This window comes from Apus apus, chromosome 3 (assembly GCF_020740795.1).
Source record: "Apus apus isolate bApuApu2 chromosome 3, bApuApu2.pri.cur, whole genome shotgun sequence".
Classification (NCBI taxonomy): domain Eukaryota; kingdom Metazoa; phylum Chordata; class Aves; order Apodiformes; family Apodidae; genus Apus; species Apus apus.
Window position 1 is genome coordinate 69,324,703 of NC_067284.1, and position 71,684 is coordinate 69,396,386.

Here is a 71,684-nt window from a genome sequence, read left to right on the forward strand (position 1 = left end):
AGCTTCAAATAGATTAAAAAGAGAGAGCAGAGAGTATTATTTCAAGGCTAAGTCCCATATACCTGTCTCAGATTTGAAGAGGTTTCACCTGGAGTATTGACCCTGAGATGTTCACAGGTACCACTGGGCCAGTCTGGACCTACTTGTTGGCATCCTGACAGGCCTCTCAAAAACATACATATTGGAAATTTATATTATTTAGACTAACATGGTTTGCTGCCTTTATCAGCATTTGTTACCTCACCAGCTTTACTGTAGCTTGACAAGGGGGAACTTTTGCTTTACAACAACTACAGAAACCTTAAGCTAAACTGGCAGCAGCAACCTTGGCCTGTATTTGCTGGTATCTCTTCCCTGTGTGGCCCCATGACAACCACTCATGCTTGGCTGGATGGAGATGGTTTAGCAGCCATGAGGTGGGGTGGCCAGGGCAGGAGAAGGCAGTGCTGTCCCTGTGGCTGTGCTCCTTTGCAGAGCGTGTGAAAGTATGGCTGTGATGCGGGACCCGTGCAACTCTGTGCGGCTTTTTCCATTGACACCAACAGATTTTCAGAGCAGGTCTTTGGACAGGATCAGCAGGGAACAAACCAATTTACTTAATGCACCTCACGGTCCATCCCATTCATCCTGAGTATTTAAAACACAGAAAAAATCACATCTGAGTAGTGGTTTTCTCTCCTTGTTTAAATAAATGCAACTGCTTGGCTTCTGATTTCCCCACCAGAGCTCCCTATCGGCTGGCCCTGTTTGTGGAAAAGTCAGCAAGCACATTCCAGCCAGCGTAGGTTATTAATGTAGGAAGCCAATGCTGGGTCGGTACTCCTCGTTCCTGTTACTGGCTATAGAGTTTCACAGTCTGGGATATTAGTAAATATTTATGTTTAATTACTTTCACTTAAGAAAAACAACTACAGCAAAGAAAACTACAGAGAAATTTAATGGGTTTTAACTTGCCACACTAAACCACCTTCTTAAACATAATGAATTATATGAAGTAATTCAGTTTCAGACTCTCCTAAAGAGGTAATTTAATTCAAATAAGGTTGCGTATTACTAGCTTCAGTCTCTGAAAACGTTTACAGTGCCAGGAACTGTTCCACTGCCCTGAGTTATTCCGCAGCCTGAAACACAATAACAAGCTACGCTTATGAAAGTGTGTTGTGGTTTGGGGTAACTGATAGATGAAATTGCTAGGTTCGTTGCCTCAGGCGAGAAGTGCTGCGAGTGTGTTGGAATCTCCTTTTACGCAAGACAGTCTCGGTTAAAACAAAAACAGGAAAGTAAATATGGCATCAGTTGCTCAGCAGCATCACTTTTGAATCCTTTCCACATTAAAACAGCCTATGAAATAACTTCGTGGGCTTCTGCCCTCTGGGTACTGGCTATAATGCTGTCTTTCTTGCATACAATGATTAGGTTCAGGAATATGTCCTTTGCTCCATTGTTACAAAGCAATATAAAGGCTAAAAGAAGGAACTAAAGAAAAATACCTGTACTCTTCCATCCAGAGATTCCCCAACTGCTGAACTATGTATAAGATTAGGAACATCCATTAGGATGTTTTTTTCCCTCATGAGACAAACTGTTGTCATTGGCCTGAGTTTGGCAGTTAAGAGCAGAAGGTCTTGCCACAAAGACTGTAACTCTCTGGGAGGCTTTCAGTGTCCTTTGATGGTTGTCCTTTAAAATAATTTAATACACTAAAGCTCCATATGGGGCTTGAGGGCTTTATTTGCCTGGGACAACTGCACACTTTGTGAAAAGAACTGTAATCCAAATCCCAAGTTTGGTGCTGCCAGCTTTCCAGATGTTGATTGCTAACCTTGTGAAAGCAGCTAGACATTGATTGCTAAGTATGTAGCCTGCATGTGTGTCTATCAACATGCTATTCAGGACATGTATAGGGAGAACCCCTGTATTCTTGATGTTTCTGCAAAGTTTGATACACAACTCAGATTTTGCAATGTCTCTCTTCTTTTCTGAGCGCATATAATGAAAGCAAAGCTGATGAGAGATTGTATTAAATATTGCTGCAAGTAGAATAAACAGTCTTCACATAAACACAGTAATCATACTTCAACAGCTCACCATGACTAACTGTGAAAAGAATACTTTGACAACACTTGAACAGGACTGTGAGAACAGAGAGTGTCCAGAAGTAAATTTCAGAGATTATGAAATTATAGTACATGAAATTAGGTGAAATTACAGTACAAGTTTGTTTGACACTATGTTTTCCAGTAATTTCCTAGTTCAAATACTTTTTCTCATTGATTAGTGTCTTACCGGAGAACAAATTCTTTTGCCTTTATTCTTACTCTTGAAGGAATTTCACGTATTGACTGATTCAAGAGTGAACCTCTGATCAGTACTTCTGTGGGTAACTCAGCTTCTGAATGTGACTCCTTCCAGGAGTCACACAGCATCTGGCTCAATGGAACCATAAGCTTGCAGGCTGTGCAAACTACATGCCTGATTGCAAGCTCTTCACTTCCACTCACATGCAACTAGCTCTGACTGCTAATTAGTTATGTGCTTTAAAGTTTTACTCTTGTAATATAAAAGTCAGCCCTGGGAGACCACTGATGAACATTCTTGATGAAGATATCATTTCCTCTTCTTTAAAGTAAGCCCCATATAAAGATGCTTAAGTGTTCTGACAGAAGACTTCTGATAGGATTAAAAGTGAATGTAGAGCAATGGAAAAAATATTCTTCATTAGAAGGGATTATATTTAAACCTTTCAATAGGACTGATATTTTTTCCTTTCAGCTCAAACCTGAGTCAGCTGTTGAATGGGGCTCAGAGATTATTTCTTGTCAGAACCTATCAAAACAACTTGAGATCACTATGGCATGTTGAACATTTTAACTGCTCTCTACATTGCATGTTTAGTACATCTAAAAACAGTATTCTCTTACAAGTGTACTTAGCCATCTTCCAGGAGAACTAATTTCATTTAAGCTCATGGTCAGTAATCAGTCTGGAAATGAAGCCATTAATTTTAATGTAGTAAGTGCACGTATGCATTAAATTTTATTGCTTTGTCTGAATTTCAAAGGATGAAAGCAGGGCAATTTCAGGCCACTCTAAAATGCAGGTGCCTGTACTTTACTGCTCACCTCTTAAGAAAGAAGAGCTCAGTGTTTCGAACTTTCAGTCCTGCATGTCACTGAAATAAAATGCAAAGTTTCAGGAAGATTTGGATCAAGCTTTTTCACTATACCATTTATGTGTGAGTATTCTCTCACTTAAAGATACATCATCTGTAAAGTGCACAACAGACTTGACAGGGTACTACCATTAAAATTAGTAATGAGACAGATTTCAGGAGTTCTGAAGCTTGTTACCCAAGCTTCATAAATGTAAAGATCTATTGAGCCAACTATAAATGCATTAAAGAAAGCATAATAATAAGAGCGCAACCAAAGCCAGGAATATTTCCATGTTTTCAAAGGCTTCCAAACATTTTATGTGCCATAAGATCATATGCAGAGTCAAGGCATCACATTTCAAGTCCAAGTCAGACATTCAGTTGTAACTTTGAATGTATGGGTTGGAATCAAACACAATATTTTCACATTACTTGAGTTTAGACTTTCTCTGTGTTTTTATGTTCGTGTTCAAAAGAAAGGAAATCCCTGATACCAAGACAAGTAATCTGTGTTCTGAGCCAATAAATCCCTAGGGAATTTGAAGCAGGTAGATTGTGAGAGGCCCTTTTAGGAGTCTGAAAAGCAATGGGTGACATTACATGGTGCTCAGCTTTTAGGACAAGGCGATTTCCCAAGTGTTGGCACAATGACAAAGATAGAAGATTGAGTAGTTCTAACTCACAACTCAGTAATATATACTCCTTAACTGGAAATGGCTGAAAAGATACCTTTGGAATGCTCTTGGTGCCCCAACACGTCCTAAACACTGAAGCCAAGTCTCAGCATTGTTAAAATAATATATGCAAATAAGAACCTGCTAGCCAGTAACCAACAACAGCCTCTTTCCCAACTTTTTATCCTTCGGTTTCATGTTCAATAGGGATGTCCTGTGGCTTTGCTGCCATCCTGACTGCAGGAGAAGAAACATCCACAACTAAACAGCAGTGCCAATGCATGCCTTTGTATTTAATTTTAACAAGAAAAATTGCACAGGTGGAGACTGGAGAGGCTGAGATGTCTCTTTCAGCCTTCTAGGAAAGCCCAGCTTTGGCAGCATGTCCAGCAGTGGGCCAGGCCTAAAACACCATCTAAAATAATCTGAACTTCTTTGCTTGTCTCTTGACCTCTCTTTGTAGTGTCACAACCAAATTATTCAATACAAATTCCTTTGAATAAACATGCAAAAAAGGCCAAGTATTTACATTTCAAATGGATCATCATTAAGGTTTCAAGCTGTCAATGGGACTAGCACTGGAAAATGTTATGATTAGACCTGCAAGTCTTTGAGGGAATGTGTGGGAAGAAAGGCTAATATCAGGGGACCAGTAATCTATTCCTAGCTGGCTTTTAATTCTGCTCTGCAAATGTGAATGATTTTGAGCGTTGAATGAAGAAGCAAGCTACAGAACCATGCATTTAAACTACAGCTGGTTGGCATACTATATGCCTGAAGGCAACATTTTTAAGTTCAAAGGTAAACATTTGTTTTTTTTATAGAGAAACTTAGTTGTACAGCATATTTCATTTAGTATACAGCTACCTAGTCCAACTTGTAATTGAAATGTATTAAAATAATAACCCTACTTCCACTGACAGTTTGCAGTTTCCTAGAGAGACACATGCTTGCTAGTAAACATCAGTCCTCTGAGCCAGGTCTAGAAGACAGAGGTCACAACTTCTATAACTTAATATTTTTCAAGGCACCCTAAAGACTTCCTCTTACCTCCCCATGTAAATTGTTTACAGCCTGCTCCAAAGAGGAACTCCCCTGCAGGACTTTGACCATGCCTGTAAACTGATAAAAAACCTCTCCCTGGAAACTTCCCCTGGTGAACCTTGCCGTAATATTTTATTGTCTTCGATTTTAAATGTATACACAGGGATCCTTTCTGGGAAAAGCGCAGGCAATAAATAATGCTGAGCAAGGAGAGGGCTATACATTGAACCTTTTTAAGGAGTGATGGTGGCATTTTGTAGTTCCTCTTGCTGTTAGATTCAAAGGGTAAAGGGAGCTTTCTAATGCTGCTCCAAATGCCGGCACACACTGATCTGCAAAGCTGTGACATAGCTTTTGCATGCAATTTTGTACATTTTAGTATGGCCTGCTTAGATTTTATTTCTTATAATCATGGGGCTTTTTGTGTTAAAGTGAACTTTTTGAAAGTGAGGAAAACCTATGGGGCACAATGAGGTATTGAGAGCCATGTGTTCCATGGTACAGAAAGATATGTTATGATTCTTATCTTTGTGAGACTGTGAAAAAACAGTTCTTTGTCCTCAAACTCATTAAAAAGTTATTTAATAAAGAACTTGAAACCATTATCAATATTTACAAAAGAAATGCTTGAGAGCTGAGTTATGTGTTTTGAAATTCACAGAAGGCTCAGTGCATTGAAGCAACAATATATGTGATAGGAAGTATAGCTGACGTTTTCCAAATATAAAAACCAGATGATGGAAGGTTTAATTTCTATGACTTGGAGCAGTAGCTGGGAGCCTACTAATCTCTCAGGAGTATTTTCAGACCTTTGTGGTGCTCAAGGAATATAAAATTCTCAGCATTTCTGGAAAAGCAGTTGAGATCAATGTGATTTTGCTAGATTGAAAGGTGGGTCCAGTCTTTTGAGGACTAAAACAGTTTTAAATTTTTTTTGCTGTTGTTGTTGTTTTGGGTTCTGTTTTGTTTTGTTTTGTTTTTTCGTTTGGTGGTTGTTGGGGTTTTTTTTCGGTTTTTAGGGGTTTTTTTGTTTGTTTCTTTTTTTCCTGGATGACAACATATTGTGTCTTGGTTTGTTGCTTTTTTGTTTGTTTGTTTTAGTTCACAGGATAAATAGAGCCAAATTATCAAGGAATATTTTATGAATCATAAAGGGCTTTTCTCTACCAGTACATAGATTTTCTACATGTAAAACAATGTTCCTGACTTTATTGGCTGGTATCTATTATGCTCTAGAGATAGGTGGGAATAAAAAGCCCACTGCAAAGCATAACTACATTTGACTGAGGGTACATCCATAAGGCATCTGCAAAATCCTGTGAGAAAGACATCTCTACAGAGTTGCAGTCATTAACAGCCTCTCTAAGGACCTGAAATCTTCAAAACCTGAAAAACCCTCAGAAATCCTTTTGACCTATAATCCTGAGGTACCCAAACTCGGTTGGCAGGTCAGTCTCTGCCAGCCAAGGCTGTGGGGTGTGAGCACCTGGAGGGGGCTTGGCTCTGTAGCCACCCTTGGGGTGCAGCCTGCCTTGCTGAGCACTGCTGAGCATCTCCCTCAGGTCTGTCGTTCAGGGCATTTGCTTTCCTGAAGCCAACATCAGCAGATTGGCCTTTAAATCCACCTTCTGTGTTTTTAAAAGATAAATGTGTCCCAGCTGCTGGAAATGCTTGTTCTGTGTATCTCTGCTGCTTCTGTTCATCATTTAAGCTGGGACTGGCTTGAGGGACTCTCAATTCTCTGACACAGCAGCTGGAAAAAACCCCACCAGAGTACAGAGTAATATTGTAATAGTTTTTAAAACACAGTCCATCATAAGTAGTCATGATAGAAAGAATCCCATCTTGTACTCTCCTGCCAGAGTGCTGCAGTAAATGGTGAGGGACAAACTCTGGTCAGGCAGCACAGGGACCCCCTCATCTGGGGTTTACACACACAAAGATTCAATTACCAAAAGTAGTTACGTGTTCATCCGCACAATGTGTGAAAATTCCAAATGGTTTCTGAGCACAGATTCTGAAGTGCTTTTAAACACTCTGTCTTTAGCAGGCAGTTGGGTTTTTATACAAGATGCAGTGTTGATGCTATGTTTTTTTCATTGTGACTGTACTTCACTGCTCATACTGTCAAGGCTATACATTTCCTACACTCTAGCAACAGCTGATTAAGAAATATTCAGACATAAACCAAAACATTTTATTTGTCATTTTCAATTACACTCCAAGGACTTTAAATCTATGCTTTAGCAGGCTTGCAAATAGTCTTACCGGAATGAAGAGATAGGACCAGAGTCACTTTATAGATGCAGCAACCAGTGTCACTGCAGAAGGTGGAAGCCTGATCACCAAGTGCTAGTTTTCCCAGGAGTTTCTGACTTGGTGAGTATTCATCAATACACTTCGGCTGAGCTTTAAGCAGTAGTTGGATGAGGTCTAATCCATACATCTGGAAACAGCCTGTGTATCACAAAGAGTATGTGCAGAGGGGGCTGCTCTTATATTTGTCCCATGTGTTTGCTTTTATTTGATTTTGTATTTGGGTGGGAAAGGGAAAGAGGAAATTCTCTGACATTTTCACATGCCTTTTGGTTTTTTTTAGTGACTCTGAGAAACAATTCAAACATCTTGCCTATTCAAACAAGAGGCTGTAAAGCGACCTGACATCTTTTGTGGATACAGTCTTGGGTAGAAAGTACCACATTCCCATCTCTAAGAACCATTACTGCAATTATACCACCAGCATCTTTGGAGGCAGATACCAAAGGCATAGGAATAAAATACAGATCCAGGTCTTCCTCTTTGCCATTTTTTTGTGAGTTGGTAGACCACAAGAAATCATCTTCTGAGTACAAAGTACTCTGCTCCTAATTCTTTTCATTACTCTGTGTTGCTGGAACAACTAAGATTCAGAAAACATCCTTCTGTAACTCTCCAGTCTGGCCCTTGCATTTCTGATCTTAATCCAAAATTGCTTAGGCCCTATAAAAAACTACTACTGCTGCAAAGGATTTTATGGTCTGGCAAAATACCTGCATCTCACAGCTCCTAAAACTCTTTGAGACTATGGAAACAGAGTAATTAAAATAAAAGCATTGGTGGTGATTATGTCTGGATTAACAAAATGCCAGCCTTTGCTAATTGTTCTGGAAGCCAAGAGGAAAGGAATCATCATTGGCCTGCTGGAAGGGGTCTGATCACTGTAGCTGGTCACTGCAGCCCTCAAAACCCTGGGGAAGGAGGAAGAGGAGGAGGGCAGGGTTGAGAAAGTGCCGTTTTCTCTGCTGGCAAGAGGAAGGAGCAGAAAAAATGACCGGAGGGGCTTGCTGCCTGGAGGGAGAAGGGGGTGTGCTGCCACAAGGAGGCTCGGTGGTGAAGATGGGGAAGTCAAGAGGACCAGAAGCAGAGCATGGAGCAATGAGAGCTACAGACAGAGGAGAGGCAACTGTACTTGCCAGGGCAGTGAGGTAGGCAGAGGGCAGCCATTTCCAGTCTTTGCCTCTGCAGTTTGAGGTAAAATACTTGCACTTTAGTCTTTCTTGGTTTAATGCTGCCCTGAGCCATGGGTTGCCCCAGACCCTGGCCTATCTTGATTCCTCAGAAAAAACTCCCAAAGCTTTTCTGTGGATGGTACACAGAAAGTGATGGTGATAGTAAAAGACACCAGGAGGAGGAAGCCCTGTGTCATCTCCTGGGTGCTGCAGGATAGAAGGAATTTCCCACTTGCACTTGGACGTCAAACCCAGAGTGTGACAGCTTCCGATTCCCTTTGGGCACAGAGCTCCCTGAGCAGCACTGGCACTCCACCTACTCCTCTGGGGTCCTGATGCTGAGGACATGGGTCATTTCTACTGTAATATAAAGCACCAGATGAAAGAAGGGATTTAAGAACAATTTCTTTTGTGCCTGGTACTTCAAAATACTTTACAAGTCATATCAAGAGGATTTTTAAAAATCTTTCTTTATGAGTTGCGTTTTTTTCCAGAAGAGTATCCTTGGAAATGACCCACTGGTTAAAAACAAAACAATAATAAATCCCTGTGAAAAACAGCCATTTGAGTTGCCATTAATGTCGTTAACTCCAAAAACCAGGGGAGCCTGCACTGTGTTTGGGTGGCACTGTGACAGTCTGGCCCTGGGACTGCAGACAGAACAGTTGGAACAGAGGACTGGCAGCAATGACATTACACAAAGATACCATCAGATGTCATCTAGAGTGCTGGTAAAGTACATTTGTCTGCATACCAGACTCAAATAAACCACTTGCAATGTGAATTCAGGTCTGCACCAGGTCACGATGCTGCAGTTCACAACACCATGTGTCCATCAAGGCACAGCCACACTGCAAGAGTTCATCAGTGGGAAGAGAAAGCCACAGAGTAAACAACTCACCTAAACAATCCGCCCAGAAGCTCAGTGGCAGTAAGTTCAGCCAGCTGCCTTTACCCTTTTACACACTAGATGATGTGACTACTATTTGCATATAGACATTTGCACCCCAGCTGTGCTGGCAGGTTTTATTTTTCAAGGTGCTGGGCAGCACCCAGGAGCTTATGTTCTTAGAGTAAGCAGACTTGAGGCTTGCTGCCATGTCATTCTTATCACACCAAACATGTAATTTTGGAAATGCCTGTGAGAGGTGACCTAGAGCCTTTAGCCTGCCCTCAGGGAAGGATCAGCCATGGGACAGCAGCTTTTTTAAACAATTACTGGAAGAACTCTGGGGATGGTATTCACAGCCTGGTAGAGGTGCCTGCCATGTGGAAGCTCATTCTTTCCTCCTGGCATAACGAACTAGGCAATCTGGGCAGCAAATGGGAGGAGTGGAAAAGTACTTGAGATGCTGAATGGCTGCACTCAAAGAGTTGCAGTCAACAGCTTGATGTCCGAGTGATGAGTGGTGCTCCTCAGGGGCTGGTAGGAGGACTGGTGCTGTTTTAACATCTTTGTTGATGACGTGGACAGTGGAATTAAGTGCACTTTCAGCAAGTTTGCCGATAACATCAAGCTGTGTGGTGCAGCCCACATACTGGAGGGAAGGGAGGACATCCAGAGGGACCTTGGTAGGCTTGAGAGGTGGCCCAGTGCAAGCTGCATGAAGTTCAACAAGGCCAAGTGCAAGGTCTTGCACATAAGTCAGGGCAATCCCAAGCACAATTACAGGTTGAGCAGAGAATGGATTGAGAACAGCCCTAAGGAAAAGGACTTGGGGGTGTTGGTTAATAAAAAGCTCAACATGACCCAGCAATGTGCACTCGTAACCCAGAAAGCCAACTGTGTCCTGGGCTGCATCAAAAGAAGTGTGGTGAGCAGGTCAAGGGAGGGGATTCTCCCCCTCTACTCTGCTCTTGTGAGACCCCACCTGGAGTACTGTGTCCAGTTCTGGAACCCCCAACACAGGAAGGACATGGAGCTTTTGGAGTGAGTCTGGATGAGGGTCGCAATGATGATCAGAGGGCTGGAGCACCTCTCCCATGAAGACAGGCTGTGAGGGAGTTTGGGTTGTTCAGTCCAGAGAAGACAAGGCTCTGGTTTCCAGTACCTGAAGGGGTACAGGAAAACTGGGGAGGGACTTTTTGCAAAGTCTTGTAGTGAGAGGACAAGGGGGAACAGTTTCAAATGGGGAGAGGGTAGACTTAGGCCCAGACATTAAGGAGAAATTCTTATCTGTGAGGGTGGTGAGAGACTGGAACTGCTTGCCCAGAGAAGTTGTGGATGCCTCATCCCTGGAAGTGTTCAACACATGTTGGATGCAGATTTGAGCAACCTTGTCTAGTGGGAGGTGTCCCTGCCCCTGTGGTAGGGGGTTGGAAGTAGATGATTTTTAAGGTCACTTCCAACCCAAACCATTCTATAATTCAAAGCTTGGAAACATCAGTCAGTCCTCAGCTTACCTTACCCTCACCTTTGTAGACATGTGGGACAGGCCCACTGCCAGGAGGAGCAACAGCACTGCTGTAGGATTTGAAGGCATTTTCCAAGCTGCTCTCATACTTCTGCACATGGTCCTGCCATTTTATTAAATTCTTTTGAAGTAGCTCTTGACCTAAGCTAAGTACTTTTCTATTGACATCAACTTTTGCCACTTCACTATTCACCCCCAGGTTATTAATAAAGCATCAAACCACATTGGTCTGAGTCCTGTTCTCTAGGGCACTTCATTATTAATCTCTTTCCCTACTAGAACTGGCCATTTATTCCATACTCATTTATAACCCGATTTTAATCCCTGACAGGACTTCACCTCTCACTTCATGGTTACCAAGTGTCTAACAGTTTCTTCTATGGGTGTTTATCAAAAGGCTTTTGAATGTCCAAATAAAGTATATCCTCTGGTTGTTCTTTACCCACTATTTTATTAACTCTAGATCTGACTGGCAAGACTTATTCTTATAGCAGCTATGTTACTTTTTTTCTTTGCTTGAGACTTGGTATTTCCCTGCAGACTGTAAAATATTTAGAGCAGCAACTCCCTGAATCTTCTGGCTTGAAGCAGCACCTGATACATTGTCAATGTTTAAATAAAAAGAAAAGCGAATGTAATGCACCACTTACTTTCTCAACTGCTTCCTTGTAATGAAGTTAAGCTAATAATGTAAAATTTCCATGAGCTTGCCTGTCTGTGTAAATATTTACAGGGTCTTTATCGCTGCAGTACCAGATTTCCACACACATTAATGGAGTTATCCTTGTAACACCACTCTGATACTGGAAAGCTTTAATCCCAACTGCTTGAAGAATCAGGGCACATTGACATCTGGCACATAAAAACCAAACTGCTGCACTTTGAGAATACAGGTTAAAACAGAAGATAAAACACCTTCTCCCACTTACAGATGCTGTATTCACAAAAAAATGCAAGCATCATCACAATTCACAAATGCAATCAAAAGGCACAGTGCCCCAGCGTCTCTTCCCAAGCTCTTTAAACCTCAAGTTCATTTTTCCCTTTGGAAAAATGCAGAGTACCGCAGGTAGAGTCCAAGCTTTTCCTTTTTCACAGACTGTCTGTGCTTGCAGGTTTTTACTGGCTCTGCTTGTGACCATTTATTTTGGACTCACACAACACATCCAGTGTTTCATTATGCCTTTTTTGCTCCAGCCAGAACTAATACAATTGGCTGCATCTCAGTTTGCTGCAAATACACGAGGGAGTGGGTTTCCTGAGAGAAAAGGAAGAAACAACATTAAAAAAAGGGGATGTCTTGTTTAAAGTAGAAAGCTCTACAAAGATTTTACCATGTAAGAAAACTTACAAAAGGCTACAAAATATACACACACAAGGGCCCACCACTGGCCCTGTTTCCCTGAGGAAAGAGGTGGTTTCCACCCTGAGCTGAAAGGTGACAAGACCTTGGCAAAGCAGAGAATGATGGAGATGTTGGACATGGAGGAGCTCTCACTGAAAAGGCATGCATGACATGGACTTGTGTTTTCAAGGGACTTCTGGCCTCATGGCTGAGGCTGGGCTTTCTGAAAAAAGCTCTCCTTCCACATAAGCAGCCAGAACAGGTGGCCAGGAATTCGAAAGGTTATTAAATCTTTTCAAAATAAATTAACTCCTAAGGGTCAAAGGGGAATGATGTGACGGTAGAACAGTTCTGGATTGAACAATCTTCCCCAGCAGAAGCTCCAAACCTCCCATATACATGTTTCCAGTTGGGGGTTTTAAGTGAGATCTTGAAGCTATCCACACTTGAAAATGTGGGACTCCTATTTTGGGGCCTGGAGTTGATATCCCTTGAGACTACCGGTGGGACTCACTTGGAGATGCTTGCTTGTGGGTGTAAAAATGGGGACAGTTGGGCTTAGCTTGGCAAACTGAGTTGACTCCTTGGATGGGTGATGGCCATGCATCCGGGCTGGGAGCACAGAGGGGCATTGCGATCATGGGCACTTGAGATTGTTCCTGGGCAAGTTTGGATGCAGGCTCCCAAACCTCTTCCCCATTGCCCATTCCTGAAGCACAAGCTTTCCCTCCTTGACAGCTACGGTTCCTGCAGCCAACAACATGATTTCCCCAAGGAGCAGTCAATATATTGCCACGATCTTAATCTTCTTTAGCATACTAGCATGGTTTTAATTTTTTTCGTGTTTGATCCCTCAGCTTTAGCAATATTGATAGAAATGGGGACTGTGAAGATCAAATAAAGTGCAGCCTGATGCATATGAAAAAATACCCTTCAGTCCTCACTCCCTCCGCGGTGATTCAGCTTTTCCAACTGCACTGCCGAGATAAAAGGCTCGCATGTGAGCTGAAGTGTTAGCAAGCTCTGTAATGCTTTCAGCGCACCGCTTTGCAAAAGTTTTGGCTGCGGGAGCCGATTTGGTCTACTCCTAAATCTTCAGCGGCGGGGAGGGCGGGGGTGCGGGTGAGGATGCAGAATTTTTTTGCCCCGTTTTCACGCCGGCACGGGCTGTTTGCTGTTAGCTGCAGCTCGCTGTTGATTTAAGTCGGTAGCTGTGTTTATGCACCCGTGTTGGTTTTCCTGGCAGCGCGATATAAGGAGGCTGGCAGCCCCTCCTCGCCCTGCCGGGCCAGGCAGGGCAGAGCCGAGCCTCCCGCCCGCCTCGCCCCGCCACCCTAATCAGCGGCAGACCCTGGGTTCGGGGTAATTAGAAACATAGAAAGGGGCTTTCTGTCTTTTGCAATCTGTCTCTCAACATCAAAGTCCTCCGCGCAAGTCGTCCTCCAGAGGTCGGCTTCCATATCTAAATGAGTGATGTATTTCATGGTGTCTGTTGGGAGGGATATAATGAAGAAAACCAGCTTTGAGATGGGGCATGATGTGAAAAACAGGTGGCCCATTTTAATGGGTTGCGGAGCATCTGTTTTGCTGTCCGGTTGTGTTCCCGTAAACTGAACAAACACGGCGGGGCCGGCGGCGGCCGCACAATCTCCGCGGGCGCGGAGCCTCCGCGACGCCAGGCGCTGCCCGGCCCGAAGCGGCGCGGCTCTGGGGAGAGGGCACGGATAAGGCAGAAGAAGGGCGACTCTGTCCCCGTGCCCCTCGGGCTGCTCTGCTTAAATCCTTGCCTCCCCACGGTGTCAAGCAAAGCTCGATCCCCTCCTCCGCCCGCCCCCCCCCATTTCGCGGCAGACCCTCTCCCCTTCCCGTCCTGCAAGAAGCGCGGACACTGCCTCCACCTCGCGGAGATGTACACCCGCCCCTCAAAGCATCCAGGGGTGCCGGTGCCGTGCCAGGTACCTGGCGATGCAAGCTTTCTCCTCTCTCCGCTGGGGCCCGCAGCCGCTCTCCGGGGGTCCCTGCAACCCCCTCCCGCCCGGGCACCCTCCGCTTTCAAGGCAGGCACGGCCCCTCGGAGGAGCTGGCTCCCCGCTCTATGAACCTGTTGGCCTCAAGTCGCCCCCGGTTTGGCCTGTAAAAAGCATTCTGCTGAGATCACGCCACTGTGCTGGTAACGTTTTCAGCGCCTCCTACTTCCCCGGCCTGCGCAACAGCTCCGACTTTATTCTGACTCTATCTGTGCAGTAATAGAAAGTGTTGGCTAACATCAACCAAACCATAAATCCAGCCGTGCCTGCACGTTTCAAGTGCTCACGGGCGAATCGCCGTGATTTCCCCGGAGGGCGCGCAGGTCGGCGGGCTGCGCGCCTGCTGCGCGCAGGCTGCGCTTGGCTCGGGAAGTGCGCACTGGAGAACCCCTCCGCGGTTACTTGACCTCCACTGGGCAATTTAAGATGACCGGCTGGATACTATTGCACCGGTGTTTCCTCGAGAGCCCCCTGCCCTGCCGGGGGAAGGTCCGGTACACTCAGATCTCCCAGCCCTACCGCGGGAAGGCAATCCGAGCCTCCAGGCGCCTGCAGGGGTGGGGGAGATCATCCTGCAAACAGGGAGGACTGCAGGTGTCCCAACAGCTCTGGAAACGCATTTCATATTATCATGAATCCGCTTACTTTGCAAAAAAAAAAATTATCCCTGCCTGCACCCCTGTCTTCCTCTACACCCGTGAAATCCTACTGCGCGCAGTGGGAACAGGGGCTGGCTGGGGAAGTCTGCAACGAAGCTGCCCGGGTACGGATGAAAGGTAAAAAACCTGCTGCTCCCTCTAGATAAGAACAGAAACGACTCGGGGGCCGGGGCGGGGAGAAGCCCAAATCCCCTCCAAATCCTAACAAAAAAACCCGCCCCCGCAGCCAACCCAACCACCAGTCTCTCGGTATCCAGCAAGCATAAAAGTTCGTCTGCTCAACACCCACGGCGAGCTTCTCTCTCCACCCCCGCGGGGCGGGCAGGTGGCACAGCCCCAGCGGGGGGTGAGAGCCGCGGGGAGGTGCGCAGCGGCTGCGGAGCAGCGTGCGGTGGGGTTGGGTGTCGTCCCTCGCCAGGGGAGACCCCGAGTTATTTTAATTTTATTTGAATTGGTCATCATGCGTCCCCCGTTATTTTTATGTGGTGCTTAGTGCCGAGCTGCGGAAGTCCCCGGGGAAGGGGCGCCCGGTGTGGGGCCGCGGGTGGGCCCTGCCGCCGGTGGCTGCGGGGGGCTCTCGGGGGGAAGCGACATCCAGGCGAGGCTGCTTGGGGCGCGGGGGATCTCGCACGGTCACTCCGGAGGCTGCCCCCGCCCGCCGGCCCCCGAGCTCTGCCCTCCGGGTCCGGGCGCGGGAGCTGAGCCTCTAGGAGCTCCGTTTTCTGCCGGCGCTGGAGAAAAAGCTGGCAATCACAACACGCTGGCTACTGGGAGCAGTCGCCGGTTCTTTTTTTTTGTGTGTGTGTGTATCCGATGTGTATTACCTAAATGTCTCGTCCCTTTCCCTTATTGGAAGTGATTTCCCGCTTCCATTGTGGTGAACTTTGCCTCGCCTGACTCTTTACGGCTATTCTCTTGTTGATGGGCTTTCCTTTGTGGAAGTTTCGCGGGCTGATTGTATTTGTTAATTAGTTGCTAACAGCATCGTAATGCGGGCTTGATGGATAACCATGTCATTAGCACTCACCCTGCCATTCACAGTTCCAGCAGGGCAGGGGCTACCCCATGCCGAGCCCATGATTTGTGGCTGCAGTCTCGTGTGTGTGACACGCAGCCCCGGTCCCTCTCCCCGCTGCCCGGCCCAGCCCTCCTCCCCGCCCGCGCCGTGCCGGAAAAAGGCATCAGACCCCGTCTCCTTTTTGTGGGTACATGGGGACTTGTGCTCCCCCCTCCACACACAGCCCCACGGCTGCCGGGGACAGGGCATCCCGCACAAAACGCGGGCACGCGTGGGAAGGACCAGAGCCACGCAACTCCCGCCTCGCCCGGCGGCAGCGCCCGGGGCCCGCCCTGCCCCGCAGCTCCCTCTGGCCCCGGCACCGGGGCCGCGGCGCCCGTTGCGGGAGGGGGGAAGGGGGGGTCCGCCCGCCTGCTCCGCCCCGCGCCTTCCCCGCCGGGGGCTCGGCCGAGCCTGGGAGATGTAGTCCTGGCTCCCGGGCTGGCCGGCGGGGCTTCGGCGGGGGACTACGTTTCCCAGCCCCCCCTGCTGCTCGGCGGGCCGCGGGAAGGGCCGGGCTGTCAATCAGTGCGCGTCGGCGGGGGCAGCGAGCCGGGGATCCCCCCCGCCCCCCCGCCCTCCTCCGCGTCCCGCTAATAATAAGTGCTTCAGAGGCTTAAAAGCAGGGAGGCAAGTGTCATGCGGGCGCGCCGTAAGGGGCTGAGCTCCGGCTGAGCGCCCGGGTCCGCTCTGCCGCCGGCACAGCCCGGAGGGGGGGTGGAAAAAAAAAAAAGGGGGGGGGAACAGGAAAAAAAAACCAAAAACAACCAAAAAACAACCCTCGGAGCTGGTTCCCGAGGTAGGGGCGAAAGGAGAAAGGCTGGACAAGCCGGCATCGAAGTGGCGATGAGGCGCAGGAAGACGGCGGTGGCGGCCGGCTGCTGCCTCGCCTTCCTCCTGGGCACCCTGCTCAACCTCCTCTTCATCCCCGGCTCCGACCACCCGCCGCCGCCCCGCGACGGGGCACCCCCCTCCCCGCCCGGCGCCCCTCTCGACCCGCCGGAGGAGGAAGGCGGCGGCCGGGCCGCTCTGGCGCGGCAGATCCGCGAACGCTACGAGGAGGTGCTGCGCTACCGGCAGCACCGGGCGGCGGCGGCGGGGCGGCGGCCGCTGCGGCCGCGGGAGCGGCGCCTGATGGACCTGGCGCCGCCGCGCACCTCGGCGGAGCAGCCCCGGCCGCGGGGCCGAGCGGCGGAGGAGCTGGCGGCGCCGCGGGCTGGCGCCTCGGCCGAGCTCTCGCTGGAGCCGCCGCTGCTGGGCTGCCGCGACATCCGCAATGTCAGCGGGGTGCAGTACTTGGGCTCGGGGTACACGAAGGCGGTCTACAAGGCGGTCCTCAATCGCACGCTGGCCGTGGCGCTGAAGGCGGTGGATTTCGGCGGCCACGACATCGCCCACTGCGTGCGGCAGTTCTCCGCCCTGGGGGACTGCTACCGACTGGCCGCCTACAAGATCGTCAAGGAGATGATCCTGCTGCAGCGGCTGCGCCACGCTAACGTCCTGCAGGTACGCGGTGTCCTGCGCGGGTGGTCGCGGAGCCCCGCCGCGCCGAGGCGGGCGTGTCGCGCCGGTTTTCTGCCGCTTTCTCGGCCCCCGCTGCGGGCAACCTGTCGGTACTACCGCCGCTGGCCCGAGTGGGGAGCCGGCCGGGGCCGTGTCGCGAGCCCCCGAGAGTTGACCCCGTCTCCGTGGGGAACCGCAGCCCTGTCCGGAGACATGGGGGGCGGCGGTGCAGACACAGAGGTCCCCGGGGGCACGGCAGCTTCTCACACCCCCCAGCCCCCCGGCAATTTCATCCCGTCCGGCTCCCCGGGAAGGCTGGAGCGCTGATAGCCGCTTTCCGCCGGCAGCCGCGCAGCATTAGCGATGCTCACCCCCCGCCGCCAAGTGATTCGCCGGGTCCGGGGCAAGGCGAAGGGATCGTGCGGGATGCGGGGCATTGCCCCCGGCAGTCTGGTACAGGGCTGACTTCACCGACGTCCGGCTGCCGCAGCCGGCCTTGCGGTTTGCTTTCTGCTCGCTCTTCCTCGTAAATAACACAGAGGTGAGGAAGAGGGTTTAGGGAGGACTGAAGGATTGCCCCGGGCACCCCTGAAGAGGCGGAGGCAGAGGGGGCACCCTTTGCAGGGTCGGCGAGCACAGCCTTGCAGACGGCGTCGAGCGGGGGGCACGGGCAGCCCTGGCACTCCGGTCAGCCCCGGGTGAGTCAGTGCGCCCACAGCGCCGCACTTGCCAGAAGGGCTGCGTGGTAGGACTGTTACACATCAGCATGACTCTCAACGGGTCCATTTGGATGTAAATGCTGGTGTGGAAATTCCTATTGCGTTTCGCATAGCATGAGCGTTGCAGTAGAATAAAAAATGAACGTTAGACCAGACGGTCTCACAGTAGGTGTTTTTTGAACTGAAGCGAATAAAGGAGTTTTGTGTTTCTTCAACAGCAGCAGCAGGAGTACCAGCTCCCCACGAGAACTTCAGATCCCAGCGATCAAAGCTCTCGAGTTTCATATACCGTTCAAAGAAAGGGTAGTCATGATTTATCCACAAGAAAGAAGATATTAAAATTCCTTCCTTCCTTCCTTCCTTCCTTCCTTCCTTCCTTCCTTCCTTCCTTCCTTCCTTCCTTCCTTCCTTCCTTCCTTCCTTCCTTCCTTCCTTCCTTCCTTCCATTGGGAGGAGAACAACCTCTTAGCAAGGTACAAAGATCTGTGCTCATAGTGAAGGTCTTACTTTCTCCCCTGTTGCTGTGATGAATTCTTTTTGGGAAACTAAACTCATGGTTAGGTGCAGCCATCGTTACTGAGTGAGTTGACAGCAGGAAATACACCCTACAGTAGTAAACGCGGAGGGCATTTCCCTCCCCCCGATTATTTTTCTTGCTCAGTGGAAGCGAGCTGGCCAGGTCGTTCTTGAAGCGTGTGATTTTAAACTCTCGGGCCATTTTGGTAGGTCTGGAAAAAATGAATTTGCAAACTGTTTGTCCTCTTCACTAAATGGAAATAGGCTGCGTTGTCTGTGAATGGTTCCCCCGCAGCAGCCGCGATGTTTCTGCGTGTGTGGGCAGGGATGCACCCGGCCGAGGCAGGCAGCGGGGCTAGCAGCGCTGCCCCGGCAGCACACCTTAGGGGAGCCACAGGAATTCACACCTCCCTTCCGTGCTGTCAGGTGGGCTCTGGAGGACTAAGCGAAGGAGAGGTGTGGGGTGTCCCTCGGCGAGGAGGGCCCGAGGCTGGAGGAGCCGGAGGGTGAACGGGCGCTTCCAGAAGCGCCGGGAGGAGCAGTACGCCCAGCCTCCGTGCTGGGAAAACGCTCTCTTGGGCAAAAAGCCTGCCTGTTAATTAGGGCTTCATATTTACACGCCACCCAATTTAAAAATAGTTTACACTTAAATCGGAAACATGTTTTCAGTTTCGTTCCGGTTTTGTCATCGCGTTTTCTTTTGTCTGCCCTCCGGCTCCATCAGCCGCTGGCAGAACTGCCAGGCTGAGATCAGAAGAGCCCTGAGGCCCCCCCCCCCATCACCGACCTTTCTGTGTAGCGTGTTTCATTCTAGAGACGCACGGGGCGAGGTTACTGCGGCGTGAGCGAGGGCTAATTTTTGATAAGAGATTACCTGGGAGGCAGACTATAAAAATCGACCTGAAGAGACTTTATTTAGGCGTGGTCGGGGCAGCCGTATGGGCTGGGAATAGGTCTCTGGTATCACGCTGAAGTCTTAAAACCGGTGCAGAAAATGGGCGCCAGCACCAGCAAGCAACGTGAAATTTATTGTGTCTCTGTTAAAATCTCAAAGGGGACAGGCACTGCCGACCTCAAGGCTGATTTTTACCTTATTTTCAGCGGAAGCTGGCCCAGGGCTTAGAAATTCACTGTCCAGGGTTTGCCACCGAGAAAGGAAATCAGTTCAAAAGCCAACATCTCCTCCCTCTCTTCTGGCTTTTGACAGCCGCTTCAGCTTCTATTGCAGGAGTCGGACACACACTGCTTACAGATGCCACCGGCACTGGAACACAACCAGTGGACCAGCAAAGGCCGGGAGCTTTCCTGCCTTTCCTTCTTACCTCTTTTTTTTAAAATATTTTTTTTTTTAGCCTTGTTACACCCCCCGTGGCGACGCTTAAATACGAGTCGGCTGCTATATATAACTTGAAGGACATGGCACCGTCTTGCCACCCTGCCGTGCAGAGGGAGGGCAGGGCTGGCGGGCAGCCCGCAGCAGCCCCGGCTCGGGGCAGGACGAGGGGAGCCGGGAGGACTTTCAGTAGTGGGAGGGCTTTCTTCGCCGTGGCTAGGGACGGGGTGGGGGGGGGGGGGGGGGGGGTGGGTCGAGAAGCAGCCTTGGGGCCCATCCGTGCAGGGCCACCATGTGCCCTGCGTGGATGGCTCCCCCGGCCTGAATGGGGGCTATTCGGGGTGAATGAGTTTAATTTTCTGGAAATAAAAAGTTCCTTGTAGATTTAGTCCTAGGAAAGGGTTTTTTCCTGTAAATCTCTGGCAGCTGACAGCCTGAAGTGTAGTTTGTAAGATAACAGGCTTGTTCTTTACTGTCTCAGCAGTTCCCATTCTGGCCTGTCTCTTGTCAAAATCAGCTTTTTTTTTTTTTTTTTTCCTTTAGCCATTCTCTTAAAAGACTTGATTATTGTACAATATATGATGGAGGGGAAAAGAGCTCTCTTTCCAGAAAATACCACTGCCTTCAGACAACATGTTGACACATCCACCGTGCCCTGCGCCTGGGGAAGGAACCAGATGTGTTGGCTCCGGCAGATGTGGCTAATCAAGTCTATCAAAAGAAACATGGAAAGCCGGCAAGAGGGAGAGTGGTTTCTCATTAGGCAAGGCTGAGGCAAAGGCAGCTTGTCTTCAGATTTTTATTTCTCTGCTCTGCCCATCATTTTTGTATGCCCACCACGGTGCCAGCGCTGGGCTATCCCCCCTGCTTGTCTCTGCAGCCTGGGGAAGCTCCTGGCCCTTCTCACAGCTCTCCAGGGCTCCCTGGGCCGCTAGGAAGGGCAGGTGCAGACTGCAATGGAAATAGATTTGCTTTGGAGTGGAGAAGAGAGGGGTAGTTCATTAAAGTTGATTTTATAATGAAGGGCACTGGGGAAGAGGGAGAACTGGGTCACTGATTTATTGTAACAGCGGATTTAGTGGCCCGCTAATTGCTTTGCAGTCGCGCTGTGTCAAACGTGGTGCCTGATCTCTTCCTTTCCCTCTGTGCTGCGGTTTCTTTTCTTGCAAAGTTCAAATGCTGCTGTCTGAATTCTGCCTTTCCGTGCGTTTTAGTGGGGAAGATGATTTAGTGTGCTTTAATTCCTCCCTGCCCGTACTTGAGAAAGAAAAGAAAATCAAACCATTTGCAGTTAATTTCAAACAATGAGCGCGATTGTAAAGACACAAAGGCAATGTTTGATTTACTGTAATAATGTAATTATAGCCCTGGAGTATCAGAATTAAGGGTGTTGCTATTCATGGGCATAAGCTGCTCTTTGGAGGAATTTTTTCTTTTTCTTTTTTTCTTTTTCTTTTTTTTTTTTTTTTTGCATTGCTGAAGCTGAAAAGAGGGTAGGGAAGATTTGAAAGTGCAGACGTATGGAAAAGTGCAAGCTTATTTCTGTGACAGCTATTTATCAGCGCTTCTAGTGTGAGTTCACAGCGATTCATTTAAGCGGGAGCTACTGCTTTCTTAAAAACAAACACAAGCTCAAGGAAAAGGGTTGGCTTTGTCTGAAGCCTGTGGAAGACACCAGCTGCTACTCTTAGCTGCTGGTTTGTGGACTGCCCAGACAAGGCAGCTTCTTTGGGCTTATTTAGCTTTATTGGAAAGTTAAAACACACAGATGAAATACTGAGATGGCATCAACACTAAAAAAAGTCACCATCCAAGTTGTCTTGGATATGAACCAATTAATACAGAAACTGCTGTCAAAGCAGCTTCTGTATTAATTGGTTCAGTTAGCTCTAGTGTATTTGTTATTTTTTTCAAATGTTCATGATTACAGCGAGAAAATTTATCACTTAGAAAATTCTCTTAATAAAATAGTACTGAAAATAATACATCACTTGCTGTTGACAAGTTCACTAGACTTAAGATGTACTAGCCTTGATATTTTTAAATAAGATTTTCTTTTCTTTACATGTGGTAATTAACAGGCTTTTTACCCTGATGGTTTCCCTATACATATGCATAGCCAGCAGGATAGGGCAGCTTTAATTGTAATGTGAGAATTAAAACAGTAAAGGTTTGTATACAGTTTTCTGATTCCAAGTGGAAGAAGACAGACTTTCCAAATCTGAAGAAAGTCAAGATACAATTAATTTCCAGTGCAAATACATTTGTGTAGGAAGTGTGTGGACTGAAGGTCTGATAGTTCACTATCCTTCTGGCATCAATCCACTGTTGTTGCCAGAGAAAGGAGGGGCGGGGAGGGGACATCGAGCCATGGTGGAAACAGCTTATCAGGAACCTCTTACTAGTTGCCGGCGGGTGGGTGTTGAGTCCCCTTTGTGGTGGCAAAGGTGCAGGATTCCCAGCAACAAGCCTTGATCTGCAGCTGGCTAGAGTTTGGCCGTGATAGCTGTGGGAGCTGCTAGCCTGAGAAGAGTGCTGAGATTGCTGCTGGGTAACTACGTGAAGAATTTGTAATTCTTAATTTTGGTTGGGAAAGCAGAGGTTCACAACTCTTGGGAGCAAACCTTTCAAAACCAAGCACCTAATGAGAACTAACCTTCCAGGATGGGACTGGGGCTGGCTGGGATCTGACCATAATCTCCATATGGAGACATCAGTAGGGGATTGCTGCAAGTAGGAGGGTTGGTTGGGAAGTTTTTCTAATGCTTTTCTAAAGTAGCTCACTTGAGCTGCTCTTGGGACAGGTTGGCTAAAAATGAATGAGACCACCACACACAGTGAAAGACCAGGCTGACAACATCTGTTCAACTGGTGTTAGGATCAGAGGAACTTCAGATGAGCCTGCCAAATCCAAGTGGGGTGGCAGAAGAGGTTCACACTCTTTGCTAACCACATTGCTCTGGTAAAGCTGCCACCGCTGCTGTCCAGTGAGCAGACATGGAACTGCTTCTTTGTCCCAGTCACTCCACTGCTTGACATTGATGTAGGTGCACCTTGCAGGACATGAGGTATCTAAGTCACTTGGGCATCCTTCAGAGTTGGAGGTTGATACAGCGTGTCAGCACTGGACGTTTACGTGGGTGGGGAGAAAAAATGCAGGCAGTGCCACCTACTGATGGCTCGGTGGAGGCAGCTCGCTGCTGTCTGGTAACAGATGTCCCCCCACAGCCCTAAGGAGCTCGGGGTGGAGTGGAGAAGGGCAGAGAGAGCAGACAGATGCGGTTTGGCGAGGAAAGAAGAATTACACAAAGTGCTTCTTTATTGCAAGACTGCTTCCCAAAAGGCCCAGATGTTATCCTGCACTTTTAAGAGTGAAGAAAGGATCTGTTAACAAGAACTCCAGAGCTGCTGGAAGCGCAGAGTTGATACAATTGCAAACCAGCTCTAACAGTGCATGTCACTGGAAGGCAAGCTGTACATCTTGATGCCAAAGTCACCAAATAACGTTTTTTCCCATTGAATTGCATGGAATGGCAGAGGGTGTGCAACTTGCAAAGCTGTTGGCAGGGGCAGCCTTCCATAAGGCACATCACATAAGTTAAAAGGGCCACATCATCCATCCTTTTGAAAGCAGCATTCATAAAACTAATCCCAATCACTTGTTGAATGATTTCTGTGATTGCTTCTCAGTTTTATGTGCCATGTAAATAATTCCAGAAGACTCTGGTTTGAATTTCTGCCTCCTTTATGAGAGCTGATGACTTGCAATCTCATCCAGTTGCCTTCAGGGGAACCCAGCAGTGCTCCTTCTGTGCAGCAGCTCAGGAGATCAGTGGTCACCACGGGATGCTGTGGATATGATCAAGTTCTCCCTTGCTGCTTGCCTTTTTTCTTAGGCATGATTGTGAGTGAACAAGACCACGCCACCCTGTGAATATCCTGGCCTGGAAATTACTTGTAACCAGGGCAGCATTGCAAGGGAAAGCACGACTTTTTTTAGAGTTTCTCTTTTCACTCCCCCACCAAATGTGAAGGAGCTAGGTAAACCTCTTTTCCCTGGCTACCAGTGATAGCATGCATGGAAATGGTTCAAAGGTGTGTCAGGGAGGCTTAGACTGGACATTAGGAAGCATTTCTTTACTGAAAGGGTGGTCAAACACTGGAACAAGCTTCTTAGAGAAGTGGTCGGTACCCCAAACCTGTCACTGTTTAAGAGGTATTTGGACAATGCTCTTAAAAACATACCTTTGGTCAGCCCTGAGGTGGTCAGGCAGTTGGACTAGATGATTGTCGTAGGTCCCTTCCAACTGAAATTTTTCTATTCTGTTCTGTCGTATCCAAGCCTTGCAGCGGGTAGTTGTGACACTTTTGTACGTGCGCTTTCTTGTTCCTGCAGCACTATTTTGGGAAGGGCTGGTAGGGTTGTGGTGGTTAGCCAAGGAGTCGGGAGGTGATGCCTAGAAGGGCATACCAGGGCTGACAGAGCTCTATTGCTCTGGCTCTCTGCTTCCTGCACAGACACAGAGAGAGCTGGTGGACTCAGGCATGAGCTAGCCTGCATTTAGAAGTGTTTCAGCCCTGGTTTATGAAGTGTTAGTGTCAGATATACAAGCTGGATTTTTTTTAAAGGTCTTTTTAATGGATTTTTGTGCCAACACAGTCTTGTGATGGTTCAGACTGCTGCCTTGTGGCATCTAACTCCCATTGCAATTTTTTATTTCTGTGGTCACCATGAAAAACCTGACAAGTACTAGTACTCACGGGCACTAGACTAATACTAATATTGATTCTACACTAATTTTAAAGGTGTTGTTATGTTTGCCTCACTCAGCTGAACCACTGTTTTTAGGCAGTAGACACCAAACCTGGATGTTTTATGTTGTTTTAGGCCAATTGTGGAACAACATCGTTTGGAAAGAGTTGCTTTTTTCTTGGACTGTGTGGCTGCAGATAGACATGAGCTTATTTTAGAGCTCACCGTGATGAAGTACAAAGTGGTATGGCTCGGATACCTAAGAAAGAATAATTATACAGATGGATCTAATGAATCCAAGTCAGGCTTTTTCAGCCATGTGATGCACAGTGGTTAATAGTTTTGTAGTGAAAATTCACATTGTAACAAAGAGTTAATCTGGTGGTGCACTGGAGCTGAATGCAGTCCTGTGGATGGAGGTCAGGGGAGCTTCTGGTCTGGCAATTTACAAGATAATGAACTGCACCTCCACTGATATCAGCCTGTTTCCATTGAAATAATGGCTGTATGAGTGATCTATTTGTCTTCACTGGGAAGGCTTTGCAAGAGTAGGCTTCTTGTGTGACTAAATATTTGCAGGGTTGGGCCTTGAGCTTGTGCAGTGCAATGCGAATTCAAAGTGCTGTAAATGTTTTTAGTAGAAGAATTTTCCACTTCAGAGTGTAAGGAAAGCAGGGGAGAGTAAAAGAGACATAATGTTACTAAATAATAAGGTGATAGCCAAAGTAATGTGTCAGAACAGCAGGTATATACAGATAAGTATACACACGCATATAAAGTATGTGGTGATATCTGTGGACCTCTGTGGTTATACTGACAAATATGGTTATATGTATATACACACACATACATGTGTGTTCTTCTAAATAATATATTCCAATTTTTCTTTTAATGAGCTTCCATGTTTAGTAATGTGTTAGGCATGAGATTGTTGTACCTTCTAGCTCTTCTGGAGTTAAGTGCTGATCGTAATAACACATTTGTAAATAAAAGCCTAGGCAGTTCCATGACTTTATAGTTTAATATTTGAATTACCCACTGCTTGCTGTTGGTTCCAGCATCCAGCAGCAGAGGAAATCCTGCCTCATAGCTGTCAGCACACAGTTTTGGTCCCACTGTTAAAAGGTTCTGCATGGTGCTGGGAGTGGCCTGTATGAAAGTCTTTTTCCAATGAAGCTTAGCACTTGGCAGGGCTTGATTGCTAGATTTCAATGAGGAAAAATAAATTAACTTCTCATGCATAATCTCCGTATATCCTGTAGCAGGAAGGGTGATGTTGGATTAGTCTTATTATCTCCCTTTTTCCAGGTAGATGCATGTTACAGGTTTACAGATGCTTTTGGACTGAGTAGGTGTGGCAATATAAAACATTATTTTGAAGTATTTCTATATTAAGACATTAAAATGTAGATAAAAATATGTGTATATAATATAGCAGTGAAGGGAAATATTTAAAACCTGAGGGCTGACTAGATCTTAGGGTGAGATGAATATCTCAAATCATTTATTGGTAAATCATAGCTGTGTCAGGCAGTGCTGAATGTTCCTGCTCTTGCAAGGCCTGTCCCAGTGCTCCAAGAATGAAAGGTGAATCCGAGGTTTGGTTGCATAAAAAAATATTATGTTCACTTTGATTGTAATAAAATGACAAAGGCTTCTAAAATGTGCTGTTCTGGTTTTAACATGTAGCAGCTCAAAACAAATAGCTCATCAAATGGTTACCCATGTTATTGGGAGTTTTTTGTTTCCCTTGGGCACCAAGTAACTACAAAATACAGTCTTGACACAGCCAGTTTTGATTAAGTAACCCTGTGTCCATGTATTTTTGAAATCAAAGGCTGTGGCAAGCGTTGGTTACTGTTGCTCTTCATAAAAGTAGTGGGTTTTTTTAATTGCTCGTTTCTATTGTGGGCAGCAGTTGGGCCATGCTGTAGTTAGCTTGGGCAAGTGCAAATTATAAGAGAAGAGAATTAGGTTTCTAGAAATTATTTCTGGTGTAATGCAGTTGAGTGTGTCACTTATATTATAGATGGAAATAGCGTTCTTTAAGCTCCTTTTCCTGGAGTCATGGAAATCTCATGTTCTTTAAAGAAAAAAGGGGGAAATGTCCAGCTTTTGTGGTTGTAGAGAAAGATCTAAATTTGTGAACATTAAGGGCAAAACCTAGCAAGACACAGAAAAACATTACCAGTGCACTGTGAATTTTAGGGAAATTTTATGATTGTTACTGGGGAGTTTTGCCTGCTAGTAGCTGGGGCATTGCTTGTAGGGCAACTGCTGAGCTGTGGCTGGGGGAGGAAGGTGGCCCTTTCTGATGGAGCAACCACTATATATAAAATGTAACACTTTGGAGAAGGTTATGGCTTGACATCTATTTTTCTGAAAATCCAGCTAGGGTGTCTACTCTAATGCAGGAGGGCCCGTTGTTTGAACAGACTTACCCTGCTGATGACAGCTTAATAAGTTCCTTTATTTTGTGTTTTTATTCAGTAAGCTTGTCAGCTTTTGTGTAGGGGTTGACCTCTGCTTTTGCCCTCCTCCTCCCCCACCACCTCTGCCCCAGCTCTTCTGAAAGGGGCACCTCTGTCCCCATAATTTGTACTAAAAGGGAGTTATAAAAGGAGGTGAACTGACTGGTTTGGGGGACATGGAATCCTACAAAGCAATGTGGCGTTTGCAGGGGCTGACCATGTATGCCCAGAGTGCTCAAAAACTGTTGAAGTCAGTGTGAGTTTTGGGTGCATAATGACTAATGCAGGACCAAGCCTTTATGACAGAAGACCAAGCAGGGAGGGAAGGATTCAGTAAACAGGACTATTCAAAGTGAATCACGGCACACGATGTGAGAACAGGTCAACATGTCATATCTGGCATACTTTTTTCTAAACAGACAGAAAGGCATCCCAGTATTGTGACTGTTTGCTATTAAATTCTACACAACAGTATATTGGGGTGGCATTTAAATGCAGTGAGTCGGGATAGCAAAAAGATGTGGGATGGTATTTCTTTCCATTCATTTAATTGGAACCATGCTGAAAAGGCATATGAAAACCATCACTCTTGAGTAAATCTAAAGTGTAGCTTTGCGACGCTGAGAATGATGTCCAACCTAATAGAATTTCAGATAGAGGAGATATTTTGGCTCATCTTTTGCTTCCAGCTATATTCAGTTTCCCCGTGTGGTTATTTTTCTTGTTACTGTATGCATCCAGCTATCTGCTTCTTACTTCACTGTCTGGGAATACAAACCATTTTGTCTCATTTCAGGCCTTAAAATGGATTGAACAAAAATGAAAAGGGGAAAAAAAAAGTATTTTGGGTAGTGCCTCTGTACTTGTTTCAGTGTCTTAATAAGTCAGCTTCTAAAACAAAAGGCCTAAGAATTACTGTCTTGGAATATTTTGGCATCTATATATATTCTGTGTTTTGTAACGTGTGTGCTGGGTAGTGGTTCATCAGGAGAGGATGAATGTAACCATTTTAGATGCTTTACTAGCTGTTGGGACATGCCCAGTTTGTAATCATGGTAATTGCTCATACAAATATGGCTGTGTAATTACATGTGCGTTTTTGCATTTAGTTTCAGGAGTTCATTTAGAAAAGTATAAATGTGGCCCAATAAATCCTTTATATCTCAGACTTCTGTGCTTTTATAACTCTATATAATTATGTAATAACACTGCATCTGGAGAGGTTTCACTTAACTAAAAGCAATAAAGAGTCCAGGTTAGTTTATATATTTTTTGAGTTAGACCTATGCTAACTTGCTCAGTACTGTGTTTTTCAGCTTGTAAGATTGATTAAATTCAGCAGTAGTCATGCAAGAAAATTTTCTTACAATAATAAAGAGCAATTTAATATAAAACAAAAAACTGAATCAGGTAATTTAAGTTTTCACAATGACTGGAGTGATTAAATGGGCATTAATATAGTAAAATACACAACAAATACTCAGATACTCAGGCAGTGAAGACTTTTGCCAAGGTACAGGTTTAATAGTAAAATGAAATAATGACTTATGAGTAAAGTTCCAGCTCTCTGAGAATAAGTCTAAATCATTATTATTACTATTGGCATTGGTGCATTGAGATAAAATAGATACAAATAGATGCTGTGATTAGTTTCTACTTATGTTCAAATTCACATAGATGGTAAGACTAAGTTATCAGTTTTTGTTTTTACAGATATGTACATATTAATGTTTTTATAATAAAATTAATGTGTAATTGTTGTTTTTCTTCTGTATTTATGTTCCTGGAAGGGTTTTAACTAATGTTGGGAATGTCTAGTGAATACTGTTACTGTTTTTGTATTCAGTGTTACTGTGATCCAGCAGTTACTGTGATGCTGTTGCTTCCCAGTCTGTACTGCTTGCTCATTTATTTCCCTTATGGCTTTTTTCCCTGATAGATAGCATTACTTTGTTAAAGGCAAGCGTTGAACTCTGCAGGTGATACAGAAGCATGTTATATTTTAACATCAGAAGTGAGGCTTTTCAAACCTACTGAGCTTCACCTTGCTTTCTTAGTCTGTCTCCACACATAACAGGTGTGAAACACCTAGTAAGAACTGCAGAATCCAGCTCACCTGTCAGAAGATATATATATATATATATATATAGTATTAAATATTTTCATTGAATTTTGTTTTTTGCTGGCTCGGAAGGCTTGAACAGAATTGTGTTGATGTGATCCTCTAAGATACTTTACGGTACATGGAGATTTAGCTCCCATCAATAAGCTGCACAAAAATGGTGTCACAGATGATAAGGAACAAAGCCAAGACTGGTCTGAGTGGCTCTAGATTAAGAAGGGATTGCTGTTTCAATCTTTGTCATGGTTGTGGCAGTGAAGAGAGGGGTCCCTTTTTGTATTTCAAATGTTCATGTTGGCATCTATGACAAATTCACTGTTGTGCATCGATGCCAAAATCTTTTCAGCGTGTTTTAAAATAAAATCTTCTAGCTCTTTTTTTGTTTAGGTTAATGCCCATGTCTAAGCAGCTGTTTTGAAATACAGTGCCATTTTTACACCAAAAAGAAAAACTGTTTACTTCTTTTACATTTTTTGGCACCCTTTTTTCTTTTAAATATAGACAGCTACAGTCAGAGCTAGCAGAACAGTTCATAACAAATCCCATATTTGCTGAGTTTAGCCTGGTCTTTGCTTTTCTGTCTGAGAGGGTCACAAGGCACAAGAATGTGCTTGGTACTCCAATCTGCTCACAAGAGCTGTGTTCAGCCTCACCCTGCTCCCTCCGTCTGTGGCACCGGCTGGTGTCTGGCTCTCTGCTTTCCTGGTGAGTTAGGGTCAGTCCCTCTTCTGATCTGGATGAGCCTGGTTTCTTCTGCAGGGCCATACCTGAGTTCCCTCAGCTCAAAGGAGACCCTTGTCACCTTCCCTGAGCTTTTTACAACTAAAAGATGTTGAAAAAGTCAGATTACTCCAGGCAAAGCAGTAGAGGAACAGCAGCAAGGGCATGTTTTAATGCTGCATTTTCACACAGACCCTTTTACTGTGTGGTTTATTTGACTGGGGGCAGAGATTACATTTAATTTTATTTCATGTGCATGCTGTTCTGGGTGGAAAGTTGCAATCAGATCCTTATCAGGCTCAATTAACTGTCTCTCTGCCAAGCTTGGCAGGGAATTTGTAAAAGCCTGTCCCTCAGCCCTGTCAGACATTGTCCCACTCCATATAAAGCAAGACATCACTTCTCCCTAGTCTTTAAATATTCTTCTTATGCGATTATTTGTGCAAGTGATAATTAATCATCCAAATGTCCTTGGAAAGCAAATAGAAGAAGAAGCTGGAGCATAACCATTTAAATGCTTTTAAACAGAAGAAACTACTGGCCCGTAATATTTTGAAGTATATGCCCTTCTTTAACAATCCTGCACACAGAAGCCCAAGCCTATTGAGAGACAATTTCTGGCTGGGAAAAGCGAAGTTTTGGTGCTTCAATTGCTTTTCAGTCTCCCATGTCATTGAAATACACGTTGCCACTCAATGCACAAACAGTAGTCCTATAGAAAATTTTATTATAAGCTGTTTTGTGATGTCTTGTAAGTAGAAAATCACTTAAGTTAGGTACTGCATAGAACTAATTTTCCTGATATAGAATTGTGTTTCTACATTAATCTATTATTTTTTTCTCTTAAATATTTATTGGTATAAGATCTTGAACTGAGAGGTGTGCTGGGGACACTTCTCTGGCCTTCTGCTGTATGATGTCCACAAGAGACTCTGCTAGCTAGTTTGGGAGTTTTGAGGCAGCATTCTGCAAATGAGAGGACACAAAAACTATTGGGGTGACATCAAAGCAATACAGTGTGTAGAGCTCAAAGCCTTTTAAGAAATACTCACTTCACACCTTGTCTGCAGAGAAACCTAAAAGCGTGCCAAGACACATTACACTGATACTGCCTGTTTATGATTTTTTTTTCAGCTCTATGGATATTGTTACCAGGATAGCAATGACATCCCAGACACCCTGACTACCATCACTGAACTAGGTTCGCCTTTAGAGATGATTCAGCTTTTACAGACTTCCTGGGAAGACAGATTCCGAGTGAGTAACAACTGTTTTAAAAGGACTTCTAAGAGAGCGATGAATACAGAGTAACATCAAGCATGAGACAGGGGTGTTATCGATTATGCAGTGCAATTCACATTTATTAAACATTTGCTTTGCTTATAATTACATCTTGGTGTAGAAACAACATTTAGCGCACCCTTTCTGCAGTGTCAAAGATGTTGTACTGTTTTGTCTCTTGATGTTATCCAATGGTAGCAGATTATGCCTTTTACGTATCTTCAGACATTTCTTATTTGTTAAAGCTCAAGGCCCCAAATCTTTGGCATTGAGTTTTGTGCTCTGCAACTGGGATTTAAACAATAGAAGGATGTTACATTTCTCTCCTGATCCTTATCATAGGTTGTTTTATAATTGTTTTCTACTGCTTCCCCATCTGTTCATCTTTTACTGAGGAAAAAGTGAAATTAATATACATGAATATCAAACCTTGCTTGTGCATCACATTGGCAATTTACCAGGAGCACGAAGGTCACACTTAATTTGTTCAAAATGAAGCCAGACTGCAGCAATGCTTTGATCAAGACAGCACTGTCTCGCTCAGTGTATATTGGGACATGTCATGGGCTGAGGTTAACTCTCTAAGACATTGCAAGGCAGCAGCAGTTTTCATCTAAAACACTTTGGGTTGTGTGGCTACAGCTGTACCAGAAAATTAGAAGTGCTCCTGACTGATCTCGGAGACAAACCAGCAAGGTGCAGCCCATGTCTGTGCTATTGAATTCCTGCAGTCCCTGAGGGCTGGGTGGCTGCATGCAGGATGCCTGTTGGGAATGGTCTCTGGGTCGTGCTGTCTTTGGGATGGCACCTGGAGTCTGCTGGGGAGAGCAACCTTGGTCCCCATCAGACCTAAGCCAGAGACTATGCTAGGCAGTGTGTGTGTGTGTGATTCAGTTTCTGTGCCCAAGAATGTTCCCTGGCACAGTTTATTCTACTAATAGAGATGGAGCAAGTGTGTTCCCTGCATGAAGGTTCAACTCCCCTTTCATGAAATAAGTACAGTCTCCATGAGCAGTCGAGGTGTTTGTCACTGTTCCTGAAGTACAGGACCTATCTTCAGCTTGTCTCATCCAGCAAATACCTGACTGTGACAGCAACTCTGTACAAAGTAAAAGACCAAGAGATTAGTTAGATTATGGGTAATAAACAGGGAAATTTCCATCCTGTGTGGATATTTCTGAGTGAGAAATTAGGAAGGGAAATGAAGGAGAGGTAGATGAAGGTGCTGAGCTGACTTACAGAGGTGGAATTACAAATGAAACATTCCTGTTACTGCTGTAATGGCATCTTAGATAATGTCATGGTCATTAGCTTGTCTAGGACGCAACTAAGGGAGAGAAGGAGGTAATAAAATATCATGTTGATAAGTGAGACTTGTTTGTGTTCCAGTTCTGAAAGAAACTGCAGAAATATTTGATCTTACTCCTGTGTATAATAATTTCCTCATGAGGAAGGACTCGACAGTAAGATTTGTCTCCAGATCAGTGGTACTGAGCAGGGCCTTCATGGGTTTGCTTGCAGCTTATCGTCCTGGGGCATCTGCAGGCCCAGCGTGGTGGGAGGAGCATAGGGCAGCAGCCATCGGGGCTCAGCCTGGTCCTGGGGGCTGCCAGTGCAAGAGCAGGGGTGTCTTGGCATGGCAGACAAGGCAATGATTTCAAATGGCAACCTGTGTTTTTATTCAAGCTAAATACTGGGTTTGTTGGCAATTGAAGATACATGTATTATAATTTAGTTTGGGCTGGATGTGCATTTTATATACAGTGTACTGCACGATGGCACAGATTTGCATCCTGAGTCCTTCCAGAGGGAGGAAAGGGTGGTCAGGTCTGGCATCCCGTAACCAGGCCTGTGTGCATCTGCACCTACAGGTATCTCCAGGATAAAAATCTTCTAGTCTGGTCAAGTGGGAGAATGGTAATGATAGTGTGAGATAGCCCATATGTCCTGCAGGGCAAAGGTCTGTAGAGATAACTTCAGACATGCACAGCTTTGTTATGAAGGACACATTTACGTGCTCCCTCAGTGTACTGTTTATGCCCCAAGACTGAATTTGGATTTGACCACTACTTCAATGCACGTGGCCTTAACAGTGTGTTTTAACAGAAAACAAAAATTATATGTAAACAATAAAAAGCTTGCTAGACTGAATAAGACCTGTTATTAATTTAATACATAGAATAAAAGTTCCAATATTTAACCGTTCATATTAATGCTGTGTTTGCATTAATACATTACATAGTAGACTCTAAAGGAATGCATGAATTGAAGCCAGTACTTTGGTAAGGGGGCTGAGTTCAACGTTCGAGTTTAATGTCTAGTTACTCAGGTTTCTAACCTGCAATTGAAAAATGCAGCATCAGCCCAGAGCTCCCATGGCAGCCTAAAAGTGGCACATGAGGATCCACCAAGGTAGATGGACATACACGCTTATCCTGAAGCATGGTAAAGATTTATGGAGGGGCTGTGGAGCTCCTCTTTCTGGGAATTTTCTTCCTTCTCTCCTGGAAAAAGACATGAGAGGAATGACTGGAAAAAAAATTGTAAAAGCAGTCGAAAAGCAGGATCAGTGGGGAGGCAATACAGACACCGTCTGCAGCTGGAGCTCTGGGTGCGGGCACAGGACAGTCTGGCCAAAACTTCCAGACCTGGAGTTTGTAAAAGAGCAGAATCAGACTGCGTGGTCAAGGACTGTGTGTAATGTGTTATTAAAAGTTAATGCTTTTATTTCTAATAAAAGTAAGAATAGCAACAATGAGCCCTGCTTTAAGTATAGTGTGGGAAAGTACTGGTAAAGAAGCTTATTTTTTTTTTCAAGTCTCTAAGGGTTTTACAATCAACAATGTTAATCCTTTGAAAAATACCTTAGTTGCAACATTCAGTTTTGAGGAAAAGTTAAAATGCTTATATTAAGTCATGTATTTATGAATCTATCTTCAGCTAAAGTGGTTTCATTTGTATACTTTGCACTAAGAAAATAAGACAAGGTTTCCACATTTTTGCTTTTCAGATATGTCTCAGCTTAGTTCGGCTTCTGCATTATTTGGCTCACTCCCCTCTGGGCTCTGTGACATTACTGGATTTTCGCCCTCGGCAGTTTGTGATAGTGGACGGGGAACTGAAGGTGACTGACCTGGATGATGCCAGCATTGAGGAGAGCTCTTGCACCAGTAACAGCGACTGCTTCATGGAATTCCCTGCGAGGAACTTCACCCTGCCCTGTTCGGTTGAGGGACGGTGTCAGAATATGAATGAAAAGAGGAATCTCTACAATGCCTACAGGTACGTGATCAGATAAGGTAAAAGAGAACTGAAAGTGGGGAAAACATCTCCAGTATTCTTTATAGCTGCTCATGTCAATGAGTACATATTGTCTCAGAACCGTTACCCAAGAGTAAGTGAAGCCATGAATAATTGTTTCTTTTTTGAAAACACGTAGCCATGAATAATTGTTTCTTTTGTGAAAACACGTAGCATTCATAACTTTAGGATTGTTTTACATACTTGGAGTGTGATTCACCACTTTTAGTCTAATTTTATGTTGGTTTCATTCCATTGAGTAGAGATTTTTCATAGGAATGAAGCAGAGGTGTCTGTGGAGGTGGAGGCCTGTGGTGAGATGATTCAGGCTGCTCTTCTTCAGTGTGAGTTAAGAGGGGTCATTACGTGTTCATCACCACCGGTTGAGGAAGGGGCTGCCTTCAGAGACAGGGTTAGAGCTCAGCTCTCATCCTGTGCTCTGGCTGGATGCTCCCTGCCTCTCTGGAGCCTGCCTTGGTGAGGTGATGATAACAGTACCTGGTGCAGATGTGGAGCCGTCAAGACCCTCAGTTGCTGACAATCTGGGGTGTAATGCCAAACCTTTGAAAGCAAGATGTGCTCCCTTTTGCTCCCCTCCCAGCCCCTGGTCTCTGCATGGCAGGTGCTGGAGAACTGGCTCCCAGTGCTGCTGCTCTCCCACATGCAGGGGATAGTCAGACCAGCTGCCCATGGTGAAGAAGGTGTTCAGCTGATGCATCTGTCTTCTGAATTTGATTTTAAGGGTTTTTCCAGATTGATATTGGAGTCCCCCTAGAGACACTTCCCCTTCATCCCTTGCTCCCCTTGGAGGGCTGTGTGGGCTGCTGGGGAGCTGTGTTGCTGCTTTCCAGAGAGCTGGTCGCCAGTGCTCAGGGCCACGCTCTTTCTGCTGCTGCTGTGGCTGATGGGCACTGCTGGGTTGAGTGGCTGCCTTGGCTGATGCAGATAAGAGGATCTCAAAGCAATGCCATAATGGTGTTCTCATTTCTTAGGCTTCCCTTTCAAGTATCATTCCATTCACTGCCTGCCAGACCACAGTGAGGAGAGGCTGCTCCAAAGAGAGTCTTCTGCTTTGGTCCCAGGGTGCTCACCAGCATGTGTATTGCATTAGCTGACCACACTGAAATGGGCTGCACCACATGAGAGCCATCTGCAATGATGCAGTGCAGTTTTTAGTGTGTCCTGCAAAATTTTCCTTTTTCCATTTGCTTGGCTGAAAGATCCTGCTTAGCTTGCTAGCTTTTGGTTAAAACTGTTTTATTGGTCTGGCTAAGAAACCTTTAATAGGCACCCATCCGCTTCGGTCTTAAGTGGGGACATGTCTGTGGTGTGGTGGGCTTGCAGCAGGTTGCTGGTCTCACTGAGGGAAGCAGTCTTTATGTTACTGTTCTTAATATTGCCTTTGCGCTGCACACCAGTGCGTAACACACACAGTGCCGCAGTGTTTTCAGCCCCTGCTTTTGCTTAATTCAAAAGAGACAGTGGCTTTTTGTTAAACAGCTGATTCATGCTATAGTAGGCTGCAAACACCCATGGTAGGACGTGACCAACGAACTCTGTGCACTTGTCTTGGAAGACTACATCTTCACTTCCTTAGGCGTAGGCTCCTAAATTTCCTATTTTCATGGATACAGTGTTGCCGTAGGGTTAGAGATTGCCTCCAGGAGAGGGGTCCTGGTGCTGTTAAGTAGAAATCAAAAGCTGCAGTATGTCAAACAATGCATAAAACCCTCATAATTTTAAAAACAGCAAGCCCTAGCCTTGAAAGTGTAATAATCCTAGCTAGTTGGTTTCTTTATGAGGTAAATAATTAAAAGGAGAGAAAACATTTTGAATAAATCTCTACTCTGCAAGAACTGGTTCGTCTTGACTTTCAGATGGTTACCTTCTGTCACAAATGTGCCTCTGTGGATTTTCCTCCAAATGTTGGAGGAACAATTTTCAAAGCACTGGACAGTTTTAAAAGGAAGGATAATTAATATTTTGAGTTATTTACCAACGCCTGATGAATTCTCCAATGAATTCTCTATCACTGACAGTTCTTAAATTAAGATCAGATAGTTCACAAAAAGAAAAAGGAAAGGGAAAAAAAGGCTGTAGGAGCAAATGTAAAAGGATCTGACAATCTGTGTTATGCAGATCACAAGGGATGCCATTGGCCTTGGAATCAATGAATAACAAATGTTCCTGCAATTAAGTTGTGCAGGCACCAGTGTCTCTAAATGTCAGAATTTCACATGTGGATGTTTGCATTAGAGCAAGTCCTATATTTATATAGCCACAGAAAAACAATAATGTTCGTGAATTGCATCCATCCAGTGTTTAGCAAAGTATATGACAGCTACTGAATTTTTGCAAAGAAGTATTCATGATCAAATCTACTCTTCTTGTGGGTAATCTTTAAGCAGAAAAATAAGGAAATTTTACCAGACAAATTTTTCATTAGAAACGTTATGCTGCTCATGAGATTTCTCTGTGTATTTATATTGGCTGTTTCATACTTATCGCTAAGAAAACCCTCTTGGGAATAATTGCACTCAATAAATATATTTACATATATAAATAATATAAATATTATTTTTAAATGATATAAATATAGAATGCATCATGTAAGTATTATTTTTGTAAGGGATGAAAAAGGGAGTTAAAATCTCAAGGACGTATTCATTGTGTAAGTAGAATACGTCAGCTCAGTGGTACCTGTGTCTTAGATCAGTTTTATCCGTCAGTAACTTTATGTTTTGATTTGTGATTCTGTAAGACATCTGCTAGTCTCCCTCCTGAGCATGAGTCCCTGGAGGTTTCTGTCTGACAGTGTGATCTCTGTACATGAAAAAATGTTTACTTTGCAGGTTAGATGCAAATCAGGGCAACTTCCCATTAGTGTTCTTGTTCTGCTCATTACCTAATATTTCTGTCTGATAGTCCTGTTTGTATTGTCAGATTCTAAACTACCCATCTCCATCCTAGGTTGCCATGACACTGAGTTTGCAATGAGAAGTAATATTGGCAGAGTAATAGAAATGCAGAGGAACAATGTGAAAATTAAGTGTACTCCAAGTGATGGTGAAGGCGTATTGTTTTTTCTTTCGTAATTAAAGTGGAGAATATCCATCCATTGATGAATATCTACATGAATGCATTTTCAATTTAGATAAATGATGAGAACAGAGAAGACATTCTGAATTGCAGTGGCATTAAAACAATAGAAGGAGGCTTTCTCCTGGCAATTCATTTGAAAGTCTGAGAAAAGTGTAGAAAAGAAAATAATAGAGCATAAGTGTGATTTATGCACTTTCAAGATTTAAAAAAAACAACAACCCAAGACCTCTGGGGTTGATGGCATCTTTTTGATTTCTTGAAGAAAAGACAGTTTTGCAAATAGTCACAATCCAGGGGGCTTCACAGCAAATTTCTGTCTTAATGGAACATTTACATGTACTTACAAGACAGCCGTGTGTATAACGGCGTGGTCTAGGTATGCCAGACAGGTGTGTTAATAGGTTCAGCTATGTATTTATTTGAATACAGCATATGATTATATTTCCTGAATAGGTCAGTGGCTTATAAGCAATAGGAATTTTATTCCTTGTGTTGTTCAGTAGTTACCAGACATTTGTAAACCCTTTTAAAGAATTTTTCAATATGGGTTACTTTTCTATTGCAGGTTTTTTTTTACGTATCTTCTCCCACACAGTGCACCATCCTCACTGAGACCATTACTGGATAAGATAGTCAATGCAACAGGTAATTGCAATAAACATGGTAGTGCCAAGTGTTTCGTATTTTAGTGTGACTATCATGTTTGGGATGGGGAGGAGGCTGCTTTTATGTTCACTGCAATAGAGTCTATTCTATCCAGGATAAAGTTTCCCACTAACAAAGAAGGCAAAAATGGCCCCGTATGCCAGAGAAATGCCATTTTGAGATACTACTTAGGCTTCACAGGGGTATTTACTTCCTCCTGGCACCTCAGCACTGTGTGAACTGTGTCAGAATGCAATACCCTGTGGGATCTGGAAGAGCTCCTGTCTCTGGCAAGGGGAATTTTAACGATAAAACCAGGATACTTCCCTATTGCCAATGTTACCAGTGGTGCTTTTATACCTCAGAAACCAAAGACAAGTGACATTACCATAGAACTGTACTAATTATGGAGGTGTAGTGCCTTTGGGACAAGAGTAGTTGCACATGGCTGTAAATGTGATTTGAGGGGTTTTGGTGCATTTTTATAGGGCTTTTATACCTTGTATTGTGTGTATTCAATGGGAAAGTTAATGATGCTGGGCTATAGCTAATTAATAAGCAGAGCTTTGAGAATTCCCTATATTGGCTGAAATTTGTCCCTCCCAGGGAGCTCACTGCAGTGTTTTCTGCACTCAGGCCTGGGGTTCCCAGCTGGACAAGCCAGCCTTTGAGATGCCTGTCTCATGTCAGGAACGACATCCAATTTGTAGTAACTCTGAGACTTCATGGACTCATCACAATGCCACCATAGAGCAGGGCACTGTTGGGCTCTGATGCTTAGGGCTTTATTCAAGTGCAACCTCATTGTGTCCTGTGCAGGTTGCTTCTCATCTAACTAACTCATTTTCTTTCTGTGCTTTTAAAGGAGAGCTTCACTGGGGGATAGATGAAACAGCTGCTCAGCTGGAGAGGGTTTTGAATCTGTATAAAAGTGGAGAGTACCTACAGAACACAACTCGGATGCCAAAAACTGGTAAAGTAATCTTTCATGAAACTTAAAATCAGGGACCCTGCTTTGTCTTTTATTCGAGGTTTGAAAGGGCAAATGTGCCAAAAAATGGGACTCGATGTCCCTTGGATATGATAATGATAATATGTTGTCTCCCTTTTGCCTTTTGAAGCCTTTGTCACTTAATGAGGTAGCTGTTCATCCATAGGTGTGAGCAGGCTGTAATGGGCATATGGAAATCCAACAAAGCATTGCTTTCCATAGCAGATTGGTGGAAAATGTTTTTCATCACATTCACACAGTTCTCAACTGTTGGAGTATCAGAACCTCCCGAATTTGGGGAAATCTAATCAAGATGCTGTAACCCTCCATGGATTTCCTGGGTCTTACAGGAATTTCTTGCTACGCAAGCACTTGTAGATTGGAAGAATAACATTTTTGCTTGTTTAGCAAGAGAAAAATAATGTGTCCCTCAACTTCTGCTAGCAATAGAATAAAACAGAAAAAAAAAAAAAAGGACAGGATGAAAATGAAGCTTCGTAATAGTATCTTTTTCATAAAATCTCAGCAGCACCACGGGTGTGTAAAACGCTATTCAAGCAGCTGTGGTATGGAGGATGCATATTCTTCCTGGAAGGATTGCTTGTGGAATTATGCATGTCAAAGAAGATTGTGTATAATGGAAATGACTGTAAAGTCTTAACAACTGAAAAAGCTGTTTTGCAAATTATTTTTGTGTACGTACAGTATTCATGTCAAACTGTCAACATAATTGACTGCAAGTTGATAGGAAAATTATGGCTTTGCTGCAAAAGCTCAGTAAAGAGGGGAAGACCGGTTCTAAATGAAGATGAATGTTGGCACAGGAGGTTTGAAAGTTCAGTGAAGCAATTGGTCTGCGAAAGAGACACAGGAGCCAAATTCTTTCCTGTTGTAGCACTGTTAACCTCAAAGGGCCGTGACACTAGGGATGAATTTGACCCACTTATCAGAATAATTCAATATTTATTTTGTTGTAAAATTGGCAGGAAAATTGTTGCAGGTGTTCATTTAACTTTCTAATTTTCAGCTTTTCATCACAATCTCTGCTGAGTGATGCCTGTCAACACAGTAAAATTATTTTCAGCAGTACAATCAATAGCACAAACACGTCCTTTGTTGAAGGACGGGCTGGAGGGCTGAAGTTTTTCTGTGATGCTGTTTGATTCCAGATTTAACTGCCATATCAGAACAAGATGAAGGTTTTAATTTTAGAGGGCTGTCACGTTTATAAAGAATCTCAGGGAGAGAAGCTTTAGGACAGCAGTAGTAAATGTAACAGTACAGGTTTCTACTAATATGGAGCAGAGCTCCATGTATGTTTAGCTACTGTAATAATTACACATTTTTGTGTTAGTTTAGTTCTGTGGAGTCCTGGATAATATCACGCAGAATCCACTCTCCACGTTCATGGTTAGTAATGCCCTTCTGTGCAAGAAGCCCTTTCTGTTAGGACACTGCTCATGGACTTAGGCACTCTGCAGTGTGAGTAAAGATGTTACAGATCTGCAGATTATTTGTGTAACATTTGGCAAGTCTACATTTAGGACTGTGAGTGTAATGTTGAATTCCTTGATAGGAAAATGTTCTCAACCAATGGCAAGGCTGAGGAGTCAGAGATCTTAGTGGAAATTACAGCTAGACTAGATCTATTTTCAGTCTTAGCTGCCATGGTTTTAAGATGTGCAGGCCTATTTCTTGTTTGTTCTAAGGCTACTTTAACCAAACAGAAAAGGGGTTGTCATTTACTTCTATTTTAAGGCTCCCTCTCCTTGCCAGAAAAGTATGAAGAAATCATATCACGAGGGTGCAAATACACCTATCTCCCTATTTGTATCACTTTATTCAAAACGTACTCCTTCCTTAAATGGTATTTGATTGATAATTCCATGCTATAATTTATTTTTTATATTCTCAGTCCAGAGATTATGCCATTAGAAATTCTTAATTAAAGTAATCCAGATTATGGAATGAGCAATTCTGTGGTACAGTGAAGTTGCTGGAGTGGGTGACAGTGGTGCTGAGACTGGTGTCTAAGTAATCAACCTCTTCCTGCTGGCAGGATGTTTCCCACTGAGCTGGTGTCCTGACTGCCAAAACCAGGGTTGAACAGCTGAGCAGATGGAATATTTTATATAGCTCTTGGGGGGTAGTAGGGAGGGAGACAGGGCTGAAAAGGGATGATCATTAAGGTCCCTGCCAACCCTAGCCATTGTATCATTCTACAGTGCTATGAAAAGGGACAACTGTGATACTTTCCCAAGCTGTCAGCTGAGGTCCTGCTTTGGCCTTGTGTGGGGTCGAGGAGGAGACTAGTATTTTCTGAAAGCAGTGAAAAAATTTTTTTAAGATTGTGGGATTTTTAAAAAACATTTTCTGCCTTGCTCTACAGCATAATGAAAGTTCAAGGAAAGTGTTTTCCAACCCAGTGCTAGGTTCAGATAAAACTAGAGATGATGGTTTTGTTCTTGGGCCAGATCAGAGTTAATCAGAGCTTTACATCCATACACCAGTGTGCTATGATCAAGGAGGCACAAGTTTGCATTGCTTTTTGCTCCAGATGGTGGAAATCTTGCAAAGTGACCTGGTTCCCAGGATTTCTGCTCTCTCAAACACTAGAAATTACAAGAATTAACAGTTCTAGTCTCCTCTGGCATCCAAATGGTTGTGACAAAATAAGGCCTTTCCGGTGTGATCTATTTTGAAATCCTAAATGCAGAACTATATGAGAATTTAGTTGCAAGAATTGCAAGATTGTGGTTTGTTTTCTTTTTGGGGAAAATAAACCATAGAAGGTTCAGGTAATGGTGCTTCAGAATTTGTCTCGTGTCTAAATGTCTTGAATAGAGTGTTGTAAATACTAGGAAAAAAAAACATCGTGATCTTCAGCAAGTGATCTAAGGCTATAACTAAAACAAACTTTGTGGAAACAGTCTGTTATCTACCTGAACCTATGTTTTTGAAAGGAAGACCTCCTTCTATGAACACCATGAAGTGAGAAAAGTGATACTGATAATCAGTAGGGAAGTGACATGAAGGAAGTTCTTGTCAACCCTAGTGTTCTCATAAATAAGGTTTAACAAGATGATATAGTCATATTACAGAAGATCTTGGATATTAAGCTTTCACTGTGCTTCAGTTGTAAAAGATTTTATAGTGCTGTAAATTATATTATGCTCTGGACTTTGCTTTAGTATCTTAGGAACACAGTAGAGGCACGGGAGACATTCGATAGCTATGTACATGTTCTGTAATCATAAATCACACTACTGTTAATCTTGATACACGAACATTACAGTATTTAAAACAACACCATGAACAAATACTTTTATACTCCATTGACTGTTGGTCTCTTGCTGGAATCCAGAAGAATGTGAATTAAAAGAGAAACCATGTATTTCTCCTGATGTGTTATCTAAAAATGATGAAATTGTTCCATTAATTATCCAGATTAAGATGACTATAAAAAAGATCTACTGACGTTCATCAGTGAAATCTTGCCCCCCTGTATCAACAGTTTCATTAACTTCAATCAAGTGACACTGATTTGTACCAACTGGATGTCTGGCCCTTGAGCTAAGCCCCAGCCTTTGGTTAACTCAGAATTTACTCAGAAATGCGTGAAATCAGCTAACACTAGTAAATCCGATAGCTTTGTTATTCATTAAAGCTAATAGATGACCCATTATTAGGCCTGAGGGTGTGCAAGCCCACAGAAGGGTATAATTAGCTGGTGTTGTTAGTTGAAAGCACATTCTGAATGCTAAAAAAACTAGAAGGCTGGACATAAAGCAAAGTGTTTTCCTTTGTCTTAAGACGATTTGGCAGGATTATGCTGTATGTAAACATTTACAGTCCAACAGTGTTTTGAAAAAATACTCTGCAGGGTCACTATAGCAACCTGCTTAGGAAATGGTAAATCCACCCAAGGATTATTGAAATCTACTGGGGAGGTGGAGTGTGTTTGTGCACATGGGCATGTCCAAGAGAGAAATTTTGTGAGGTTACTGGAATATTGAGGCAGTTTGTATATCCCATGGCAGGCCACAATGTGAAGGCCAAAACTGCTCTGCTGAAGGCTCTTGAAAGGCTCAGCTGGGAATGTACTGCAGCCCAGATTCTTGCTTTATCTGGCGTTTGTGTGTTTGGTGCTTCTTTCCCAGGGACGTCAAAGCTGCTTTATGGCTCGCTGAGGGCGAAAGGTGAATGGGGCTGCAGGGATGGGCAGAAAGTCTTCCTCTATGCCCTGCTTTGCACAGAAGGCTTTTGCATCAGCAGCCTGCAGCAGCTAGCAATCCCAGATTGCAGAGGAACGCAGGCTCAAGTTGCTTTGCACTCTCACGATGCAGGAAATAGGGCGGGGCAGAAAGTGTGTGCTCATTGCTGCAGAGTGCTATAGTGACCAGTTGGTTGCTGCTCACATGTATCTCTTTTGTTGTGCAAACCATATGCCCTATTCACTGAGCAACGTGTTCTGTGCTCACTAAACTTCTCCAGGTCCAACTTGGCATTGCACAGCAAAATGCTTTCTGCTGATGAGCTACATCCTCAGCTCTTTGAAGAATCATGGAATAGTTTTGGTTGGAAAAGACATTTAAGATCATCAAGTCCAACTGTTAATCTAGCATACTGCCAAGTCCACCACTAAACCATGTTGCTCAGCACCACATGTACAAATCTTGTAAATACCTCCAGGGATAGTGACTCCACTACTTCCCTGGGGAAGATCACTAAAGAAGTCACCAAATGTCCTTTACAAACCCAGTAAGCATCTGTCTTCAAGCTTAAACACCCCACACATGTGACCCAATACACCTTTTGTCCGTTGTCAGCACCATCGTATTTATGAGTGGAGGGTCCTGATGCAGCTTACAAGCATCCGTGGCACTAGTTTGGGCCAGTTGCCTTCAATAAGCGTGTGTGCACCACAGAGATGGGTGTGGGTGCCAAGCAGCCCCACGAACACAGCCCGGTGAGTTGCCTTGGGACGTGGGGCACGAGGCAGGAAAGCCACTCCAGCTGTGTCCTTTTAACAGGAATAAAATGTAAGAGAACATGTCGTTCTTCTCTTCCTTTATTTGTGTTTCGGTGACAGCCTGCATACCGATTTAAATATGGCTCTACTGTGAGCACAATAGAAGCATATAAAAAGAGGCAAGCCTTACTTTGCTTCCAGCCTGCACGCGGGAAGCAGCCAAAGGATGGAAATACTCACCAGAGAAGCAGGGCTATCTCCTGGGCTGACGGCAAACCCCTGTCCTTCCAAACAGTTGGGATTTGTCAGAAATGATTGAAAGCAGAGGCACGCGGGATACGCCTAGTCTGTCGTTTTCTCAGACGTACTGAAGAATAGCTCTCCATAGCGCAGCCGTGTGTGCGGTTTGTGAGGCTTGTTGTCAGAAGTGTGTTTAAATGTGAGGTATTGAAGCATGAGGAAAATTTCAGCATGAAATGAAGCGTACTAAAAACATAAGTGTATTATTGTCTATTTAGGATGCAATTCTCTTCTCCTTAAGCTCCCTGGGAATCGGCGGAGACTGTTTGTTGAGCAAAACAGCTCAATAGCACTTTTGGCTGAGATTGGCAAGATCAAGCTCTTTCTGCTTGCTTGTAAGCAAAGCAATTAAAAGCAAATCCAGATTCAACTGCCAGTGTTCCTCTTGAGAGTGAAGGAAAAGAGAAGGGAAGAAAAGGAGCAACATGATTTCTCTCTCAAGGATGTACATTGCTATGTCGGTGTCGTTGACCCATGCAGTATTGGCAGGTGATAACTAGAAAAGAAAACTGGGCAAATTTCCAAGGAGTAGCTGTAGTTGGTAGTAAAAATGCAATCTGGCTGCAGTGGCTGAAATAAATGGTCATTAGGGCTGATTAAAGTCAGATTTAAGGTGATTCAAATAAGCTAAAAGGGGGAAAGCACAGGCAGTTACACATAGTTTATAATAAACTTGTGGAGTTTTTTATATGATTCAGTCTAGTATGGTGAAAATGGGTATGTTTATAGATTGTAGTTGGCTTTGGGATGTTGCAGGTGATTTTTGATGGAAAAAATTTAGAAGGGTAGCTCTTGCCCTGGTTAGTGATGTTGCAGATGCTCTTAAATATGCCTCTCTTACGTATCTCGAGAAGGGGCTCAGTTTAAATATCACTGTGGCTGCTGTGGGGGCTGGCTGGTGCTGTAAGGAACTTCTAAGAAGATTTTGGCCTGGTTGAAAGACTGTATTTTGATTGACCAAAGCAAACTTATAAAAATATTTTAAACTTATTAAAAATAACACAAACCAAAACTTTTGAGGATTGCCCAGAATCAGTGGAGCAAGATATTTTGAAGTTTCAAAATGTTTACAGGGCAGGACAAATGTTTCCTAGTGGGATTAATTTGTATAATTGTGATCAGCAAATCAGACACCATGTGGTTAAGCTGGAGTAAATCTGTCATAAATGACATCAGGATCAAGCCAGCTGCATTACATTTGCTGCAATTCTAACAAAATATATAGATGGAGAACTGGATTCTTTTTCTATTGTGACACTGGTAGGAGTGTCTTGCATTTATCTGATCTATTCCTTGCCATTACCTTGATAGGCTTTATGTACTCTGTGTCAAGCTACGTGTATGTACGCAAAAGTGTAAATTTATGGCTGCATTTATAGTATTAGGCAAGTATTTATTGGTTTTAAACACCATTAGTCTGGAAATCGACCAGAACTTTGACCTTTTTATGATGTGATTTACTGCTGTGAGCCTTCAAATTCCATGGACTCCATTTAAGCAAGTCACAGGTCTTGGCAGGACAAAAAACTGAGCAAGAGCTTAGTCTTCAAACCAGTGGAGTTTTGCTAGATTGAGCAGGTAACTGCTCTGGAGTGACCAGGATGATCATGGAAAGGCATAGGGGAAGCCCAGCACTCCTGTGGGCTGGGACTCGTGGACTAGAAGCAGGAGGTGCCTGACATTGCTGGGGCACATCTTGATGGAGGAACATCCTTTGGGAGCACACTTCTAGTTCATGTAAGAGGAATGCATTTCTTCATAGCTTGTACAAATAAAGGCTAAGGGGTCAGCTCCCAAATTTGTTACTATGTAAACATGAGATTCCAGGGATATTTGCCTTTGCCGTGCAAATGGGGAAGGTGGCGTCCTTGCTCTCCTCAAGATTGAGTGAGTTTTGGAGAAAAATGTAGTTTCCTGAAACGACTGCTTGGTTGGTGTTGCAGTGAGTTTCTGATTATTTTTGATTGTAATAGTTTAATAGGAGATCCTGTGTTGGCTTCCTGGGCTGGTGAGAGCACCTGGCTGGTTTGGGGAACATAGAATCACAGAATGGTTTGTGTTGGAAGGGACCTTAAAGATCATCTAGTTCCTACCTCCCTGCATGGGCAATGACACTTCCCACTAGACAAAGTTGCTCAGAGCCCCATTCAGCCTGGCCTTGAACACTTCCAGGGAGGGGGCTTAAGATCCCCAAGCTGCAGGCATTCAGCAGTCTGTGCCATTTTGGTGGGGCTGCCAGAAGCTGCCTTTGCAGAGGCTGTGTGCCTCTCTGCTTTCACTTAGACCCCAGCAGCTGTATTTTCACCTGTCCGGTGCTTGGGGACCTCTCAGCCAAGGACAACACCCTTTGCGTGTGAGTCATGCTGTTGTGTGCCTGTTACACTACTCTGTTCCGACCAGTGCAGTACCCTGAAGTTGCAGATGATGGTGACTTCTCTCGGGTAGGAACTGGTGGGGAGCAGCAAGGAGAGGAGGCACAGCCATGGGGCTCTGCCACACAGCAAGACCACCTTATGCCTTGGTGTGGAGGTTTCCATCCTCTCTGTCACCCCGAAGCCAGGACCTCACCATCACCCTTGCAGTTGTTGCTCGACCAGTGCTATCAATTAATGTGTCCAAGCTGCCCAAATGATTTACCAGGCTTAGTCACCTTGGAAAAGTCAATGAAAAGGGAGAACTTTTATCTCCTGCCTCTGACAGTCTCAGGTCATGTAAATCACTGCTGTTCTTTTGAAATCTGTTTACATCAGCAGAGAGCCTAACCTCTGACAGCTGTCACGGGAACAGCGTTGAGAAGTGCTATAGACACATCAAGAGGCAGATCTGTGTGCAGAAGAGTTTAAAAATAAGGGTCTTCCAGACAGGCTTCTGCCTTGAATGGTGTCAAACCAGGACACGTGGAGGAAAATAAATGATGGGACTTCTCTGCTTAGTGCCCTGGTGGTGTGCTGAGGGATGCTGCAGCTCCCTCCCAGCCCCAGCATGGAGCCCGTCAGGCTCTAATGGCACTCATGGAAAGGGCCAGGGCATGATCCCAGCTGACGTGGAGAATGAGTCAGATGCTTCATCTGCTGCTGCAGGAATTGCCATCATTCTGTGAGTGTCCTCCAAGGTCTGAGCTTTGGTGCAGCGCAGCATTAGGCGGCACTTCTGTAGCTGTGAAAAGTTGTGAATAGTCATATTTTGTATCCAGACAACATGGCATGCTCACTGATAGTCATGTGTGGTGCTGATTATGGTGAACTGCTATTTTTGCATCTTGTTACCACACACCATTTTACTGACCTTGTCTCTGAGGGACAAATCAATACTCAGCATTCACCATACTAAATGTTATTTAGCTACATTCAGTTTTCGTTACACTGCACTGTTGATACAGAAATTAGAAAAAAAGGGACTTCACCTACCCAGGCAGTAGCAGTTTGATTTATGCTCTGATGTTCCTCAGAATAAATGTATCTATATATTTTTTTGATGGAGGCACCAGCATTTGTAATGTGAAACTACATTTTAGTTTGGGTTTTCTCATTGTGTCCGAGTCTGTGTTTTCTGAATCAATGAAAATGTTTTTGCCTTCAATTTCAGTGGGATGTGATCAGCTGATTTTGCATCTTGTTTATGAATGTCTCGTACTTTAATGAGCTAGGCTTAAGGAAAAAAAAAAGGCATTTGCTGCATTTGTTTCCCACTATTTCAGCCTGTGTGGTGTGAATGAGCACTTGTAGTTGTGCTTTTTTCTTTTCAGTTAAAATACTGCAGTTTAGAGCCACACTCGCCTCTGATTTGGTGGTGTTCATACAACGTGCTGCTTGAAATATTAGCAGGCTGAATCTGCAATGTCAGGCAGAAAATGCCTGAACTGAAGTGACTTAAGAATAGGCTGGAAGTCGGGGTCAGCAGCTCTGGTTTCCATAATAGATACAATTAGAAGAAATACAGAATGTTATTTATTTTTTTGAATAGGATGTGGGGGGGAGAGACAGGGGGGAACCGCCAAGTTTGTGCGTCTGGAGGCTAAATAGAAATGTTTATAAATGATTAGTTGATTTTGCTGATGCATTCATTAGAGAAACCCCCGTCAGCGGCTGGGAAAGTGAGAGGAGCTGTGAACAGAGAACAAGAGGCAGCTCATAAAGGCAAGTGAGACTGAACGGCAGCCAAGGGAGAGGAGTGATCGTCAGGGCAGCATGGAGGTGCGGGGCGAGGACCACGCTGACATGCTCCCTCTACTTCTTATTTTTTCTTCTCTTTGGAGGCCCATCAAGCGACTTTCCCTTTGTTCTAATCTAAGCAAGCACAAAAAAGTTTGCTTAATTAAAAGCCTGTCTTTTCTTCCTCCTCTAAAGGGGCCAGAGGAAAATAGCATGCTCTTCTGAGGGAGAGGGAGGGCTGGGAACGCCTGGTCAGGTCTCACCCTGACAATCCTGCTCACTGTTAAGAAGGACAGTGAGTCAGTTCATTCAAGTGGATGCTGTTTATTCAGTGGGACATTCTTCCTGTAAAACTCCCAAGAAAACTAAAGCCTTACCTATGCAGTGGGGAAGGGGAAAGGGTTTTGTGCACAGACTGTTTATTTACAGATGCTTTCTGGAGAAAAAGGTGAGAAGAAGAAAGGAGGAAAGGAAAAGGAAAGTAAGGTGCAGAGCTATAAACACATTTGCCGGTAAACTGGGGCTGGTACAGTCTAGCTTGTCACCTTTTCTGTCACATACCCCACTTCTAAGCTGTTATAATAGACCTTGCCTGTTAAAAACAAGCAGTTTGCTAGAGCTTTCAAAACTATTGCTTTGCTGTGGTTACTTGCAGAGTACAGACGGGTGCCTGAAGCTTTTATTCCTGATGAGAACTATAGATGCTGGCCATCTTACCACCACAAGGGCTGCCTCCTCTCTGTGTTCGATGTCAACGAAGCCATCGAGATCTGTGACAGCTATTCCCAGTGCAAAGCTTTCGTCTTAACTAACCAGACAACTTGGACAGGTAGGTCATGATGCTACTCAGCAGAAAAGAGCATGTGAGTCACATACTCTGGCTGCTTTAGGCATTTTAATACAGTTTGAAGAGCATGTTGCATTGAGCTGTGTGAGCCACCAGCAGCAGCTGGAAGTTTCTGAAGCTCCAGCTGAACTGGTTTGATTTTTGGTGGGGCTTTTATGTGCCTTCTCTCAGAGGGACAGGAACTGCGGGTGGGCTCAAAGGAGCTGGCACCAGAGCACATGGACCAGAGGTCTCCAAACCATGGGGTCTGAAATTTTATTTTAAAACACAGCAGCAAAAACAACAACAAAAGCCTGTGACCTGTTTCTGCAGTTAAATGTGCAGGACGTGGTCCAACATCTGGATTTAAATAAATCTTTCCGATCCATATGGTTGTTGCAGTTTGACACAAAACCAAACAGGTTCTCCTGTGCATCTAGCTGGGACTTCCTGGCTGATGTTGAAGATGTCCTGCCACTGGTGAGAACACTGTTTCTCTAGCAGCAGGGCTTTGGCTAAAGGACAGTGATGAGGGAGGGTTTAAAACCCGGTAGAAGTACAACTTCCAGGGTAAAATCCCATTTGCTGCTGCAACTCATTTTCTTGTCTAACAGAATACACTTGTTGAACAGAGAAGTACGTTTTCCAAAAGGCCTGTGGGCCTCGCAGTCCCCATGTGGTTCCCCTGAAGGCAGGCATTTGGTGCTGATTGACATCAAGTGGAGAATTGGCCCTGGCTCGCTGCTTCTGCACCAGACTTGTGCCTATTTCAGGCAACGTCAGAGCTATCTGAGAAACAAAAATGTTACAAGTCTCTGCTAAAAATCTCCAGTAGCTGCAGCTCAGGAGTGGCTCAAAGAGCTGAATGCCACAGCTGGCTCCCAACTTCACGCCCCATCGTTGCATGCCCAGGAGAGCTGTGTGCCCCTGTAGCCAGCCCTGGCCAGCTCAGCAAGCAGTGTTCCCCTGGGTAAACTGCACTCCTTGGGAGGGTAAAGAGAAAATAAATGTTTGTGTCTGTAAGGTGCAATGGACCAAATGCATGTTCCTTCATAGCCTTCCCCCAAGGTAACCCGTCCCCTGAAGTCAGGGTGAGATTTTCTTCTTCGTATTGTCTCCACATGCACAGGGCTGTTTCCCTGCCTGCAGTTACCATTTTCTGCTAGGGTCACACTGGCTCCCCTTCTGCTGTCTTTGAGAGGAGGGTGGCTGATGCTAGCCACACCTTGGGAATGCTGATGGGACGCCCTTGCTCTGCCACAGACTTTAGCATTGCAAGTTACTAAGGCTCAGAGGCTCAATTTACTGTCTGTAAATCTGTTATCACAACATGTCTTAACCTTAAGTCAAAATCTGCCCTGTGTGTAGTTGGATGCTTCAGTTGTGCTTAGCTGAGCAAGATAAATATACACTCAGGCCAGGCTTTTATATAAGCCTAATGGGTCCCCAGCTCTGAAAGCATCACAAACTAGTAGAAGCATTAGACAGTTCAGAGTGTTTTAGGCAGTGTACTGCCACGGCTTTCTGCATTTCTTGTACTTCTGAGAAGTTTTAACAGAGAGTTCCATGGAACCTAGAAAAAACTGATTTGTATTAAGCTTGCCTGTCACTGACTGGTGACTGTTCGGCCATCATGTCAGGCTACTTATAGTCAGACTATTGAAGTTAATGAATATACTAAAAAAGTAATTATTATGTCACAGGGAAATTCATAGGAAGTTTAGAGCAGCTTCTGTCTCAGATCATAATGTCAAAAGCAAATGAGACATATTAGCAATATTTCTAGTCTTATTTACCTTTACCTTCTTGCTCTTGATGAATAAGTACTTGAGTGCCTGAAATCTGCATCATGAACATTTGCTCAGTTGTTGAGGCATGCCGTTTGCTGTGTGATTATGGGAGCCCTCGAGAGAGGCAGGCTGAGAGTAAAGACCGTTTGATTTTCTGAAGTTCAGAGAGGGAAGGCAGAGGTTAAACAGCTGTGGAAAATCTCTCTGTGGCCCCTGGTCCAAGGAAAGGCAGGCAGTGCAGGTCCATGGGATGACAGGTACTTACCATGAGACAGGGATGTGAAGATGCCAGGACAGTAACCATGGGGAGATACAGGCACTATGCTGCGTCTCCTGCAAATACTATGGAGTGAAACATCACCAAATTCAGCCCTCCCGGTCTCCAAAGCTTTATGCTGCCCAGGCTGTTAGCACTTGCTGGTGCTTTTTTATATTAGAAGCAGAAACCTTGTTCCAGCTTGTTTAGGACCCAGAGCAATGAAGTGATCAGCAATAGCTATTTCAGAAAAAAGTCATGTTTAACATACATTGCACTAACCAGTTTTGCAAAGGTGATTCTGCTCCTGTACAATCCTGAATGTCCTGAACCCAAGCCTGTTTTTATCAGTGGGAGAGTATTTAAATATGTTTTTTAAAGATAATGTGAAATTTGTACTAAAATCTTCATTTACCATGTGAGCTGTGCACAGTCATATCTTGAACATACTTAGACAAAAGTAAACAGACTGAGAGCAGGGCAGATTCAGTGTCATTCTAGATGAAAGCATTTCAGTTTTATCCTGGGTGAAGTTAAGAAAGAGTTCAGGCTTGGATTGCCTGTAGCATGCATTGATTGAAGAAGAATATGAAATACCAATATTTCAAAGTTAGCAACCTGTTGCTCATCGCTTCTGAGTAATTTTTTTTCTTACCCCTGTCTTTTCCTGTCTGGTGCAGGTCGGCAGCTTGTCTTCTTCAAGATGGCCTCAACTCATATCATGCCTGATCCTGACAAGATAACGTATGTGAAGGTGACAGACTGACAGCTAAAGTGGCTCAGTCTGACCCATGAGTGACAAGAGCTGTTTGTGTATAAATATAGGCAGCTGTTAGGTATAAGGTGGCTATGCCCGGAGAGATAATTGCACTATTACTCATTCTAATCTATAGAGTGCTAAACAAAACTTTAAAGAAATAACCTGCATGACCAGGATGAATGTGCAATAAAACAGTATTTTGATAATGTGATTTTTTTAAAAAAACAAAACAAAGTGAAGTACAAGATACGATACACTGTTAGGGTATAATTTTGGTTATAAATCAGCTGGCAGCTCTGGCTTTTCTAACCAAGGTTACCATAATGTTTCTGACCTGTCTGTGTGAGCACAGGGATGAAAGCTGATCATTTATTTGGGAAGTCTGTATCCTCCACGCTGATATTTATTTGGGCACGTACAATCACAACAGAGTAACTGGAGCATATCAGTTTGTAAGCTGAACAGCAAACATTTCTGAAGACAATCAGCATTTGTGTTAAAGCTATCAAATATGCAATGCCAGGGTATTTGTCAAAAGGAAGGAATTGGTTATGTTTGGAATTGCAAGGCTGTAGCTAATTTTAATTTTTACTTCCAATGTTATCATAAAGTTTCATTTTTAATTTAAAAGAGCCATTTTGTAGGTCTGGCAAATCACATAAGCATATGAATAGCGCCACTGAAAGGATGGAGTCTTAGCCTAAATGCCGAGTACTTTGCTGAATAGGGATGCCCCTGAGCATATGCTTACAATTAAGCCTATGCTTACGACTTGTTGAATCGAGTTTGAATTGTTCGGGAAGCCACATCTTTGACAGACTGGCAAAGCAAGACAGCTGGTGGAACAGTACTAGTTTAATGACTATCTTGCGGTTACTCATATATATTATCATCAAATCCTTGGTTGTTTAAGGCACTGCTTGCTAATTCTTAGAGAGAATTAAGTAAATGACCTTAATAATGGCAAATGAATGCTAGCCTTAATTCTATATAAAACGCATTTTACAGGCATGGTGTGTCTAGAGAATTTGCTTTCAGTGAAAGCAATAAAAGTAAATGCTAAAGTGACCAATGTCATACTGTTTTGTAGTTTGTACAGTCAGGAAAAAAAAAGTGCTTTTGTTTCTCAAATTGTTTATTTTTGTAAAAAAATAATAAAATATAAATACTATTTGCTTCATAGTCATTGTTTTTTTTTGTGCTACAAATAAATACCTACATCCAGTGACATCGTATATTGTATATAAAAGTAAGCCTGGGATATTTTTTCCAGGAAGGAACTGAGGTTGTTCCAGTGGCTCCCAGTGAGGGGTGTATTCCTGGAGACATGTGGTGGCTTTGTCTACGGGGCTGCCTGTTGCAAACCAACTGACCATTAGAAGACAAAGCTTGAGCAGCCTTTTTCTCTGCAATTTGAGTCACATCAGTACCAGTATTTTAAAGTTTGGAAAGGGTGAGGATGAGAACAGAACCTGAAGGAATTACTGGGCTAAATGGTGGGTTTTCTTACTGGACTTTACCCAGAAGGGTCTGAGAAGGAGAGCAGGAGAGCGAGGGAGGCTGGGCAGAAGTGCTCACAGCCTGTGTGACTACGCAGGAGAGATGGTGACACCATTGGCAGTGGGTCTTGTCTCACCACCGTTTCTCCGAGGTCACTGATACCCTAACGACTTCAGGCAGTTGACTGAAATGACACACTGTAATGCCTGTAACTCACAGATTATCAAACTCCCAGCTGTAATAGCTCAGCTGATTGTGTCGCTGTGCACTCAGGAACCCATCAATCATGCCGTGGTAATAAACAAACACTACAGATTCTTTTAAAATTGCTACATAAATCATGCCAACACAAGCTGCACAGTTCACTGAAGTGATATGGGTTGTTGGCACTGAGGTGCTGGCATGTATTTTGAAAGGCTTTAACCTCCTGTGATTGCCTTACCATTAAGCGCTGTACACCACTCCAAAAATAATCTGTGTTAAACAATGCAAACAGTTAAATTCTTTAGTTGCATTCCTAAGTTAAAAAAAAAAAAAAAAGAAAAAATATATCAAAAACATATATCTCAAGGTAATTCTTTAATGTTGTATACAGGTAATTTGGGATAATTTTATTCCATCACTTTCCATGCACCGGAAAAAAGAGCCTATTAAGTCAGGAATTGTTTATCCCTGGAATTAAACAAACTTGCCAAACCAATTTGCATCAGCTTTTGCAAACAGAGATCAAGTAAGCAAGAAAGAAGTGCAGCCACGAGCCAAGAAGCTGGACTCTAGATTTCAGTGGTAATCAACTTTATACAGGCAGTTTTATAACTCTTTGAGAGTCAGGCTTTCCAACAGAAGTGCTGATTAAAATCTTAGTAAGGGAGGCGTGATACTACAATAAGTTCATTTAATAGCTGTAATAGTGCTCATGCACTGGCAAAAGTCTGAATTTATGGGGAGAACGTGTCTTTGGCAGCGGTGGGTCTAATTCAGCAAACTGCCTGGCTGGTGCTTGTGGCATGAAAACCCCTGAGAAGCCACAGAAGAGGAGAAGGAAGGAAGGCACAAAGTGAGCTGGCAGGTTTAGGCCAGTCAGTCTGGGAGCTGCTCTACATTTTCTGCAGAAAAGGCATTTCTATCTATCCTCTTCCCCTTAACATTTTGGCTGCTTTTTACATTTCCTGGCTTCCTTCAGCCACAAGGTAGAAATGTGAAAGAAGACACCCACAGGGCTTTCAACGACTGATGTCTGCGTGTGCACATGCACGTGTGTGTATGTGTATATGTATTTATGTATGTGTCACACTGAACGGGGGGGCTTATTTCCTCAGTGAAAAACCAATTCGCTGTGCACAAGATGAAGTGCTAAACAGGATGTTGAGTTCATCTAGAGAAGTGAGAGCTGTGTGAAGCAGTGGGTGCTGAAGCTCTGCAAGGAGTTGCGCTGTGTGTTCCATCCCATGCCACACTGCTGCATTGCCCAGGCTGGGCTGTGGCTCAGAGCACCTCCAAGAGCTGCCTGCCATCTCTGTGATGGTTTGGTGAAGGGGTGACGCTAGTCCCACCACTGGGAACAGACTCCAGGGAACAAAGCGGACCCTGCAGGGCATCATCTCTGGCCTGACTTTGTGAGGGTCGTGGTGGAGATATGCCAGAAGCTTAGGTCTTTGCTTAGATCAAAATAAAAATGTGTTGTTCTGATTTGGTGTATCTTCTCTGAGCCTACTGTTACCTCTCTGGTCATTTTTCCAGAGCTTTCTCCTAAACTTCAATGCATGTTTTTAAGTGGAAAGCTGAGATCTCGTGCTCAGCTCCAGAAGCAGGTTGTTAGAACTCACATCACATCTAAGAAACGTGTAGTGAGATTAGTGACACCACAATGAGCATTCATCACCCTGAGAGAAAGCCTGAAAACAAGCGGGCCCTGTTGCCAGCTGAGGAGCTCGGGTAAGTTTGTATAGAGACTGACAGGGGATGGATGTTGAGTCTTGGAGAGATGCTCTTTCAACTTAAGGAGTTTAGTGTAAGTATAGCTATTCCTAACATGCTTTTTTCCCTCCCTCTCCCTGCTTCACTGAAGCTTTTTGCTTAGTACTTCTGCAAGTCATGACCACCAAGTTTCCATGTAAGAGTTGTGGGAAGGATAGCAGAGCGAGGTGCAGGCAGGACAGCAGCTCAGAGTGAAAGCAAGTCTTCCTATTGCTAGTTTTGTGGTTACTGCCGGGGATCACTGCTCTAGAATAGTACCTGACCATGGTAAGTGCAAAGTAAAGACCTTGTCCCTCCTTCTGACAGTCACTTTAGCAACTTGTACCACAGCTCGTGATAAGTCTTGTGTTCACACCAGGTGAGCAGAGGAGCAGATGTAGTGACTAACCAGTCAGTCGCAGACAAGCATCCTGATAAACTTACCTACCCACAGGGGCTCTCTCCACTTCTGTTACGGAGAGCAGAGCCCCAGCATCTCCCTGCAGGCCTGCCCTGCACAGCTGCTCTCCCACAGCCTGCTGTAATAGACACCTGGGGACATGTGGGAGGCAAGTGTTGCAAGGAGGACTGGAGAGAGGCAAAATATATAGTTATTCAACTTACACTGGTGCTGACCCAATTAATGTTTATAAGGCTCTGCGTCTTCTGGCACTGTTGCTATTTAGAGCAAAAAAGACACTCTTGTTGATAATAATTTGGATTAAGCAAGTGATTTAGAGGACTTGTAATTCAAAGCATATGGAAGATGATAGTGAACATCCAGAGATCATGTTATGCTGCCTGTCAGGAAGAATTGTATTAATACAGGGATGTTCCAACTTGAGCAGGAAGAGTCTTATCTTGTATTCTTGAGCACTAAATTCTTTAAAGACTAACTAAAGCCTATTACCAGGAAAAAAAAAGAAAAAAAAAGAAAAGAAAAAAAAAAAAAAAAGGAAAAATGAAGTGGCAAGGCTGTTCGCAAGTTTTTTTCAGGAAAACATATCCATAACTTTTTTGTCAAAATGTGAAACACTGTTGATCTGTTGAAAGAAGTCAAACAGATTTGGTTTGAAAGGACTCAACTGACGTTTTCATCAATCAACTACAGAAAGAAGAAAATGGGGCTCATAGAAGATTTGTGAAAAGCAGGCAGTATATACAGACTTCACAGTCATACTCTGCTTCATGGTTTTTTGAGATGTCATCATTTGATCTTTTTTTTTTTTTTTTAAACATATGTTTTTTCCTTTCTTAAGTTTTAAGGAGGAGTGAGACCTGTTGGGTTCACTCGGACTGACTGCCTCTGAGAGCTCCCAGGGCACATAGTGTTCATATCCTTCCTTCAGCACAGACGTGGACCTTGGCATTTTAAGTCTAATGAGTAAGTTGCCTGCAAGTAAGTACAAGTGATTTTTTTCAAGTTGACATGGATGCTTTCAAAAGCTGCATTTAAAAAATGTGAAGGAAACAAAACGTTGTATCTCTTCCCTTTGTAGTTGCAGGCAGTCAACAATTGCCTTTGTGTAATAGGTGCCGGACTTCCCCATACAAACTGGGGGGAAATATAATTCAGTAGGAGCCACCCTTGTTATGAAACTGTCTTTGATGTCAAGCCAGAGGGCAAACACCACATTTATTAGAAGCTGTGGCTTGTAAATAAAAAATCCCTGCCAACTACAGTTTTTCAGCAAATGACTCTGAGGCTCAGAAGGAAGACTAAACTATCTAGTGGCTACTTGTAATGATAAAGCCAGGATCTGATTTTACTTAGCTTGATTTTACCAGTGTAATTCAGTTAATCCTTGATTTACATTCACAAAAAAACAGGATCAGACTGTTAGATTTTAAAGTAGTTATGGAGTAGGAATTTGATAAAACCTGCCTCTTGACATAAATGTTTGGACCATTTATTTAAGTGAGGAAAAATACACTGATTTTCCCATATATACATACGTATGTGTGTGAGCATGTGGAAGCTTCAGCAAGACACAGCAAATTAAGACATACTATTTAATAAATAATCTCAGGAAAGTAATAGAAGTTCTACACTTTTATGCTCACTCAGGTATAATGCCATTTTTATTTATCATCCTTATGCTGACTTCAGGTATGCCCTAAGAACAATTTCTAGTTTTCAATATTACAAGTACCTGGCATGTATGAAGATAATGGTACAAATTGATATTTATGAATTGCAGCTTTCTATAAATACACTAGAAGGAATGTGGAGCAGCCAGTCAGACAAATAGACGACCCAGGGCATGGTGGCACTTTTAGAAGTGGGTGTACTTAATGTTTTTAAAAAGACCATGGCTTTGTGTGAGTTCATGACGTATTAAAACCTTATATGACTTACTAGCAAGTCTTGCCTCATTCTTCGATGCAAACTGTTATTCAGCGTGGGCACTATTTCTACAAGTCTTCCCATCCTGGCCTTTAGTCCCAAGATTGAGAAACCTAAAGCCTGTTTGAAGACGGGAAATACTTCACTTAAATGTCAGGTTTTCATCTGTATAGAGCTCTGATTTCTGATTCATCATAGAATTTAGATAAAAGACAACTCTTAAACAGAGACAATATTACAGAGGCAAAAAATTATGCCAGTTTTGTTATATAGGCAACAAATTTGCAAAACAGGCTCTGCACAGTCTACCTGGAGAATTGAAAAGTTTAATGACAGATTGTGGGTCAAGGGGGCAGATGTGAAAAGAAATCACCACTTTGCTGCCATATGTTGCAACATACGTTCCATGACCTATAATTATTCTGATATACAGTCCTAGAATTGTATTTATATGGGAACAAACTCCTCTTTGCTTCTTTCTGCCGACTACTAAAGAATATGAATAAAAGAGACCTCTTTAAGTGTAATAATAGTCTTGCAATTCAGAAACCACTGTACTTGTGGTGCAACTGACTCTGCACAGCTTCTTTGCAGTAACAGCCAATGGGCAAGAGTAGGTGACCAAAGCCAGAAGTAATTCCAAAGCAGATGCTGATGCTAAACAAAAATATTGCAGGATGGCACACATATCTCATTCTAAAAGTAACAGGAAAGGGACATAATAACTGTGTGGCAAAAAAGTTGTAAGAATAACAGAGATACAATTTATATAATAAATACTTGTATAATTTGCTGTGGGGGAAAAACAAATATGTAGTACCAAAAATTCCACCCTAAACTCAAGAACAGATTAACTTTTCTATGAAGTTACCAGCCCATGCATTATCAGTACTCAGTTTCTTCAGTACCCTGTGTAATTTATTTCTGTCTGAATTTCATTCTTCCAATTCTAGCTCAGAGATGGTGGACTTCTGGTGTGTGACAGAAGGAAACTGCAGAATGCAATGACTGCTCAGCCAGCCTTCGTTCTTGTTTTGTGTTGCAGACCCCTCACCAAAGTTGCATAGAACATGCCTTCAGCCTGCCTGGAATGAATTCTTCAACTGCTAGTGTTCCTAATAAAAATTACTATGGACTGCTGACGAAAGCTATCTTTCTCCTGTGGTAAGTTCAAGCACCCTCCAATGCCATCTAGTGATGCTCATAGAATCTTTTTCAAAAACCTTAATCTTGTGCATTCCAAGTAACTTGTGTGTGTGTGTATACTATGATCCTCATGCCTTCAGAGCAAACCCAGAACAATTTTTCTTCTTCAAGTCACTTCAGCAGCTTTTACTAATTTACTCAGTTAATTTACCGTACTATTAGTAGATCATATTTTTGTTCCTTCTGAATTGTTTGGCAAAGTAAGAGGCCTCTGAATTTGCTCCAACTGTCGCCTGGGAAGGAGAGTTATTTGGTGCCATACTCTATCACAGGACCATGTCAAGTTGGCTGTTCAGTACCTTCCAAGGGACACACAGCTCAGCTTAAAGCAGAGCTCCAAATGCAGAAAAATACTAATAATTAAAAACCTGCACATTATTTATTGCTGCAGACCAAATATGAATGGCATCAGATTTCTGTTGCCATGTCCTCCTGGAGCTGTTGAGGCTGATAAGATTTCATACTGCCACAGAAAATCTGGGGAACGGAACACAGAGGGGATGAAGGAGGGAATGGCAAATTTGCTGTGTTTAATGTATTGGACACCATCTGTATTTTATTCAAATAGGGTTATATATTTTGTGAAAATAAAAACCAGCCTCATGAGTCAGTGTGTGCAAGGCAGTCACTTGAATATCTATAATGGGAAACATGTTTTAGGTTGGAAGTTGCAAAGGGAAATCAAATGTTTGAAGTGTCAAAGTTGGAAAAATATAAAATACGCCTGACACCGTAGCTATTGAAGCCAAAATGAATAAATCATCATCTCAGGAAAGAAAACCCCACCAAGCTCTTGGCTATAACCTTCATTTTCCTACGCTCAAATAAAATTACATACAACCTGATAATTTAACCAGACTTGTCAATAAGAACTGATGGCTTCAACAGACACTATCACTTCATGCTTCAGTGTAGACTTCAGAAGCATCCAGTATATTATCCAAGAAATAAATTTAATGTCAAACTTTTCTCTTTATGTTGATAGATAGAAGAACCTTACGCAGTGGAGCTGACGTAAAATATGTCATATTGCAAAACAGTGGAGTAAAATGAAATTAATGCCAGCTCAGTAGTTTATTCCCTATGTACAGCTTTTCCTGAGCAGTTATGTAAGTAGTATTTTAGTATCTTTCTAAGTAGGGCAAGCGTGACTTCCAAGAAGGAATTTGAGAGAAACTTTGAGGTTACAATAATAGGAGCCTGAGTTTATGCTCCAATTTCTGTTACAGTCTTGGTATTGATTCTGGTAAAGTTTTAAACCATTTTCTCTTTGTGTCAGGCTCAGCATCATAAATGTGATTTGCAAACATAATAGCACCTATCTGTGTCTGGAGGAAAGTTGTTAGGCGTGTTTTCTGGCTTTGTCTGCATCAAGGTTTGATTTAGAACAAATGAAGTAGCCTGATGGGGAGATGAGAATACTGCCTTTTTAGCTGCATCTTGACATATAATACTTTTGGCAATCTGAGGGCTTTCATTTAGTGTTTAAGATGCGTACATGCCTGTTTATTTACTTGTCAGAATGGAACAGTCCCTGGAAATTGCAACTCAAACTAATTTCTCCTAGTCTCCTAAGAGACCTAGCTGGTCTCTTACTTGCTAAAAATAGAGTAGTCGGTCAAAGCCTTTGCTGTGCATAGCCTAAACTGAACACATCAGTGAGGGAAAGAGTGATCAGGACTGGATTCGGCATCCTGAATCTCTCTTTCACTGTGGCCCTAGGTATGTGTTGCAAGAGACTTTTGTTACCTGTTTGGGCTCTGTGCAGGTCTTCCTAGGGAGTTGTCAGAGTGCTCCACCATCTCCACCCTCTCTTAATTCCTTCTCTTTCCCATCTGTGAGCAATAGCGAGCAGTGCAGCTTCTTAGCCATGGTTTTGCAACACTCCAGTTTCACCATGTGAATTACATTTAGAGGTATGCTGGACTTCTCCTGAATGGTGCCAGGTGAGCAAACTGGGCAGATGACACAAACTGCAGCACCTTCTCCCACACTAAGCAGCAGTGTGCCCTTGTGGCTAAGAAGGCCAATGGCATCCTGGGGTGCATTAGAAAGGGTGTGGTTAGTAGATCAAGAGAGGTTCTCTTCCCCCTCTGTTCTGCATTGGTGAGGCCACATCTGGAGTATTGTGTCCAGTTCTGGGCCCCTCAGTTCAGGAAGGACAGGGAACTGCTTGAAAGAGTCCAGCGCAGAGCCACAAAGATGATTAAGGGAATGGAACATCTCCCTTATGAGGAAAGGCTGAGAGAGCTGGGTCTCTTTAGTTTGGAGAAAAGGAGACTGAGGGGTGACCTCATCAATGTTTACAAATACGTAAAGGGTGAGTGTCAAGAAGATGGAGTTAAGCTTTTTTTCAGTGATGACGAGTGATAGGACAAGGAGTAATGGATACAAATTGGAGCATAGGAGGTTTAAGGTGAATATCAGAAAAAATTTTTTTACTGTGAGAGTGACAGAGCACTGGAACAGGCTGCCCAGAGAGGTTGTGGAGTCTCCTTCACTGGAGACTCTCAAAACCCGCCTGGACGCCTTCCTGTGTGATGTGCTCTAGGTGACCCTGCTCTGGCAGGAGGGTTGGACTAGATGATCTTTCGAGGTCCCTTCCAACCCCTATGATTCTATGATTCTATGATTCTATGATTGTTCTTTCAAAAGGTCATTTTGCCTTTCAAAGGATCACGTGAAGTTAGGTATCAAAAATGGTGGTCACCCTGAGTGTCTCTCATGCAGGCAACTTTCATCTGCTCCAAAATGACACTGATGGCTGTGACCAAAAAGCCAGTCATCCTTGCTGTGATGCCTGACTGTGGTCAGCAACTGACCCCGAGGGAAGGAACAAGTACAGACCCGGCCCTTCTGATACTCCCCTCTTCTTTGTCAAGCAGCAGTTCAGGATTTCTACCATGTTAAATGATTAATCCATCTCCAGTCATTACCTACAAAAGTGTCCTTTCACTTGTCTCAGCAGCTGTGGCAGGATCAATATCTCCTACTTTGAAAATAAAGTCCCCAGCTTTGGCTTGGTGCATATACAGCAGCAGGAAATTGTTATTCTGTGACTGAGTGCTTTTCTATTGCTGTGATATCTTAATTAAATCTACAAATGGAACACGTCTTTGGTGTTTTCAGTAATTTTTTTTCCTCTGTGAATTACTTTGAATATTTGTTTGTTCGTCAGCCAGAAATGTGGTCCAAGGGAAGCTGGAAACAATGCTCAGCTTAGAATCTTGATATTAGCACATACAGTCCACATAAGGCCATTAAAAATATATATATTTAGCAAACCTCAGTCTCCACAAAGAAGGCAGGGCTTTTCATTGTCCTTGAAGCTTAATGTAAACCTCTAGCAGTGGACGATATTGCTACATGTAGATTGGAATTTTTTATTACTCACCTCAGGAACAATTAGTAAATAAAGTTTCTTAAAGTACCACAGCTGATGGAACTAAACAAAGTGCAATATTGCTTTCTTTTTGACGTGTTACTATTCTATAGATCTGGAATAAGTAATAAGTTTCTGGTTTTTCTGGACATAGTTTGTAAAAACAACTGAAGCAGATTCAGTGCTATCCAATCCTGTAGTGCAGCATCTCTGATCTCAGTTGCTGAGTTCTGGTTCACAGTTACTGTGTTGAATGAATGGATTATAGGTTGAACTAACTCAGGAATTTTGGTTAGGTAACTGAACACTGAATTTGGGCTCTTCACTTCAGATGACTGAGTGGATATGAAATACCTGATGTGTCTATTTTTTTACAACCTTCCTGTTAAATTCACTGTTTGGAATGCAAGTTTTAAAGCATGCCCAACACCACTCTTTTGAAGTGACCTGTTAATCAAATGTACTTACTAGAAGACATTTATATGCATGAAATTGTTTTCCAGTCCCCAGTTGTGCTTAATGCGATAAACCTGAAAAGCCCAGTGATCAAAGGTATTAATTACTCTGTTTCATACACTGAATAACTTTGCTGTAAATGAACAGGAGAGATCAGATCCTTTTTTCAATCTGCACAAAGATTTTATGAATGATTCTTTACCTCCAACTGTCTAAGTTTCAAAGAAACAGCTACCCAGTTTTCTGGTAACTGTAGAAGACGAGTAAGAACAAAATACAGATGGCTAAGGAATTGGACACGCTGAGACTCCCTTATTCTTGAAAACAACTCGTGTCCTATCTCTAAACCAGAGAAACGTTTGCAAAAAAATGCAGGAGTGCAGAATAGGGAGGAGGGGAGAGAGAAATCTGCCTGTATTTTTCTCTAAGCTGTTAATTTTACTCATGAAACTCTACTCAAAGAGCTTACTCCTGTCACGTGAGGTGCATGAGAGGCAAAGGAGGCTTAAAACATTTACATTATAGCTATTTTAACTTGTGTTTCTTATTCCTTTTGTTTTCTTGCTGTCTGTAATGTTACACTGCCATACATATATAGCAGTTGTATGTAAACTGATGACTTCAATTGGTTTTCTCATGAAAAGGTCAAATTCTCACTGCCAACCCATCCTTTCTGAATTGGGCTGCATAATGAGGGCTCTCATGCAGCGTTTGCTCTCTGGCTAGTCCTAGCCCAATACAAACAAATCCATTTACTTCAGTGTGCCTGCTTGTATGAGTGAAGCCTGTAAGATATGGCCTGTACATTCCAAATTGCCTTTTTTTTTTTTTTTTTTTTTTTTTTTTCCATTCACACCAGGGATTAATATCCATGGGAGGCTTTTGTGAAGTCTACACCCTCTTGCTCTTCCACAGTCCAGTAGTAGTTGTGACTTCAAGGATGCAGCCACATTTTTTAATCCATACTGCCCCTCTGTAAAACAGCACTTCAGGATGCAGAAACTGAAAATGTTTTCCACTCTGCAATTTAAAGTCCCAAATTGCCTTTCTTGGAATACCATTGGAATGGCTTAAAGCCAGTGCTTTTCAGTTCCCACTGCTGGTTGATAACATCCCTGCCCTCTGTCAAAATTCCAAAATTAGAGAATGGCAGGGGCCGTGGAATACAAACTGTCCATTAGTGCACCTAAGAAATGACACATTGAATATTCATTGTTCCCTCTTGCAAAATGTCATTTTTCCATGAGTACTGCTTGAAGCAGTACAGAGAATACATTTGCATAAACCATTTGTCAGAAACAGAAGACTCTTTGTGAAGAACTATTAAGAAACCACATAATCTACTTTTCTGTTCTTATGCAAGTTCCAGGGAGAACACAGAGCTCCTTTGTAAACAGAATCTAAATACAAGTGCCGGGTATGTTTTTTCTGCAATCAAGATTCCATAAATAATAAAATTGAAGTTCAAAACCAGAAGTACCTGAAATTGTTAAATGTAATGTTAATGATTTCCTGGCAGTATTTGAGATTCAGAAAGTTTAACACAATTAATACCCAATATTATTTTGCCTGAGCTGAACTCCCCCTCCCCAGTTCTGCTAAATAAAGCTGTAATTAATCTGCAGTACAAATTTTGGTATCTCCAGTTCCTGGGGAAAAGCATTTTTTATAATACATCAGGGGAAGTTGATTCTGTAAATTCAGTTGTGGGTTTTAATAGCCTTCATAATTCATTGCTGTCTCGATGATTTTCTGCTTTTATTGCCTGTCTGAGCCCTTTTGTCTAGATAGGTGGCCTTGAAGGCTTTTTAAATTTATTTTTTGTATTTTTTTCATGATTCCACCTTTTCTCCTTAACGTTTCATTGCCCTTCTCCAGTAGCTGATCTGGTGCACACTTAAAGAGGCCCTCCACCATCTCCATGATCACACAGATTGGGGTAAGTAAGCCAGATAAGTCAAGGCAAACAAAGCCCAAGTGTGGCATACTGAACAGCCAAAGAGATTACTGCTCATGCGATTAACATCTTTTCATGCCCCTTCTCCCTCCGCAAGATGGTCTTGTTTCCTTTTCACTGGACAACACAGTTCAAGTATTTACTTGTTGCATTTCCCCACAGTGAATTACTTGGGCGTTTCTGCCATTCCCTGGGAGCCGTCCTGTGCCTGGCTGTGCTGCAGAGGGAGGTGCAGGGGTAGCTGCTGCTCAGCAGGGAAGCCCTGGCAAAAAACTCCACACGTGTTTTGCTTGGCAGTCTTGGCAGAGAGCACGTGAACGTAATCGCATTTCGTTTTATTAGTGGATAACTCCTCGTTTGAAATGAAATATGAAACCTTTGCAGATAACATAGGCCCTCGTCGCACAGTGCCAGTCATTTGGATGAGCAGAACGCAGCCAGTTACCTGCAATTATTATCGACAAAAGTCACATGGACTAATTATATATCACCTTTAATCCCAGTGTATCAGTCTCCTGCCAGCATTCATTTACATTGGCCAGTCACACTAGGTGCTGAGTGCCTCCTGATACCACGCAAAGTCAAGGTGCCCCTGTGTTTCCTGGGGCAGCGCTGGGCCTGGCTGGAAGCCCCACAATGCTGTTTTCTGCATGCCTGATTTTCCAGCAGATCACACTCCAGAATTTGAGTAGAAAATAAATAGATTTATAAAGTTTAAAAAAAAAAAAAGGGAAAAGAGAACCACCAAACACAGGAGGCCTAGTTTAAATCACCCACATTTAAATGACTATATAAGGATGTTTTATAATGGCACAGTTCTAGATTCAGCACAGTGCCTACCCACAAAAGTCTTGTGGGAGTACAGTTGCACAGCAGCCTAAACCCAAGTTTAAGTAGAAAAAAATATTCCTCACTAGTCACCCCTTGCATTATATTCCAGATTTGGAATATAATGATCCATCGACTTCTTCATTAATTACACCAAATAGCACTGATTCAGAAGAGGGACTGAGATCATTTTTTCTCAGGAGCTACAGATAGTAGTACCGACTGAATTCTGCAAATGTCCTCCCTGAATTTTAAATTCATTTATTTGGCTCACAGATGTTTGGTGTTTGCTTTCCATAATGTTTGTGTGATCAGACTTTACTGGCTCAAATATTTGCAGAAAGTGGATTACTGGAAAACATGAGGAAACACATTTCAACGTAAACATTAAATGATTCCTTCTGGATGTATTCGTTCACACATTCAGTGCAGAAAGAGCCAAATTGATCCGAGGGCTTTTGGCCAATCTCCTCTAAGCAGCACAACCCAAAAAGAGCTTATCAGTGATTCCAGCCAAAATGTAAAAGCGTATCTGATTAAGTGGACTGAGTTGTGACTGACTTGCATGTATTGAGAAAAGAGGCAAATTTCATCCAACAAACTCTTACGGGCTAGCCATGTCCCTGACTGAGACAGAAGGTAATTTTTCCTGTGAGGTTTCACACTCCAGGATGTGGTTCATGTCCCACATCTGTCTCTGACTCCATTCCCCTCTTCTGCACTCCCTTACCCTCTCCTGCCCAAGGTGGGGTGTGCCAGCTCATGGTGAGAACAGATCTAAAGCTATCCACCAACCATCTTTACCAAACTAACCAAGGAACAAAATAATGCAAATCAGAATAGTGTTTGCTGGAAATAGGAAGTATTTAATTTTAGCTTATGTTTAATCAGACTCAAGAGGGCTTGTTACGTGCTAAATAGAAAGCACAGAAGATAATCAGAAGAGGTAAATGTCAAATGGAAAGCACAGAAGATAATCAGAAGCAGGTTTAAATATTTTAAAATACATTGATGGCAATACGAATTTTTTTTTATGATAATTTGTTCATTATTTACTTATTTATTTCATAAATTGCTTTTAAGACATAGTGACAGAAGTATTTACTTTATGCCCTGAAGTTTTTCAACAGCAAATGAGTTTTAGGCACGCATATTTTCTTATCAGCATACCCCTGTTTTGAACCCTGGTACATAGAAGCTCATTCAGGACTAAGTAACAAAGCTGGTTTGATAACTGATGGTGCCAGCAGAGAACTGAACAACTAACTCTGAGTTTTATAGTAAAAGTATATCCCATGTACCTATTCTGCTATCTGTAGATCCAAGAGCTTGAAAACAGCTGTGCACTTTAGGCAAATTATTTACTTTTGGTTAGTAACAATATTTAGCTTAGCATCCCTGGATCCAACAGTTAGCATCCCTGCTGGAATGCAGAAGGGTGCCAGATTATAATGGTTTTACAGTGTTAATACATGAGGCTGGGATGGATTGGGTGGCTTCAAACAGGGGGCTGCCCTGTGGTGGTGTGCAGGCTTTATATAGGAAAAGGGCATGTGGCTCAGAGGTCTCTTTTTCATTCAGTGTTTATGAAATACACTGGCTGGGTGTCAGAGTACTCACTTTCTGAGAGAGTAAAGTTTTGTTCTGTTTTAAAATGTTTCTTAACTGTGCTTTTCTGACGCCTCTGCAAAGTCCTGGCAAGAATGCAATTTTTCTGCCAGATCCCTGAACCGATGGGCTTTTCAGGATGAGATTTTGGAAGTGATTATCACAGCCAGATAGTAACTTTCACCTACATTTATCAGGAGTCAGTCCCTAAGCTCCTCTGAAAATTTCAGCCTTTCCAATAAACTCAAAATTCACGTTTCTGAACTGCCCAGATGAAATTACTCTACAGTGACTGCGCATAACAATGGGTAAAGTGCAGCCCTGTGCACTTTTTTGTGTACTTTTTTCTGCACTTTTTTATGCACTTTTTTCCGCACTATTGCACTTCTGACTGTAGGAACATGGCATTGGTGGAAAGAATTTGAGCAGCCAGCTGGAAAACTTGATTCTGAATTTTTTACTAAAAATAAATTATTGCTCTTTAAGGACAAAGACGAAAATAGTATGCAAAGAATTCATATATTTCAACTATGTCCCTATATGTCCCTTTTCAGGGGTTTTCTTCTGATATTTGCATTCCCCATATTCCAAATTTATATTGATTTAAAATTGTACCTGCATGCTCCTTTCATAAATATGTTAATTGGACATATATTTGTACTGAGAAAACTAGCTACTAAAAAGCAAACATTACAAATTAATGATATCTTTTGTTGCATGCTGCAGGGAGGGGTGATTAATATGACCTCCAAATACAAGAAGTTCTGACAAATAGGATTACAAGCTTTGCCCTTCAAAACCCAAACTGGGCAAGTTTTTTGCATAATGGCGGCCTGCCCAGGGCCATGGGTTTTTGTGAGCTTTTGCATCCGTTCTCTCTTTCTAGTCTGACTTGTGTCCAAAATAAGGTGCTGGCAGTCAGCAAGTTGCTGTGTATCTTGCAGAAGCACTAACTTGTTAGCTGAGTGATGACTCCAGACTCAGCATTCCCTCAGCTCTCACTTGTGACAGTGATTGCCAAAGCTAGTGCTGAACCAGATAAGGTGGGAGGAACAAGCACAAAGTACTCCTTTGGATTCCTTTTGAATTTTTGAACAGTGACACATCATATGGCCTTATGTTCTTTAGAGAGCCCAAGGCCATGCATTCGCTAAGAAAGAATGCAGAGTCATTATTTCTCACTCTCTGTTTGCAGGTGTGAAATTAAAATCTCACATGTTGTGCCAGAATTTAAGTTTGTTACTTTAGCAGCAATCAGGGTTACTAAAATGACCTTTTATGAGGCCAGTGGAAGACTAGCTTAGCAGAGTGGCTATAACTTCCAGGGGCGCCTGGGCATCTCCTGGGCTTAAAAAGAGAAGGCAGGATGAGAGGGGCAGGGCAGCAGTTGTTGTGTTTTTAGAAAAGGTTCAGACAATGCTTTGGCACAAAGGGAGGGTGCATGATCTGCTGGAGACATCTGTGCTTAGGGGGGCAATTGCTTAGGTGTTGCACGGGCCTCACTGTTTCCGAAGCCACTTGCTCCGCTGGGCGTGTGCCTGTGCCAGAGAGAAGCCTCTAAAGCTGTGGAGGATCCAAAGCAGCCTGTGTAGCTGGTGTTGCAGATGAAGACTTGGGTAAAAGCAACCCACCCTGAACAAATTTCTCCATGACAGATTCAGGGCGGGTGAAACCACCACAGGAAAGTGGTAGATATGTTTATTTGGCAAGAATTCATTCTAATAGTCCCAAGACACCCATGATATTATCTAAACAGAAGAGCAACTGCCACGTGCAGCAGCACCACCTCAATTTTAGGGCATCCTTTCTACTGGCAAAATTTACTACTTTTCCTGTCACTGATCTATCTGGGAATCCTTTTCAAATTCATGTGAGTTTTATTAAATGTTGGGTAATATGTGACCCCATCAAGTGAATGCAGTGTCCACTTGGGAGACTTCTGTTCTATTCAAACCTTTGTTGACAATGCAGCAAGCTCTGCAATGGGCTGGTGGGGGAGGGGGATGGGCAGCCTGGGCTGAGCTATGCTTTGATTGATTTGCACAATAGGAATGAAAATATTCCTGAAACTCTTGAGATCACTCAGCTCTTCCTGCCAGACTTCCATGAAATATAACATGCAATCAATTTAGCTTACAGCCAAATTCTCCCCTTTCAGCCCCCTCTTTCCTTTGGTGTGTCAGTGAAGATAAATGAAAGAAGCAGTAAGGAGTACAAACAGCAGTAGCAACGAAAGCAGCAATTGCTTGTGTAGGGGGAACTCGTGGTGCCAGGCCAGAGCAGAACCCACAGCAACTTGACCAAACACAGGAATGAATGAAAGTTCCTTTTGAAAGGGCAAAAGAAAGACCGCATTGACCTCTTGGCAGAAAGAGGAAACTTCAAAGGGTTTACAACAGTTAAAAGACCCAGTAACATGCAGCAAAAATTACTTGCATTGGATGCTAACACAGCGAAACTAAACAACCTCACAGTAAGAGACAGAGCAGAAGGTGGAGTAGAGGGAGCATATTTTCTGCTAGTGACTGAAAAAATGTCAAAAAGGCTAATTCTGTCAGTTTGGTGTTAGGCATCGGGTTCTTTTCGAAGATGTAGTTGTGAGGAAAAGAGAAATTTAGACAGAACTTCTAACAGGCTTTGGAAAAGTCTGGTGCATGTTTTCTTTCATTTTTCTCACCAAGAAAAGTTCTCATGATGTGCTTCTTTTGGAAACTTTTGGCAGTTCCTTAAGTATGACAGAAACTATGTTTGAGGAAATTAGAACCAGTGAAGTAGGTATTTAAAGATAAAACTTCTGAATGACCTGAGTGTTGCATATAGTTTATGAAAACTATATTGAAAAGGAGAAAAAAGTGCAAATCGCCTGAGATAGTTGCATTCTGCTGTTTTTCTTCACCTGAGGTTCGTATTTTTTTTTACTTGCTTGGTGCAGCTTGGAAGGTATTTGATCACACACATAATTTTAACCAAAAAGAAAGGGCCTCTGGCTGCAGTGAGACTGTTTGTGTTCAGGGTTAAGCAAGTGCATAAAACCTTCTGCTAGAGAGTGGTCTTGCAGGGCTCTGTCTCTGAATTCCAAGGATTTGAGAGCAAGTAAATCAGAGCACTTCAATGAACAAAGACTGTCCTCTAATCTACTCTAGTTGGAAAAGATAAGACCTCAAATGCAATCTACTGCAAGACTAGATTACACATTAAGATAAGCATAATATGATAAGGACCAACTGACACAGCTTCTGTAGGGGCAAACTGTGCTGCTCTATCTTTCAAGAATTCCTTGAAAAGATGCATGAAGTAAGAGATGAAATGTATCTTTTGAACATAATTTACGTGGAATTTCAAAAGGCTTCTGACAGGACCTTGTGTGAGAGGCTTCGAAAGAAAATGAACGGCGAGTCATGTTGCCAACCAACAAGGTGCTTGGAATTTGTAGTAAATAGCCAATTTTAAATTAAGAGAGCAATGAGAAAACATGCTGGGCTGCTGTTTATTATTTGAATAATTTTGGAAAAGAGATTGAATGTGATTTGCTAACAAATGCTTCTGGATTGGAAGCAACTAAAGAGGACTCCGAGAAACACTTGCATTCACCCAAAGCATTAATTTTTCCATCCATCTATCAGCATTCTGGCAGCTCTAATAAAAAGTAGTATGTGTTAGAAAATATAATAAACTTCTCATTATTGTAATAGACTCTGATCTAACATGGTTCCCTGAGGAAAAAGATATTAATCATTATGAGTATTACAGCTTAATGAATATGCCTTTCCAAAATAAACTAAGAGAAGGATTAGAGAAATATTTTACAGAAGTAATATCTCACTGTAACAATGATTTAAGAGAACACTATGAATGGTACATTTCCAGTTGTACCACAGTTCAGTTTTGGATGCCTCAACAAAAATTGACATGCTATGCATAGAAAGTGTCTGGAGAAGAATAACAAAACCAATCAAAGTTATGTGAAAATTCACATGAATTACTACTTCAACTACAGGCATTTGACATCCAAAAATGAAAGGTAACAAAATATGGAGCAAAATATGCTTTCTTAAATTTAAGCTTTTAAAT

The 71,684-nt window shown here is 43.4% G+C and overlaps 1 protein-coding gene and 1 long non-coding RNA gene across 3 annotated transcripts; one reads left to right on the top strand and one right to left on the bottom strand.

The window, feature by feature from the left end:
• Positions 1 to 11,570: 11,570 nt before the first annotated feature.
• Positions 11,571 to 14,205, bottom strand: LOC127383290 (uncharacterized). Of its 2 annotated transcripts, none has more exons than XR_007889151.1 (2): positions 14,079 to 14,205; positions 11,571 to 13,608 (listed from the first exon to the last, which is right to left on the bottom strand). It is a non-coding gene; the product is annotated as an uncharacterized LOC127383290 (long non-coding RNA). The 2 variants fall into 2 exon arrangements; XR_007889150.1 differs by having other exon boundaries at positions 11,571 to 13,826.
• Positions 14,206 to 16,509: 2,304 nt separating this feature from the next.
• PKDCC (protein kinase domain containing, cytoplasmic) lies at positions 16,510 to 53,562 on the top strand. Its single transcript, XM_051615938.1, has 7 exons — positions 16,510 to 17,368; positions 31,134 to 31,256; positions 34,291 to 34,562; positions 38,248 to 38,327; positions 39,193 to 39,300; positions 49,397 to 49,570; positions 52,294 to 53,562. The coding sequence occupies exons 1-7, from the start codon at positions 16,709 to 16,711 to the stop codon at positions 52,377 to 52,379; spliced, it is 1,503 nt and encodes a 500-aa protein (XP_051471898.1). The 5' UTR covers positions 16,510 to 16,708; the 3' UTR covers positions 52,380 to 53,562.
• Positions 53,563 to 71,684: the final 18,122 nt, after the last annotated feature.

Excerpts from the sequence above, each read along its gene's own strand:
- PKDCC (XM_051615938.1), top strand. The coding sequence starts at position 16,709 with ATGAGGCGCAGGAAGACGGCGGTGGCGGCCGGCTGCTGCCTCGCCTTC. Across the intron at positions 17,369-31,133 it reads GCCACGCTAACGTCCTGCAG|CTCTATGGATATTGTTACCA; the intron begins GTACGCGGTGTC and ends TTTTTTTTTCAG. Across the intron at positions 31,257-34,290 it reads CCTGGGAAGACAGATTCCGA|ATATGTCTCAGCTTAGTTCG; the intron begins GTGAGTAACAAC and ends TTTGCTTTTCAG.